Source organism: Mercurialis annua, linkage group LG7 (genome assembly GCF_937616625.2).
Source record: "Mercurialis annua linkage group LG7, ddMerAnnu1.2, whole genome shotgun sequence".
NCBI lineage: Eukaryota > Viridiplantae > Streptophyta > Magnoliopsida > Malpighiales > Euphorbiaceae > Mercurialis > Mercurialis annua.
Window position 1 is genome coordinate 38,615,813 of NC_065576.1, and position 72,089 is coordinate 38,687,901.

A 72,089-nucleotide genomic window follows, 5' to 3' on the forward strand; every position below is an offset into this window, starting at 1 on the left:
GTGGTACTAATACAAACATACAAAAGCTATAAAAAATTTAAAAAATGAATTAATTTCATTGTAGGAAGAGATATCATAAACATATTTCTCGAAAAATACAAATTCCATATTTTGTTTTCAATTCTCAATTGTATAACATATTACTGTATACTAACTTATTAATTTCAATTGTTGTACTTTAAAAATTTTAAAAACTATTTCATCATAAGCCAACAAAGTGTGAAATCCAGCTGAAAAAAGAAATTGAATAAAACTTTAAGAAGCTAACTAGCCTTTAAACCAACGAAGATAGAAACAGAATTTTAAAATTAAACCAAAGTCGGTAAGTAATACCGCGTTGGTAATTTTACCGTTGCAAAAAGGGCAGATTAGTCAACAAAAATAATAATAAAAAAGCTAATCACATTTCTCTTTAACTTTCTCTCTTAGCTTAAGCTTCATGTTTTAGGTTTTCTCAGAATCACACACCACCAACAAACCCACGCTCTTCGAGACTGACTCGATCTATCAGAATCAATCAAATTAGGGTTCATATAATTCCCCAATTTTTTATAACAATTAATGGACCGTCAAAAACTGTAATTCGCATTGATCTGATTCCTGACGTTTATGAACTTCAATTATCATCAAATCAAGGAAATGACAGGTCGTTCGGTGCCGAAGAATGGAAATTCTGTACAGAAATCACATGCTTCTACTAGTCATCCTATAAGAAGGTCAGATTTTAGCAGATTTAGCTTTTTTTGTTTGCTTTTAAGATTTGTTTTGAGGTATGTGATGTGCTGTGTTGATTAGGGAATCAGTAATTATGTTGATTATGTGCAATTCGAAGAGATGTTTGAGGTTTATTGGAAATTAAATGATTTAAATTGAATTTTGGTTATTTATTTGTTTGATTTGGTTTTGAATGTTTGTTTAGTGGTAGAAATGCGTTGTGTTTGTTAGTTCGGAGAGAGATTTGTCCGAAAACAAAGCATGTGCCGAAGAGGCGGTGGGGAGATGCTGCTTCTCAATGGAATAATAATGTTAACAAGAATCGTCATAGTAATAGTGCTAATTCGTCGTCTATACCAAGAAGTGAGCCAGAAAGAGATGCGAAACGTGGACTTATTTCATGGTACTCTCTTCTACTGCTTAATGGATTCACGGTTTTCATGTTTGTTTTGCTTGTTTTATTTGTTGGTTTAGTTGTATGTTTGTGTGTATGTATATGTAGGGTTGAAGCGGAGTCATTGCGGCATTTATCTGCTAAGTACTGTCCGTTGGTGCCTCCTCCAAGGTCAACTATTGCAGCTGCATTTAGTCCTGATGGAAGAACACTTGCTTCTACTCAGTAAGTTCGCCTACCTGCTTCTGTTTCTTTGTTCACGCAGCTTGTGTTATTGTACTTATCTTGCTTTCAATTCCTTTAGTGGCGATCATACTGTGAAGATAATTGACTGTCAGACAGGAAACTGCATAAAAGTGCTGAGTGGTCATCGGAGGACTCCTTGGGTGGTGAGTTTTGGAAAATTTGTTTATTCTTTTTACGGTAGCTTAGGTAATAAATATTAGATAATATTCATGACTTGTTTGATGGATGTACTTGCTCGATGAGTACTAGTTTTGATCTCATTGTTTTGCATGGCCTGAATGTAACTTTTTGGCATCATGTTCTAGATTAAATTTATACGCTGATAAAATTAACAGGACGTTGCATGCCCCTTCTTCTGAATGTTAATTAGCAAATGAACTGCACCATTTTCCGGAGACACTTTGATGATCATAGGCCTAGGTCCTAAAGTTGCGGATCCATTATATTGTGTAATATTTCAGGAGAGTGTAGGAGATTGCTAGCTTTAGTTTTTCAGTTGTTACACTAAATGCTTGTTTATAAAGTAGGTCTAGACAAATTTGGAGTAGATTTAGTGGCTCTAAATCACTATAAAGACCCTTAGTTCTTTAGGAGGAGAAGGAGAATTCATATGTTCCCAATGAAATTAGAACTAAGGCTTAGTTAATTGAGTTGATGTGAGTCTATATGCTTGCTTATATTATCCTAGTTACTGTATGCCACTAAGCAGTCTTTGTTATTTGGAATTGATTGTAAATCTTTTCTCAAACTGCTTCCATGTTTGGGATATTTTAATCATTCTGTTGGATAGTCAGTGATAAATTTCTTTGATAAAATAAATGGCTTGACATGCATTAATCTGCACAATGTCTGTTCTTTTGATTAACTGTATATGGAAATATATTGAGAACATTTTTGTTAGATCTCCTTCTGACCATTTTTATACATCAATGCTGCTTTGTTGGTTTTCCTTTGCTTCTTTGTCCTTAATTTTATTTCTCTTATTTAAGATTTATACCTGCTTTTCAGTACAACAATTGACTTCTCCTGTTCATTTGTTACTATGTACTATGTAGTTATCTCTTCCTTATTAAGGTGCTCATTACAGGTTAGGTTCCATCCGTTACATCCTCAAATTCTTGCAAGTGGGAGCTTAGATTTTGAGGTTCGCTTATGGGATGCAAACACAGCAGAGTGTATTGGATCTCGTGATTTCTGTAATCTCAACTCTGAATAATGTTTTAGTTCTTCTTATGTGATTGTTTGCCTGAGTGTATTGCTGAAGCATGTAGGACATGTGGTGACGCTGATCTTAATTCATTTATTTTCCCCTGTAGACCGTCCTATTGCTTCTATTGCTTTTCATGCCGAAGGGGAAATGCTTGCAGTTGCATCAGGTCACAAGGTGTTGAATCTCACCTTCTAGCTATTTCTTGCTCGTAATTTTTCTGCTCTTTCTTTGATCATGGATCACTATATGTAAATAATGGTGTTAACATACAATTGGTATTTGGTATAGTTGTACATATGGAACTACAACAAGAACGGGGAGGCATCCTCGCCAGCTATCGTATTGAAGACGAGGCGTTCTCTTCGAGCAGTGCATTTTCATCCGCGTGCAGCGCCATTTCTCTTGACTGCTGAGGTGAATAATTCAATAGACAGTTGATTGATTTTATATTTATCCTATCACGTGGATTACAACATTGTACTGATATGCAGGTCAATGATCTTGACTCTTCAGATTCTTGTATGACGCGGGCAACATCTCTAGGCTACCTAAAATATCCTCCTCCAGCTGTATTTGTAGCAAATGTTCAGTCCAGTGATCGAGTTAGTTTGGCTGCTGAAGTGCCTGTTATGTCTTTGCCTTTCTTCTTGATGCCTGGAATCTCTGTAGATGATATTAGAACAGGAGCTAATAGACATGCCAGTTCAAGCATAATACAAGGGGAGTCTTCTGGCTCAAGACAGTTGCAAACAGATGCAAATGCTGGAGAGAAGTATGATACTTTCGTATCTCCCATGGAGACATCTCCTGCAGTTGCATCGAGTTCACATCCCAGAACAGAAGGTACCACATTAGATGCTATGGATACTGATGATATACAGCCTGTAAGAGGGAACTTGCACGGAAACTATACTGACCCAGAAGCTGCCATGGGTGGCGTGCCTGGAAATATTTCAGCTAGGCAGCAATCTACAGAGTCTGGGCAGCTTCACGAGTTCTTACCTTCTAGAGACCCAACTTGGTGGGAGCTACGCTTTTTTCAAGGATGGTTAATGGGTCAAAGTCAAGCTGGTGTTCCATCAACGCTTCCTCTTAATGTCGGTAGTCGTGAACATCCAGCCCCTTATAGTGGTTCCCCCACATTATCTAACTTATCTAGTCAAAACATGGAGGCTGCAATGGCTAATTTAGCAATGCCTGCTAGCACTAACATGTCGGGGGTTTCTGGGAGATCTGGCTTACCACATCAAATCTCACGCTTCCGTGTCCCTGTGGAGACTATGGCTCCTATTAATACACTAAATGATAATACCGATACTCAGCCCTTATATAACAGAATCCAGTCTGAAATTGCCACATCACTAGCTGCTGCTGCTGCAGAGTTACCTTGTACTGTGAAGCTTAGGGTGTGGCCACACAACGTGGAACATCCTTGTGCCCCACTAAATGCAGAAAAATGTCGATTAACTATACCTCATGCTGTGCTATGTAGGTAAGTGGCACATCTTGAGTTTACCTTTCTTAGCTACCTAAGATTTCAAAATGCTATTATCTACTTGCTCGTATTAAAACTTGATCTTATGACATGCTCTGAAATGGCTGACCTTTTTCAGTTAATTGATTCATTGAATATTTTGTAGTTGAATATCTTCACGAATTTGTTCAATTGAAGACATTGAACCTTTATATGCTAGATCTTCTATTTTGTTCTGCAAGTATTTTTCTGGTCCCCATTTGTCACGTTTGTTGTCTCAGCTCTGTGATGAAACTATGTTTGCAGTGAAATGGGTGCTCATTTTTCACCTTGTGGACGATATTTAGCTGCTTGCGTTGCTTGCATGCTGCCTAATATGGAGGCTGACTCTCCATTACAGACATTAGTTCATCACGACTCTGGGGCTGCAACTTCACCTACTCGACACCCAACATCAGCACACCAAGTTATGTATGAGCTTCGTATATATTCGCTAGAGGAGTCAACGTAAATTTCAGTCCAACTCATGTTATATTAATCCCGTTATTATCTTCAACCTGAAGGAGAATTACATCTTATTTGTACATCTTTTTTAATTTTCTTTATTCAGGTTCGGTTCAGTGCTTGTATCACGAGCAATTAGAGCTGCTCACTGCTTGACTTCCATACAGGTCAGTGGCTTTCTATGGATGAAGTTATTTGTCTCTCTTCTTTTATGTCATGAAAAGATATTTGTCGTGGTATTAACTGATTGACATGATCTGTTATGATCGACCGTGAGTAACTTTTTCTTTACACCTTTGTGCAATTTGTTTATGGTGGTGATAAATGTGCATGTTCATATGAAATCTTGTGTGTTCACAGTCTTCTAGCTTATATATAAACTATCCGCCTGTATTTTCTCTTTCAACTTGTCTCACTCTTTAGCATTAGTTAGTAATGGTAAAGGAATATGTACTGATGCTATTTTGTTGTAATAATTCTAAAGTGTATGCTGAGCTTGTACTAATACTGTGATCTGAAGAGATATCTCGCCCTTAAGATTTTAAGTTCCTTTCTGTCAAATGTTGGGATTCTTTATGCACTTTTTTGTGCACATATAAGCTTGAAAATGTTCGTTAATTTCTTGAGATTTCACTAATTATGCCCGTGTTATTGCTTACTATTACACAAACTTCTCTTCATCATTTACCTTCCTAGATTTGCTTTTATATTTTGTGTGGATTGTACTTCATCATTTATGTTGTATGTGTCTATGCAGTTCTCACCTACTTCTGAGCATATATTACTGGCTTATGGGCGACGTCATGGATCCCTTCTCAAAAGCATTGTTATTGATGGGGAAACAACATCTCCTATTTATACTGTTCTTGAGGTAAAAGTTCACCTTCTTTCCCATTTTTGAGTGTATTTTGTTATTCGACAAAGTAGTCCCTCAACTGCACACTCAAAAATAAATTAATGGTAATGCCATATGTTCAATAGTAGAATTCTTCTTAATATTTTATCCTACATAAATGTGTAAGAATTTTTGTCGTTATCTTATCTTTTTGGGCATTTCTCATTTAAATTTTGTTCTATAATCTATTTTTCAGGTTTACAGAGTTTCAGATATGGAACTTGTGAGAGTTCTTCCTAGTGCAGAGGATGAGGTCAATGTTGCTTGCTTTCATCCTTTTGCTGGGGGTGGTCTTGTTTATGGAACTAAGGTGTGCATTTTTGTCTGAATATTTCCTGTATATAGGTTTATTTTGTTCAACTGTGTAATTATTTATGTAATTGCAGGAAGGGAAACTCAGGGTCCTCCAATACGACGGTGCGCACGGAGGGAATTGCACTGCTCCAAGTTATTACCCAGAAGATAATTTGGCCCAGGTAAATTAGTTGCCTAGCACATGCAGAAATGCATTTACTGAACGAAAAACAAAACAAAACTAATCAAAAACAAGGGAAGATTTTATAAGCACTTTTGTAACATCCCCGTCTAAACAAATATCAAGAACAATTTCTATATGTTGAATCACGTCTTTAAAATTATTGCATACTAATAGGAACTGCTATATTATATAAACCATTTTCTACGGATCTTCCTTTCTATTTTTGACTGAATACTATTTGCTATGTTTTTTGGTAAAACTTAGGCTTGAGAAATATTCAATGTCTATGAAAGAGAAGGAGATGTGTAAGAAGTAATCATTCTTTTTGGGATGTATATATACACTTTTTGTGGGATATGGAGAATTGGTTGGGGTTGGAAGCTCACTTGACCATATAAATCTTTTTGAACATGCTTCCTACATATGCCATATCAAAAGTTTGTTTTATTTGCTGGTGGTAGAATATAATGAATCTTTTTTCTAGTTCATAGGCTAAATTCCAGCGACAATAGTTAAAATTAAAAACTTAAATTCCCAATTTCTTTTACTGATCGCAGGTCCACACATATGCTCAGGAAGGTTGAAAAACTTGGTATCTCACTATGAAATTGTGAGCCGTGAACTGCACTCATGAGGTACACATTTTTATCATCCTTTTGGACAATTTTCACTCAGTCTCTGAATTTCCGTTTCTTTCTCACCAAAGTTCTTTTATTTCGACTTGGTAACTATAAAATCCCTAACTTTTATATAAACAGTTTTAAAAAAGAAGTCCTTATAGTCTATTTTAAAACTTCTTTGCTGAAAATGTTGACTTGGACCTGCACACTTTATGATGCTGCTGATCTTACAAATGGAATTCACAAATATAAAGAAGTATATGTTAGCAATATATTTGTTGTATCTGTAAAATGATTGTAAAGATTTCTTTTGTTGGTGTATCATTTAAAAGTTGGAGACTTTACAGTTGTTAAATTGAAATAAAAAAACTTTAGATGGAAAAAGACAAAGTTCATGGACTCTGAGTGAAAATTATCCCCTTGTTTCAGTCAAGATAGTACGAATACCAGCTTACGGATTCAGTTTGGTAGATCAATAGTTTCACGGTTCGCCAATTTTCTACATTGTTTGCCTCTGTAGAGCATGGAGAAGGAAGGAATTTAACAGCGGGTGCAAGTTCGATTACGTTTAACCATGACTATGGTTTTGAACCAGATGCGACTAACTCATGGGTTTTTCACTTAAAAAATCCCCCTCTGGCAAATAAATCTAAAAAATGTATAATTTATTTGCTGCAATGTAAAATATCATGTATACTAATATAAATTTGCTTCTTTCCTCATTTTCAATTTTACTTTTTCTCTTTTTATTGAAATGTTCTCATTTCTTTTTCTTTTTCTATTATTCTTGTTGCAGAATGGCAAAGTTTTTTTTTATATAATTTATGTCTAAAATAGAATTTACAAGTTTGTATATGTGGGAAATGTGTTGTAAAATAGTGACACAGGCGAAATCATACAACAGTTTGTATTTGCAACCACAATAAGAAAAGGTGTCCTTATAAATTAAGTTATATTAAATCGGCACATAGGATGCGTTGGAATTGGATATTTTCTCTTTGAAAAATGCTTCTAATTTTTATTAAAACCCGTCTATCAATAGTATCCTACGGTTCATTTTTGGATGATTGAATGCTTTTTTGGTTCATAATATTTGATATGTTGGACTATATTATATGAAAATAGAAAGATACTAAATCTGTCTTGAATTACATATATTTTTATTAAAATATTCACATTATTGCTGCTACCGCTGCTACCGCTGCTACTGCTGCTGCCATTGCTATTACTACTACTACCACTGCCACCTCTACTACTACCACCACTACTACTACCGCTATCGCTACTACTGTCGCTACTGCTACTACTACTACTACTACCACCACCACCACCACTAGTACCACTACCACTGCCATTACGATTACTACGACTACTCCCACTCTTGTACTACCACTATTACTGCCACTTTGTCTAAACCTTTCAATTGTATCTACTTTGATCTGAAACGCATGGTTTTGTTTCAATTATGTCCAACTACGCAATTTTGCTTGTGCCGCTGATGTATAGCATGCCACATTAGCGCTACGTTGACGCCCAAAATTTCGTAGTTGGACATTATTGAAATGAAACCTCCGTTTCAAGACGATACGAATAAAATTGAAAGGTTCACATTTTTGTAATTTTTTTAAAAGTTTGGCCTTTCTTAGTCTGACTTAAATTATTACTACAACAAATGTATTTAAGACTTATCAAATATGTATTTGAAATGTATCTCTGACGCCCTAACACTAACACACCGATGCACTGGCATGTTGTAGGGATGTCAAATTTTCTGAGCATTCTGACTCGTTTGCAAACATGACTCTTGACACGAGTTGTTATTTTATTGAGGGAGTACAACTAAAAAAATTTAAAAAATGGTGGATGATATTTTTTTATATTTATATAGTTTTGAAAAATTTGAACCTTTTTTTTGTTATTTTATCCAAAATATATGATTCATATTTAACAATTTTATACTAAGATCAACCACAAAATTAAATTTTTAAAAATACGCTCTAAATATAAAAAATTCATCTTTATCTATTTTTTTTAAGTTTTACGTTTTTGCTTATAAAGAATATACCATATATACATATTTGCGCCGACGAATTTATTTAGGACAAATGGGGCCCCCATAATGAACCATTTGAAGTTAAATCATTAAAGCATAATGTACTTAGGCCAATAGCTTATTGGTGGAGGTAGGGCTAAGCAAAAACCGGACCAGATTAAAAATCGGATCGAATCAAATTAAATTTTGGGCTTTTTATGTATTTATCTAAAATATAAAAATATTTGTAAATAATACATCAACGCGGAAAAGTTAATAAAAGTACATTACATTTCTATCAATTTTGTGTTTCTACTCTCTACTTATAAAAATTTGTATTTTTACTCTAATTGAATGACACATACATTTTGACATGACCTCTTTCTTTCTCTCACCCATATTCTCTCACCCACCCACCTGCACACGCAACACCTGACACTTTTTTCTATTTTTTCTTCTCTTTCCATTTTTTTTCTTTTTCTTTCTTTTTTTTTCTTTCTTTCCACTTCTGTTTTTTTTTCTTTCTTGTTTTCTTTCTCTCTCCTTCGACTTCCTCCATTTTTTACTTTCACTTTCTTTTAATTTTTCGTCTCCTTCAATCTTGCAATTTTATTATAAAAATTTACAATCATTTACGTATCATTTTTTTATCTCGCAATTTGATCTTTCAAATTTAAATATAAAAAAGCAGCAGTGACATTATCATATCGATATCATAATTTTTCGGTAAAAAAATTATTTCTCGTACGTTATCATACTATTATCATAATCTGTTTCTATTAAAATTATCATATCATAATATATTTTATCATAACAGTATCATAAAATTATCATGACGTACTTTATCATAACTATATCATAATCTTTTATCATACTATTATCATAACATTATCATAATATACTTTATCATAATAGTATCAAAAATATATTATCATAACATTATCATAATATACTTTATCATAACAGTATCAAAAATATATTGTCATAACACTATCATGACGTACTTTATCATAACTATATCATAGCCTTATCATACTATTATCATAGGCTTATCATAAACCTTATCATACTATTATCATAACCGTATAATATTATGATATTAATATGATAGCGTTATGATACAGATATGCTAATGCTAATATTAATGATACTGAAATGATAATCAAGTATTTTTCTTAACAGAAAATCGTTTTTCTCTATAGTCTTATGATAATGATATGATAACGTCAGAACGATAACGATATGATAACCAGACGCTGTTTTCTGCACAAAATCATTTTTTCTGTAGAAAATCATTTTTTTTATCATAAAATCGTTTTTAATGCAGATTTTCAGATCTTAAACTGAAAAAAATTCAAGAACAATTTTTTAGTCACTGATTTAAAGATATAAAAAAAATCTGTAAAAAAAAATAATTTTTTCATAATATTATTATAAAAGCAGCAGTGATATTATCATCTCGGTATCATAATTTTTCTATAAAAAAAATATTTTTCGTACATTATCATACTATTATCATTAACTTTGTCATACTATTATCATAACCTAATCTTATAAAAATTATCATAACATTATCATAATATACTTTATCATAACATTATCATAAAATATTATCATAATATTATCATAACGTACTTTATTATAACTATATCGTAACTTTTTATCATAAACTTATCATACTATTATCATAACATTATCACAATATACTTTATCATAACAATATCAAAAATTATTATCATAACATTATCATGACGTACTTTATCATAACTATATGATAATCTTATCATATTATTATCATAACCGCGTAATATTATGGTATTGATATGATTGCTAACGTTAATGATACCGAAATGATAATGAAGCATTTTCTTCACAGAAAATCGTTTTTCTCTATAGTGTTATGATAATGATATGATAACGTCATAGTGATAACAATATGATAATCAGACGCTGTTTTCTGCAGAAAATTATTTTTTTCATCATAAAATCATTTTTAATGCAGATTTTCAGATCTCAAACTAAAAAAAATTAAGAACAATTATTTTAGATCTAAGAGTTAAAATAAATCATAATAATCACCACGAGTTAAAAAATTCGCTAAAATGTAGAAGAACGGCGGAGTGAAGACGAAACGAAGGCGGAGCAACGACGAAGTAATGGCGGATCGGCGAAGGCGGAGCAACGACGTGATAAAAAGAAAAAAATAAATGAAGAAGAAGAAGAAATTGGAGAAGAAAAAATGGAGGAGAAGAAGAAAGAGAGAGAAAGAAGAGAGAAAAAAGCTGAGAAAAAAAGAGAGAAATACATGTGAGAGTAAAAATAAAATTCTTAGTGTAAAAAAATAAGAACAAAGGATCACTTTACCCCTCGAACTTGGCGCAAAGTATCAAAAACGTCTAAATTAGCGAAACCGGATCACTTTTACCCCGAACTTGGCAAAACCGTTTCAAAAACACCCCTATGCTGATGTGACACCCTAATTGGAGAGTGAGATTCTAAATTTCAAATAATTAACCCTAATTAACTTAATCTAATTAAATATTTAATCTTAATTAATTTAAAATCCATCTTCTTCTACCTCTATCACCACTAGCCCCCACCTCCATCAACCACCACCAAAAATCTATTAACCACCGCCGGAACCCAAAACACCACCGCCCGACATCTGAGCCGCCTCTCATCTGTGAGAGACGAAGAGTTCGTCTCTCACAGATGAGAGACGAACTCAGAGTTCGTCTCTCACAGATGAGAGACGAAAGTCGTCTCTCACAGATGAGAGACGAAAGTCGTCTCTCATCTAAGAAACGAGGGTTCGTCTCTCATCTGAGAGACGAACTGGACGAACCCAGATCTGGGTTCGTCCTGAGAGACGAACCCAGTTCGTCTCTCAGATGAGAGATGAGGGTTCGTCTCTCATCTGAGAGACGAACAGAGACGAACTGAGTTCGTCTCGAACTCAGTTCGTCTCTGAATCAAAATTTTAAAAAAAAAAATTGATTTTTTTTATAAAAAGTGCAAAAAGGTTCCTTATGTTTTTAATTAATATAATTTTGATATGTAAAGTTTTAAAATTAAATTATTATTTCTAATTATTATGGACTAATTTATACAATGTTAAAAGAATTAGGATTATTTTAAACCTTTTACCATTAAAAACCACCTATGAGAAAAAAACCACCTCCAAAACCAGAGAGTGTGCCTCACTCTCTTAGGTGAGAGTGGGGAGGGGTTTTTTTGTACCAAATTTGACAAGTTCAGGGTAAAAGTGATCCCGTTTTGCTAATTTGAACGTTTTTGATACTTTGCGCCAAGTTCGAGAGGTAAAATGATCCTTTGTTCAAAAAAATAATAAGAAATAAGTATTATTATAATAAAAAAAGACATTAGAGTAAAAAAATAAAAGTGTTAAAAAGGTGAGGTATTTTTTCTATCTTTTCCTTGTTGAGGTATAATTTATTATTTTAGAAAATAGAGTGTTTTCCCTAATTTTCTCTTAAATTTTGTTGTTTGGTTCGGTGAAAATGGTTTGATTTGATTCCTACTTTAAAAAAAGTTTGGTGTTCGGTTTGATTTGGGTGTTTTGAAAACTAAAAACCAAAAAAACTGAATGAACCGAAATTTAATATAAAATACATATTTTCTTTAAAAAGAATATACTTATATACTTTATTTATATATTTTTTGTCTTAATATTTTAAATATTAATTATTATTAATATATGAATTAATATTTGTTATTTAAATATATATGGAAGCTTATTAGATTCTAATTATTTAATATTTGAATTAATTTTAATATAAAAAATAAAAAAAGTAATCAAATGCAGTTTTAACTCGAAATTTTTGGTTCGGTACGGTTTGATTTTTTTGCCTCCTTGAAAATTTTCCAAACCAAAAACTAAAAAAATCGAAAAAAATTCAACCGGACGGACCGATACTTACCCCTAGGTGAATGAGTTAGCACAATTCCATCTATATGTTGACATACAATGAACTCCAGCTAATAATAACTCACGATCCCCGATTCTTGGACTTCTGGTCAATAAAACTTCTAATTTTCAGTTTCAGTTGTAAACTTTTCGAATTTCGATTTGAATGCATGTAAACCCAATACTGTTAAAAGCTTATATACACCATCAAACATTATTGATAAAGTATCCAAAAAATAATAAAATAAGATATAATATACACACTCAGCAGCCACGTCATCTAACATGTCATCAAAATCTAAAAATTCAAAAATCTAAAATTAAACCCACCCCATAAATCTCTTAAACCTACCCACTCATCTATATGCGGGCATATAAAGAATTTTTTTTGTAGACATTTTAGTTGTTTATTTGTGTATATAAAATAAAATCTCGACTAAGTAAAATTAATAAGATAAAAATTTGCCATCTATTTTTTTATATGACTAATTTATACTAAATCAAAATTTGCATGTCTTTAAGTTTTCAAATTGATGCTATATCATATTTGTTAATGCAGACATCCAATTTAAAAATATTAAGGCCATATTTGAGGTGCAAAATCATTAAGTGGCCAAGAGAGGTTTATGGTAAACACTAGGGTCATTTGGTACCTTTAGTAACAGATATTGCCACGTTGGAGTCTTGTGGCAGGAAAAATGAGCAAAGGATCAGTTTACCCTCTCAACTTGGCACGAAGTATCAAAAAAGTAGAAAGCTGGAAATTCGCATCACTATACCATGAACTTGTCCAAATCTACTCAAAACCGCCATATACTAACGTGATACCTTAATTGGAGAGTGAGTTTCATAAATATCATAATTTAATCTAATTAATCATAATTAAATATCTAATTAATCATAATTAAACTATAATTAATCTAAAGACCTTTTTGAACCTTTTTAAAAAAATTATTTTTTTATTTGCGGCTAGGAGGAGCCCATCCTCCTCGCCGGAGAAGAGGAGATGCTGCTTTTCGGAGGAGGAGGAGCTCTTCGGTGTGTTCTTGAAGAACAAATCTTGATCTGTTTTTAAAAGAAGACGACGTCTTTTCTTCTTAAAGAACAGACCCGTGAGAATAAAAAAATAAAATAAAAATTAATTTATCTTTGTAAAAAATATAAAATAAAGGGGGTTAATTTGATATATAAAATTTTAAATATAAAAGAATTAAATTGTTTTTTTTTGAAATTATTATGTGTTAAATAAAAAATTAAAAAATATTTAGGGCAATTTTGAACTTTTTTATCATCAAAAGTCACCATGACAGAAAAACCACCGTCAAAACAGGAGAGTATTTCTCTCTTGGGTGAGAGTGGGAATGAGAGTTTTTTATCCTGCTTTGACAAGTTCATGGTATAAGTGATACGGATTCCAACTTTATACTTTTTTGATACTTTGTGCCAAGTTGAGAGGGGTAAACTGATCGTTTGTTTGCAAAAAAATAATGCCCTATCAGATAGTTTAACAAGATAACTTCGTTTGTTTGATGTCTCTTAACTTTACGAATTTTGTTTATCTGGTCTCTAAACTTTCATTTGGTGTTAATTGCTTCTTTAACTCTACATTTTTTGTTTATCTATCCCTAAACTTCCATTTAGTCTTATAAATCCATGAATTTTAATTTTTCACTTTCTCAAGTCCTCAAAAATGTAAAATTAAAGGACTAGATAAATAAAAAAAAACACAAAGTCGAGGGATCAAATAAAAAAAATGTAAAGTTAAGATATCAAATAAGTCCAAATGAAAGTTTAGCTACCAGATAAACAAACACCATAAAATTAAATGAGTAAATAAGTTTAAATAAAAATTTAAGGACCAGATAAATAAAATCGATATAATTGAGGAACCTTAAAATGAGTTAGTTTTTTCATTATTATTAAGAGAATAATGTGAAGGTTCAAATTGAGATCAGAAATATATAAAAGGCCAAATGAGATTTTGCCTAAACATTAAAATTATTTTATAATTTTAATTTTAAGACAAAAAAAGTAATAAAATTACAACACATAAGGTAGTTGGACCAGTCAAAGGAACAATAAAAGCACAATTTAAGACTTAAAAAGTATTAATATAATAAGTTTGAATATGACATTTAATTGACTAATTGTTTTCCTATCTTTGACGAAATCACTTTCATCCTTCAATTCTTAACTTTAAAAAAACAAAAACTAAAAACTTAACAATGGAACCCTAAAATACAATTAAAGAAAGAAAAAAAATTTAACCTACTTCCATCAAGTTTCCAAAGAATAGTTCGATCAAACAAGATTGATTTTGATGTATATTTATGTATAATATAATATAATAATAAAACATCACTATACTTATACTTATACTATGAAGAAGAAGAAGAAGATGGTGAAGAAGAAGTTGACTCAAACTTGTAGTATTTATCAACGGCGACGGATACATCCCATGTGCAGCTCAGTCCTTTAGGTATGACGACGAGATCTCCGGCGCCGAACTCTACAAACTCCGACGAGCCTTTCGGGTATGCTTTAACCTTCCCTTTCAGCAAATAACATGTCTCTTCTGCATCAAACTTTAGCTGATATCTTCCTGCTGAGCAACCCCATCTATTTTTTCATATATCAAAACAGAAAAAATATTTTTATAATCAGAATCACAAAGAAAATTTATGAATTTATGTAATGAAAAATAGAGAAAAGAGAAAAAATAACTCACTTTGGCCAGCACTTGATGTTTAATTCACTGAGTTTTGATTCTGATGGGTTCTTTTCCACTATGATTCTTAGGTTTTCTGAGGACATAATTGTTAAATTAATGCTTAAACTGGATTTTTAGAGGTAAAGAGAAAGAAAAAGAGGTGATTATATAGTTTAGTGTAAAATTTAGAAGAAAAATAATTAAGAGCTTATAGTTTGTTGAGTATATATATGAGAGAGTAAAAAAAAAGATCATGGGAGTGTGAGGATAAGATGCCTTGACATATATAGGCAAAAGGGTTTTGGATTGGAAGGTTTCTATATGCATTCTCATTATTAGTTTGACTATTGACTTATTCTATTGTGCCACATCATTATAACTATCTAGGGTGTAAACGAACCGACCCGGATTATATAAATTCGAACTCAACTTGATTGTGTATTATACACCGAGCTCGAATGAAATTTAAATTATTAAATTTGAGCTCGAACTTGATTTACCTCTAATATCTATCGATGAAAATATATTATATTCGAGTTTATAGTCGAGTTTAACTTGAGATGAAAATAGAATAGCTTGAGATCGATTTAAATTTTTTAATTAAGTCAAATTTAAACATATTATGAGTTGAACTTGAGTGACTTACGAATAAACCAACGTGCTTGCACTGCTATCGCTATCAAACTAGCTCACATTCGAGATTTGATAGCCTTAGAAATCTTTTTAGTCTCTTTATAAATATAATTTAATGATATAATTCGATATGAATATTTTAAATTTATCTTTTTCTCTAAATAAAAATTGTTATTTATTGTGTATCATGAAGTACCAACTCTATTAATTAATTCCATGTGCATATTCTTACTTATTTTACATGCCTTTCATAGTTTTGGCCCCTCAATTATTGAACTGTCCATCTATCAACCATGCCATGCCAATTTAGATTTTTGTATATGAATCTTAGATTGTTGAATTTGAGTCTGCAAGTCCATTTGACATGAATATCAACTACAAAATTTCATTGTAGAGTATTAATATCACATCACAAATCATAATTCACATAAAAAATATATTATTTTCATTGTCGCAATTAACAAGAAATATATATTGTTTATATATCTCATACTAGAAGCCGATATATTTTCTCTTCTATTTATATTAAATCTCTATTTTTATCCTTTTAATAATTTTAAATATACCTTAAAAGAATTTTAATTTATAATATAAATAGTTTATTATTAGATATGATTTTATTAATTAATAAAGATAAATAAAATAAGTAAATAATTATTATATTTTATTTAGATGTAAAATTTACTCGTCTCTTTTTGAACAAGACAAAAAAAAGTATTATTCTTTTAAAAGAAAATAGATTGGTGTGGCTTTACAAAATAAATTATCATTTTGAGAAAGTCACACCTTTTTATCACCAAAAAAAACTCACACATTTAACATGAAACTAGATGTAAGTATGGGGGACCCTTATGTAACATGTGGTGGGTAATTATCCATTTTTAAAAAATTAAATTATAGTATTAATTTATAAAATTTAATTATGTCGCTCATTTAAAATAATTTAGTTTTTTTAATCATGAAATCAATAAAATTTGGGCTAATTGCACATACTAAAAAAATTTAGTGGAAATTAGGGCAATGTGATGAAGGGGAACAGGAAAGATCTAATAAAGAAGGAATCCATAGGATTATTCCCTCTAGTCAAAGGTTGACCAGATTACATATCTGACAGTGGAACACGTGGTAGTATATTATTGAAGGAAGGATTTCACTGTTTGACCAAGGCAAGGGGGTATCATGATCTTCAAGATACCGACATAGCAACTCAGCGCTTTAATATCGGTATTGCCTTTAATATTGGCTTAATGGCGCAAAAAAATCACAAACTTTAACGTGTTTTGCAAATTAAATATAAACTTTTAATTTTGGCGAATTACTACACAAATTTTTAATTTTTTGCAATTTTAACAGCAATCATTTTTCCTTCAAAAAAATAGAGAAAAATGGTGATGTGTACACCGGAATAATCACTGTTCCGGCGTCCACTTCAGCATTTTTTTCACGGAAAACCGATCGGTGCTAAAATTGCAAATGGTAAGCGGCTTGATATCGCTTAATTAAGATTTCGGATTCGAGTCTTTATGAATCCAAAAAATTTTCACTGGTTGACACATCCATCATGCCAGGGGCACGAAGCGGGTCGGATCCGGATTAGTCAGGACGAAGCTTTGAAAACCAGATAGGCTTACCAAAAAAAGTCTTTGTATTTTTATTTTTTATTTATTTTATTGTTAGGTGTTTTTAGGTATTTATTCTATTTCTGTTCTTTAAATAATAATTTTATCCTTTTTTTTCTTATTTATTTTTTATATTTTTAAAATTTATTTTATTTGCTCTCTCATATTTTTATATTTTTATTAATAAAAAATTAATAAATTGGTTTTTAAACATACAAGGAGCAAGTAAAGATATAAAAACATTTAGAGATGAAGTAAAGAAAAAATAAAAAGTACAAGATCTTAGAACAAATTTTACTTTAATATTGAAATGTTTGGATGCATCTCTATCGGTGATTAAAAAACCGAATTGGCGGCTTTAATCCATTAAACGAGAATTCAACCTGAATTAGCTCTTCTTTCAAAATTCAAAAAATTATATTTTTTTAAAAATTATTAAAGAATTATTAAATTGATTACATCGTTAAAACTATTTTATCCTCTCTCTCTCTCTCTCTCTCTCTATATATATATATATATATATATATATATATATATATATATATATATATATATATCTATTTTTTTTATTAAAAATACATTTTGTCACTTATTGATGGAGTCTGCCTTCTGAACCGGTGAGTGAACCTGCAAAACAGGGTAGAAGCTAACCGGACGGTGGTCGTCCGATTAACTCTCCGATGCTAAAGTCAGTCTAGAGCTTTGAGCAGCGTTTTGAGTATATGAATGTAATTGTCATTCTAGGCATACCTCGTGCTCCTTTTATAGTAGTCGAATATACCTAGTAGAGTTGTATTAGGCAGGTGAATCCTACTTTGTAGGGATTCAGCAGTATCGTAGAGATTCTCCTGATTTGTCGGGATCTACCTTAATCTGATAAGAATCCTATTTAGGAACGTCTTCCTAAATAGTCTTATCTTCCTAAAGTAGAGCTTATCCTTCCATATGTAGTGTTTGTGTCCGAATAGGACAATATTTCCATACTTAGTCGTTTACCCGAATCCCGGACCTGACGCGCTCTCGGCGGATCATGTGGGATTCGGTCTTTATTAGCGTGTTACCGAATCTTAGAGATTCGGCATCTCCTTCATATCTTTCGGTCTTCAGGGGGAGTCCGGTGTCGCCTGAGAGTGGATCTCCTGCAACTCGGCTCCATTATACTTACAGTAGGATTCGGTATCCATCATTAGCCCCCCCGCAAGTGAGCTGAAGTAGTTTGGCATTTATGCCTTAGTGGATTTTAGCTCTTTTGGAGCTGAGTTCTTTTATACGGGCGAGTCGTTTTATATTCCGGGCGAGTCGTTTCATATGTTTGTGGGCGACGTTTCATCTTTAGTAAGATTCTTCGTTGCCACGTGTCGTCTATTAGTAGAGGGTTATGACCGGATGAAGGACAAGTGTCTTCATGCGCTATTAGTTGGTCCTTATTTGTAATTATGGGATCTCGTCTTTTCAGTTTCTTTGGTTCAGGCTATATATAATTGTTCATTTTGTTTCATTTTCCTTCTTCTTCAATCTCTGCTTTTTCTGCAATTGCTAAATTTTCGATTTCTTCAAGCTTTCTGTGGGTTTCCTTCTTCTGCTTTCAAGATTCCTCGTTTTCAAGTTGCTCCTTATCTTTCTTTCGATCCTGCGTATTTGCTTGCGAGGTATTTTACCTTTTCACTAATTTAATTTCTTGGTAGTTTGCAGTTTTGATTTTATTCCTCTTGTTCTTATTGTTCTTCTTGTTCTTCGTCTTTTCCTTTCTTTTGATCTTTTAGGATTTTAATTTCATCATCACTCCGTGTTTCCCCCCCATTTTAAAATTTTTAAAATGTCAGAAGTAACTGAGGGGGCGAAGGGTGCTCGTGACGAGCTAGAATATACCCGGAGCTCCTTGTCACGAGAGCAGATACTTGGTTATGCCGAGGAATTTAATTTTCTTGAGTCGTATGTTATTTTGAGACCGGCAAAATCGTATCGGGCGAATCATAGCACCGATTCGCCTTCCAAGATAGTAGTTTTTCATGAACAGCTTTTGGCGGGTCTTAGGTTTCCCTTAGAGTCTTTAATTGTAGAGGTCTGTAATAATTTGGGTGTTCCTTTGGGTCAACTTCATCCGAACGCGATTCGCCTTCTTTGTTCTTTTATGGAATCGTGTAGGGTTCGGATGCAGGAGCCTTCGCTTGCTCTTTTCCATTATTTTTATGTTTTCTCCCGCCGAAAGGGTGAGGAGTTTATTTTTGCGGGTGGTCGACCGAATCGGTCTCTTTTTAGTCTTCCGTCTTCTTTGAAGGGTTGGACCCCTAAGTTTTTCTTGGTTCAACATTCTTCTTTTTCTTCTTTTTCGCGGAGTTTTACTTCTAGTAAAGTTTCGCTTACTGATGTACCTGACCTGGCTGATGGGGAGAGGGACTTCGCCTTGTCTTTGTTGTCGGATTGTCGTCTTGATAAGCCCAAGTACAACGTTCTTTTAGAACGATATTTGAGTCGCCGTGAAATACTTTTGGCGGGTCTTCCTTTAGAAGGTATTTTTCTAATCTTTTGTTGTTATGTTTTGTTTTGTAGGATGTCGACTTCTCTTGAACATTTGCTTGATAATTTTCATGTCGATATGACTGTAGATATGGGCGAGGTGACTAGCGGCGTTCCTAATCCCTCTACGATCGTCGTGCCGAATCCGACGCCTGATTTGGTGAATCCTGATCTTGATCCTGTTTCTGGCGATCAAGTTCCTGCTGCGACTTCCGAGTCGCCTCTGCTTCCTTCGAAGGAGACAGGTCCTTCTCTGAAGGGGTTGCCTACCGCTGGCCAGAAGCGTCCTGCTGAGGACCAGGCTGGAGCTTCTGCCAAGCGTCCCAAGAAGAAGAAATCTTCTGGGGTGTCTATCGAGGAGGCACCTCGGTTTGCTGCTTGGGCGGACGCGCAAAATCCGCCTCGTCTTTCAAACGTCGCCATTCTTCATGCTTGCATGGAGAATATTATGATAAAAGAGGACATTGAGTCCATTGATCGCGAACATGGCGATAGTTTGGCTGAGTTCGCCTGTCTTGGCGGTTTTTCGGTATGCTTCTTTCTTTTATTTTATATTGTGATTTGCTTCTCCCTTTTTTTTGTTTTTCTTATTTGTTGTTTTCTTTCGCAGGTGGTCCAGTCCATCGCTGTTTTGGAGCGCCGCCGAAGGGATGCGGTGGATCAATTGAAGAAGCTTCAGAGAGATTCCGAATCCTGGCTCTCCGAAAAACAAAAGATGGAGGAGGAGGCTGGCGAGGCGACTGGTCTGATCCAACAGCTGAGGTCCTCCGTATCTACCAAGACTCGGGAGATTTCCGCTTTAGAGGCTCGGGTTCGAACTTTGTCCGAGGAAGTCGAGTCTCTACAGTCTTCTTCAGGTGCTCTCACTAAGGAGAGGGATGATCTGAAGAAAGAAGAGGGGCGTCTCCGCCGGCGATTGGGTGACTCTGGGAGCTTTTATTCCCAAGTCATGACTCAATACCGGTTGGCGATCGGGGCAAAGCTGCGGGAGCAGAATCCTGGCGTCGATCTTTCTGGAGTCAATCAGTTGGATCCTGCTTCTTTGGCGAAGGAGGTGAAGGCGAAGCTTGATAAGCAGAAGCAAGATGCTTTGAATAAGGCTTAGTTTTTATTTTCTCCTTTTTGTATTTTTTGCTTTTTTGTATTTTTTTGCTTTAGTTTTTTGCTTTCGCCCTTTTTTTTGTATTGGATCATGGGCGGATCCTTTGTAATTTTGCTTCTGTGAATATAATGATCTTTTGACCATTGCTTTTCTTTAGTTGTAGAGTTAATCTAAACTCGTTTGTTATTTTGAGAAGTTAATCTAAACTTCTGCTGGTGTAATTTATGTGTAGGTCCGAACGGATCCTTTTATTTATTTGACTCGGACGAGTCTAAATTATTTTTTAACTAAGATTCAAACGACTCTTGTTAAATTGTATCTATTAGGTCTCGAGCGAGCCTATAAAATTTTGCTTCTTATCGCCAAATCGCCTTTTTATTTCAAAAATGGAAATAAGTACATGTCATGAATTAATCTCTTGATAATACTTTCTCAGGTGCTCTATATTCCAATATCTGGGTACCATGGATCCAGTTATTGTCTTTAGTCTATATGCGCCCTTGCCAGTAGCTTCTTCTATAATATAGGGGCCTTTCCAATTAGCCTGCATTTTCTTCACTCCTGCGTTTCCTCTGCCAACTTCCGCGTTTCGTAAGACCAGATCGCCTCTTTGAAATTCTCTAAAATTCATTCTTTTGTTATGGTATCTTGCAGCTTGCTTCTTGTATGTAGCGGCTCGGGCTGCCGCTTCATCCCTTCTTTCCTCTAGTAGGTCTAGACATAGCCTTGTTCTAGCCTCGTTAGTTTCTTCTTCTAGATAGTTTACTCTGATGCTGGGTATTCCAATTTCTACTGGAATTACTGCTTCAGTACCGTAGGCGAGCCTGAAAGGTGTTTCGCCAGTTCCTTTTCTGGGAGTTGTTCTGTATGCCCATAGGACGCTGTATAATTCTTCTGCCCAGTTCTCCTTATACTGAGAAAGTCTCTTTTTTATTCCTTGTGTTATGGTTCGGTTGGTGACTTCTGTCATTCCGTTTGTCTGAGGGTGCGCCACCGAAGTAAATTTCAAATTGATCATCAGTCCTTTGCAAAATGCCTTGAACCGCTTGCAATTGAATTGTTTGCCATTGTCTGCTACTACAGTGTGGGGTATGCCGAATCGGCATATTACTTCGTTCTTGAAGAATTCTTCTACTTTGGCTGCAGTGATGGTTGCGACAGGCGCTACCTCTACCCATTTTGTGAAGTGCTCTATTGCGACGATTAGGAATTTCACTTGGTGTTTTCCCGTTTCAAACGGTCCAACTATATCGATCCCCCATGTGGCGAACGGCCACGGGCTTTCCATTGATCCTTGAGGTACTGCTGGTACACGACTGATGTTGTCGTGTCTTTGGCATTTATCACACTTCTTGACTAGTGTTTTTGCGTCTTCTTTGATGGTCGGCCAGTAGTATCCTTGGAGTATTGTTTTTCTCGCTATGGTGACTGCTCCTTCGTGTGCTCCGCATATTCCTTCGTGGATTTCTTTTAAGATGGATTCTCCTGTCTGAGGCGAGACGCACCTAGACCATGGATGAGTCAAAGAGGTTCGGTAGAGAACTCCGTTATAAAAAGAGTAGTTGGCAGATTTTCTGATGGTGCGGATGGCTTCGACTTTGTCTGTTGGTAACTCGCCGTGGTCTAGATATTTGATCAATGGAGTCATCCAGGAGTCGGCCTCCTCGATTGCCATGACTTCTGTTTTTCTGGTGCTTGGCGATTCGAGAATTTCCTTTAACTGCATTTTAGCGAATAGATCTCCGAGTTCTGATGCTGATTTGGCGATGGCGTCGGCTTCGGTGTTTTCCTCTCTCGGGATTTGAATGATTTCCCATTGTCCTCCTTGTGCTTCCAGCTGTTGGAGCTGTGTTTTGACTTGACTCAGGTATTCGATCATCCCTGTTTCTTTGGCTTGATATTCTCCCTTGACCTGATTTACCACCAGCTGGGAGTCGCTATAGATCTTTAGGATTTCCGTTCTTATTTCTAATGCGAGGCCGAGGCCTGCGATTAGGGCTTCATACTCAGCTACATTGTTGCTGGCGGCGAATTGGATGTTTACTCCATATTCGATTCTGATTTTTTCGGGTCCTTTGAGGATGGCTCCTGCTCCAGCTCCTTTTTCATTCGACGCTCCGTCTACGTGGAGTTCCCATACCAAGGCTGGTTTGGGTTGACCAGTCTCGGTTGGAGTTATTTCTGCTACGAAGTCCGCCAAAGCTTGTGCTTTCAGAGTCGGACGAGGTTCGTATCTTATGTCGTGTTCGCTGAGTTGGATGGACCAGTGGACTAATCTTCCGGAAGTTTCTGGTCGTTGGATCGCCTTTCGCAATGGTTGATTTGTTCTTACCACAACGTTGTGACTTTGGAAGTAGTATCTCAGCTTTTTAGCTGTGGTCAATACGGCCAGTGCCATTTTTTCGATCTCGGGGTATCGTGTCTCCGCGCCCTTCAGGACTCGACTAATGTAGTAGATTGGCTTCATCTCATTATCTTCTTCCCTCACCAGCACTGTCCCGATGGTCTCGTGCGTGGTGCTGATGTATAGGTATAGTGTCTCCCCTTTCAGCGGTCTGCTTAGCAATGGAGGGGTGACGAGGAACTTCTTTATTTCTTCAAAGGCGTTCTCGCAGTCTTCATTCCATTCAAATTTTTGTGTTCCTTTGAGGGCTTTGAAGAAAGGCAAGCATCTTTTTGCTGAGCAAGACATGAATCTACCGAGTGCTGTGATTCGCCCGTTGAGTTTTTGAACTTCATTTATGCTTCTTGGTGCCTTCATGTCCATAATTGCTTTGATCTTCTCGGGGTTCGCCTCTATTCCTCTTTGAGATTTTATGAATCCCAGGAATTTCCCGCCTTGTACGCCGAACGTGCATTTGTCAGGGTTCAGCTTCATTCCAAACTTATTCAGTATGTTGAATGTTTCTTCAAGATCTTTTGCATGGGTTTCTTCCTTCTCGCTCTTGATGATTAGGTCGTCTACATACACCTGGACTCGTTTTCCTATCTCGTCTTTGAACATGAAATTCATAAGTCTTTGGTATGTTGCTCCAGCATTTTTCAAGCCGAAAGGCATTGCCGTGTAGCAGTAAGTTCCTCCCTCCGTGATGAATGAAGTTTTTTCCTGGTCTTGCTCCTTCATCTGAATTTGGTGGTAGCCTTGAGCTGCGTCGGCTAGGCTATATATCGCGTGTCCAGCAGTAGAGTCCACGAGTTGATCGATATCTGGGAGAGGGTAGCTATCTTTAGGACACGCTTTGTTTAGATCGGTGTAATCCACACACATTCTATTTTTTCCGTTGGCTTTCTTTACGATAACTACGTTAGCTACCCATTCGGGGTAGTGGACTTCTCGTATGAATCCTGCTTTCTCCAGTTTTTCTACTTCTTCAGCGATTATTTTCTGTTTTTCTTCCGAGAACTTCCTTTTCTTTTGCTTCACTGGGTTCGCCGCTTCTGCTACGTTTAGATCATGAGTAATGACTTGGGGGTCTATTCCGACTATTTCTGATGCGTTAGCAGCGAAGGTTTTGACGTTGTTTTTCAGCATGGCCGTGATTTCGCTTTCGATCTTTGGGTTCATGTTTGCGCCGAGATTTACTCTTTTCTCCTTGTCGAGTTGGAGTTTCTTCGTTTCGCCTTCGGGTGCTGTTTCGTTTTCTTCGATGTTGTGATTAAGGATTTCTTCTATTGCCATTGCTTCGCCTGATTCTTTTATTGCTTGTTCGTAGCACTTTTTCGCCTCGGCTCGGTTTCCTTGTATCGTGATAATTCCTTGTTTCGTCGGTATCTTCATGGTTAGTGCTTTTATGCTCGTCACGGCGGCTGAGTCGTGGAGGAAAGGTCTCCCCAGTATCGCGTTGTATGGCAGGTCGATTTCTACGACGCTAAACCGTGTAGGTAATTCCTCGCTTTTCCTTGTCCTTCCTAGCTTGACATCGAATGTAATTGTTCCGTTGGGTTTAATTGGCAAGCCCCCAAATCCTACCACAGGCGTGGCATTTCTTTTTAGTTCCGCTAGGTCTCCTCCTAGGCTTTCGTAGGCCTTTTTTGTTATTAGGTTTATTGCGCTTCCTTCATCGATCAGGATTCTTTCAACGTTCCAGTGTTCGATGATCATGGTCACTACCAGAGCTTCGTTGTGCTCTTCAGCTATTCTCCCGATGTCTTCCCCGTCAAAAGTTACTGGAGGAGGAGTTGAGAGTTCTGTTGCTTTTCGTTTTCTCTGTGGCGTTTGATCCTTCAGGTTTACTCTTTCAGAAGTCATCTTCTTCAATGAGATTTGTATTTGAGTTCAGAAAAGCTCATTCTTTTGAAGTTTAGTTAAGCTTTTCCCACAGACGGCGCCAATTGATGGAGTCTGCCTTCTGAACCGGTGAGTGAACCTGCAAAACAGGGTAGAAGCTAACCGGACGGTGGTCGTCCGATTAACTCTCCGATGCTAAAGTCAGTCTAGAGCTTTGAGCAGCGTTTTGAGTATATGAATGTAATTGTCATTCTAGGCATACCTCGTGCTCCTTTTATAGTAGTCGAATATACCTAGTAGAGTTGTATTAGACAGGTGAATCCTACTTTGTAGGGATTCGGCAGTATCGTAGAGATTCTCCTGATTTGTCGGGATCTACCTTAATCTGATAAGAATCCTATTTAGGAACGTCTTCCTAAATAGTCTTATCTTCCTAAAGTAGAGCTTATCCTTCCATATGTAGTGTTTGTGTCCGAATAGGACAATATTTCCATACTTAGTCGTTTACCCGAATCCCGGACCTGACGCGCTCTCGGCGGATCATGTGGGATTCGGTCTTTATTAGCGTGTTACCGAATCTTAGAGATTCGGCATCTCCTTCATATCTTTCGGTCTTCAGGGGGAGTCCGGTGTCGCCTGAGAGTGGATCTCCTGCAACTCGGCTCCATTATACTTACAGTAGGATTCGGTATCCATCACTTATAAATAAATTTATTTATTTTCAAGATACATATAAATCGTGATATATAGACAAATTTTTCTTTAACTTTTATCAGTTGTGTTAAAATAAAGTATATTTGTTACGATCAAAATCCGGAACCGTGATTGGTGTTAGGGTATGAGAGTTGAGCTCCAAAATCCGTAACAAACCTAACTAAATATGCATCCTGAAACAAACATATAATAATCTAATACTCGGGGGCAACCGAGACTCTAATAATAATATAATACAATTCAACATTTATAATATGAATGTTCGGTACAGTTCTGAGACTCTAAATCAAACATAACATACATCCATTACATTACTAGCATTCATCAGACACTATCCCAGTAATAAACATCCCAATATACATTAAACATACTTCTAATACTATTGCGGTCTAGAGTTTTTAAATGTTTGATCATACATAGCAAAATAAAATTCTTCAGAGGAAAAGAATTTAAAAGTTATACCACGCCAAAATAATTACCTGAAAGTGGGGACAACAATGGGGGTCAGATATACTGAGTGGGTTCATAATATGCAACTAACCATTAAGCAAAAACAATCATTTAAAATCATTTAAAACGATATGTTAAACCATTACATAATTATATGGAATCCTATACTACAATCTGGACAACCATAACATAAATACCCCTCAAATCAAATAATTTATCCAAAAGGTTTTGGTCCCGAGAGCGGAACTCCAACTGAGTTACCAACAACTGCACTTAAACCATAAGAGTGAGTCCCGAGAGCTGGGCTCCAACCAAGTTACTCAATCAATACAGGTCCCGAGAAAGGATCTCCAACCGAGTTACCCAACCACAGATGGATCTAATATAAATCACATACCTCTATGATCATGACCGGTCCGCACACAGTTCTAATGATGCTCAATAGGTAGCATGTTCCAATAAGTACACAACGGTTGTGAAAACGTGTGGAAACAATATATAACATATATATAAGTTGCATAAATAGTGATAATATTTACTTAATAAATCAAAAGAAACAAAAATAAACCCACTGCTTGCTTAATCCCCAAAATCCTTGAAAACACCATTATCCTTGGCCCTTCTCCAAAGTTCGAGATGTCAACGAGTCTATGAACCAAAGTACAAATAATTATTAACATCACCCCATAACTCTAGAGAATACTATACACCGCATAGGACTGACAACAATCAACCAAGGCATATACACAACATAAATCAAATCATACATTCAATTAACTTAGTTAGTTATGCCTAAGATGTAAAACCAAAACTGTAATTCATCTTTTTATAGTTTAAGGGTTAATCAACCCAAAACTTAAGTTAATACATAAGTGGTGGAGTTGGCGGAGTCACCATGACTACTAAGCCCAACTCACACTCTGGGAGACCCAAATCTATCCCGTGATATCCATCTCGCAAAACGTGTTTTGATAAATAAAAATCCGGAAAAACTCATTTAAAATATAAACTCAACATTTGAGAAATCATGGGGTTCAAGTCTTCTTAACACAATCAGCCAAACATGTCATAATCATCCGATCAAAATTAATGGACTTAACATCTACCACTCAGCATGTGAAAATCATCAAATTATAACAATCAACTCAATTTAACTATTCATGTTATAATCCAAACCAAAAATAACTTACATATGCATTTCTAAGCTCAAATTCAACATTCAATCAAGAACCAAAGTGTCTATTATGGTAATTGAGTTCAATTAGAGCATACAAAGCATAACCAATGCAATTCAAGCAATAACCCTAATTCTCTACAAAGTCGTAAACCCTAGCTAAGCATAATCTCAACAATTTAATAATAACCAAACCATGAATCAACATATACCTTATTGTTGGACCTTTGTCCTTTCAAACTCCTTTTGTTTTGACTTTGACAATCAACTATGAGTGATCTAATCATGTTTATTAGTGTATAGGAACTCATAGGAACAATCGGAAGTCAATTCGGAGCTCTCTAGCAAAAATCGTGTTTTTGAGTAGAAAGTTGTCCAGTAGCATATCTCGCCCGTGATGGATTTCCATCTCGGGGGCGATATATATCACGGGGGTGACGCAAATATCACGGGGGCGATATTCGAGCTGACAAAACCCTAGTCGACCGTTGGAACGAATCACGGGCGCGACGAACACATCTCGAGCGCGATAAATGAGACCGTTGAAGATCCAACAGATACATTTTTGAAGACCCAATGAAGCATTGACACGTGGCTCTAGCCGTTGAAGGTTTTTGTCTCATTCAAATATCTCGCCCGTGATCCATGCATCACGGGGGCGATATGTGTGCAGAGATCATTTTTTGTTTTGTTTGTTAGTGCTTTGTTTGGGGATTGCTTTGGGTATAAATATAAACCCATTTGCAATGTTTCAAGGTTAATGATTTACACACCTTGAAACAACAAACATACATTTTTAAATCACTTAGTTTTGGAGTAATCTTGGAAACTCCTAATCATTGTGAGTTAGAGTTTAGCTTTGGAAAAACTCAACCCTTGTAGGTTCTTGATTATCCTTGAAAAATCAATTGTGAGTTTGAGATTATCTCTAAGAAATCTCTTTGTAAAGTTGGTGCTTATCTATAAAGCACAATCCCATTTAGTGGATTCTAAAATCTCAATCTTAGATTGAGTAGTGGAGTAGGATCGTGAGTTGATCCGAACCACTCTAAATCTCTTGTGTCTTTAAATTCTCTTTTCCGCTTTAAAGAATTTAAATTTCCGATTCACAAATCAAAAACCGGTTTGCCTTATAACCCAAAGGGTCTTTCAATTGGTATCAGAGCAAGGTGCTCTTCTTTTCGCTTAATTGCTAGAGTTTTCGATCAAAAATGGCAACCGAAAATTTTTTCATCACTCTCAAACCTTTTCTTGATGGGTCAAATTACAAAGTTTGGAAATATATGATGGAAAATTATCTTGATATGCAAGGGGTTGATCTATGGAGTGTTTTTCTAAGGGGATGGACACCTCCATGTGACAAGAATGGAGTTCTTTTGAAGAGAGTAGAATGGTCTAAAGAGCAAGAGAAGGAAAATGGTATGAATAGAAAAGCCATCACTACTCTCCTCTCCTCAATTTCTAGAGAAGAACAAGGTAGAATTCAACACTTGAATTGTGCCAAGCAAATGTGGGAGACTCTAGAGAGCTACTATGAAGGTACACATCAAGTTAAGGGTAAGAAGTTTGAGTTGCTTCTTGGAGAGTATGAAGGTTTCAAAGGCTTGCCTAATGAAGATGTTTCTTCTATGACCTCAAGACTTCTAAAGATTGTTCATAGTCTTGAGCAACTTGGGAAATTTTACAAGCTTAGTGAAATCAATGGTAAAATCCTTAGATCACTTCCTATTCTTCTATGGCAACCTAAGACCACCGCCATCATTGAAACTCATGATTTGTCCACCTTGAGGACGGATGAGTTAATCGGGAAGCTTCTTCTTCATGAGATGTCTTACATCAAGCTCATTGAAGCCGAAATGGCAAGGGAGAAGAATATTGCTTTCAAAGCTTCAACAAGTGATCTTTTAGAAGAAAACAAGAAGGAAAGCAATGAGGAAGAACTCTTGAGGCTCACAAAGAGAGTGAAGGAGCTCAAGATGAAGGGAAATGGCAATCAAGGTAGACCCTCCTCTTCAAGAAAAAGCTCAAAGGGGGGTTCCAAGACTTTTTGGGATGGTGATTCTCAATCGGATGGTGATAGCCACCATGATGCCAACTTGTGCCTCATGTCTTTTGAAGAGGAACCAACAATAGAGGTAAACCCCCAATCTTTTCTATCTTGGGATGGTATTGGTGTTGAATCACATGATGCATGCTTAAATGTTAAAAATGATATTGTTGATGATGTTATTGATGATATTGTTGTTGATGATGCTCATGATGATGATGATGATGATATGTATAGCATGCTTGATGAACTAGTAATTAAATGTGGTGATTATAAAGCCAAGATGCTATTTTTCAAAAATGAGGCTTCTAAAGCCAAAGATGAAATGATTGTTTTAACAAAAGAATTTCATGAGCTTAAATTGTCAAATGAAGCTCTCAAGTCATCTTTAGAATCTATCCCTAAGCAAGGTTTGAATGTTGATAACTTGCTTAAGGAAAATGATCAACTAAAGAATGAAATTCTTGAATTAAAAGATTCACTTTCAAGATTTCAAAAAGGGAAGGCAACTTTGGATTCAATTCTTGTATCTCAAAGATGCCCAACCATAAAATATGGATTTGGCTATAATCAAAATGCCTCTAGTTCCAATGGGACTAAATTTGTGAAGTCCATTTTGCCTCAAACTTCTTCTATAGAAGTTCCTCCTAAATTGGTCAAACCAATTGAGGCAAAGAAGGTGCATGCTCAAGCTCCTAGGCCTAAGCCATTCTTGGCTCAAAAGGCTAAGAGCAACAAGGGTACAAGACCCTTGAGACATGGATATGCTTCTCAATATAGTCAAAAATGGAACAAGAAGACTAGAAAGAACTCACATGATCATGCATCTTCAAATGTCAATTCTTGTGTACATGCTTGTGCTTGTTCTTATGAGACCATTAGAACCAAGCCACCTCAAAAGCAATCAAATGTGAACCATAGAACTCAATGTTTTTATTGCATGCAATATGGTCACATTAATGTTCATTGCTATGTGAGAAAAGTTCAATTAAGGCTAATCCCTTTGAACTATTCAAGCATTAACTTTCAAGGACCCAAAGTTGTTTGGGTACCTAAGTGATTTTCTTTGTAGGTACAATTGATGTCCACTAAACCAATCTCAAATCATAAGGTGGATGATCAATGGAAGCTTTTGAAAAATGGCAACATAGGTAAAATTTGTATCAATCTATATGCCATGTTTTCCAAAATTGTTGTTTTGAGGGGGAGAATCAATTTTTCAAAACTTAATTCTCCAAAAAGTTTTGATATGCTTTAAAACTTTTTTAATGATTGGACTTGCCTTGGTACAATTCAATTGATGAATTATTACCTATTTTTGATCATTTAAATCAAATTAGTTCAATCAATTGAGTTTTAGGCTTGATATGCATATCAAATTAGTGTCTAGCGCCTCAATTGAATGAGAGACTAAAAATTGTTTTCAAAATCTCCTTCAATTAGCTCCTTTGTCCGTGTTCTAAACATGCTTTGATTCTTTTTGTGCTTGACAAAGGGGGAGAAGTTTCCATGCTCAAATTGCTAAGTTTTTTTTTCAAAATTTCTTGCTTATGCATTATAAATTGCTTATATCTTTTGTGCATAAAGTGAGGGGGAGCCAAAATCAATTTGACTCTTACTTAACTTAGTCATTTTAGCATGTTGATTGTCAAACTCAAAAAGGGGGAGATTATTGGACCTTTGTCCTTTCAAACTCCTTTTGTTTTGACTTTGACAATCAACTATGAGTGATCTAATCATGTTTATTAGTGTATAGGAACTCATAGGAACAATCGGAAGTCAATTCGGAGCTCTCTAACAAAAATCGTGTTTTTGAGTAGAAAGCTGTCCAGTAGCATATCTCGCCCGTGATGGATTTCCATCTCGGGGGCGATATATATCACGGGGGCGACGCAAATATCACGGGGGCGATATTCGAGCTGACAAAACCCTAGTCGACCGTTGAAACGAATTACGGGCGCGACGAACACATCTCGGGCACGATAAATGAGACCGTTGAAGATCCAACAGATACATTTTTGAAGACCCAATGAAGCATTGACACGTGGCTCTAGACGTTGAAGGTTTTTGTCTCATTCAAATATCTCGCCCGTGATCCATGCATCACGGGGGCGATATGTGTGCAGAGATCATTTTTTTGTTTTGTTTGTTAGTGCTTTGTTTGGGGATTGCTTTGGGTATAAATATAAACTCATTTGCAATGTTTCAAGGTTAATGATTTACACACCTTGAAACAACAAACATACATTTTTAAATCACTTAGTTTTGTTATAGTTTTGGAGTAATCTTGGAAACTCCTAATTATTGTGAGTTAGAGTTTAACTTTGGAAAAACTCAACCCTTGTAGGTTCTTGATTATCCTTGAAAAATCAATTGTGAGTTTGAGATTATCTCTAAGAAATCTCTTTGTAAAGTTGGTGCTTATCTATAAAGCACAATCCCATTTAGTGGATTCTAAAATCTCAATCTTAGATTGAGTAGTGGAGTAGGATCGTGAGTTGATCCGAACCACTCTAAATCTCTTGTGTCTTTAAATTCTCTTTTCCGCTTTAAAGAATTTAAATTTCCGATTCACAAATCAAAAACCGGTTTGCCTTATAATCCAAAGGGTCTTTCACTTATAATCATAGGAATTAACATACGAGTTCATCAATTAAGCATGAACAAGCCATATATCCTCAATCTCTACTCATAAACACCAAATCCAAATCCACAAACACATAATTAATCATTAAGAGGCATAAATGTTACCTCTTGAAGATCTCCAAGCCAAATCAAAAGGGTTTGTAGGAAAAGTTAGAGAAATCACCCAAGAACTTCAAAGCTTAAAGTTTGTGTTGAATCCAGCACCCAAGTCTCTAAAATCAACTCAAATCCTTGAATTAGAAGTGTTTAATCAAGTTTTTAATGAAAGGTTATGGTCTTAGCTTCCAAAAACAACATGGATCAAGGTGGGAGACGAGTTTTAGGGCTGGAAATTGGTTTCTAGGTTTTTGTTTCACACAAAAGGTAGAAACAGATTTTTATATAGAAAATACACAGTCAATAATCGTCATGAACCTCCAATGATTGTTGAAAAGGTCAACGATCGTTTGCCAGATCATCGGGAAGCTCGTGAAGCCGTATGTTAACTAAAAATAAAAGTCAATGATTGTTGATCTCATTCCAACGATTGTTGAAACCCCCTACTAACGATCCCAACAGTCGAATGCTAGATAATCCTCTTCGGAATAACATATCCCAAGATGAGCACAATCCAACAGTTCAATTAGGACATATCGATGTTTTACTAAACCATGACAGTTTGGAAAATACGCGAACATTGTTTTGATAAACGCCTGAAAATAATCCAATCAACATCAAATACTTAAAGACTCAGCGGATACATATAAGACGCTCATCAAGACCCAATTAAGATACCACATGTGCTAATCCTAACATAATAATCCGGAATCAAGTCAGAATCACAACGAAGACATGCTAGAAAAGTACGGGGTATTACAATATTTCATGTTAATTGTGATTAGCAAATCACGGAGAAAATATTTTACTTGCTGACTATAATGAGCTAAATATAATTTTATATTATTCAATTTGGAACGAGTTTAATTTTGAATAAAATCAAAATCAAACTCTTTTCAACTTTCATAATCCCACATCTGTGAAAAAGACAAATAAATTTTCATGAAAAAAGATAACTAAGCTAGATTTCATAAAAAAGACATAATAAAAACTATTTAATCTAGGCCTAATGCCTTAAAAAAAACCCGACCTTTTAGCCCCTTTTCCGATTCTACTCTAACGTGGAACACTGTTCAATTTTATCCTATTTCGCAACTTATCGTTCCAATTGTACCTTAAAATATTAAATTGACGTCTTTTTCATTTGGAAAAAAATTCAAAATCGTATTAGCAAATTCCTAGCACGCCTAATGGGGCCTCTCTCCCTTTGATCTCTTTCTTTTACAAATTCAAAGATTCAACAATCAATTTCATGGCTTCATGAAACAACAACTATAGTTGTCAATCCAAGGCACCTACACGCTTTACCATTTGATCTACTACTGGCACTAGTCTGAGAGAAATAATCAAGGAGAAGTTGATTGAAGATATATATGTTTATACTCTTCCCTTTCTTCAAAGGATGTTCGTTTCACCACAATTGGATGGAGAAGCTCTGTCACCAACTCATTCTCCACCAAAGGAAAAGGAAGATCTCAAAAGTGAAAAATTTTCTAATTAGTTCATTTGTTTTGAGCTTGATAAGATAATTAGCTTCTTCAACGGAGTCGGCCTTTGATGCATAAAGGCTCATTAACAAAGGTCTCAAGATCTTACTATTGACTCCACCTTTGAGTAGACTTTCTTATACATTCTTTAAACTCAACAATCTTAAGAAGGTGGTTTATTATTTTGGTTACCTTCACACTGGCCTTGTAGAAGAGCATCTTATACTCTCGAGTTAGAAGATATATCTTCTTGAACTTCACTTCGAATGTGCCTTCATGGTGGTTTTAAACAATGTTTTGAAAATCGGACCGGACCGGCCGGTCGGACCAGGTTAACCAAAAATCGGCTGCTTGTCCGGTCCGGTTTTTGATTAAAATCGTCTTTCATAAAAATCGGTCAAACCATATCAAAAACCGGATTTAATTGGAAATCTGGTTTTTCGAAAATGGGTCAAAAAATGTACTTTTTGACAAAAAAATGCATGTGTGATTTCCTACTCATGTGTCTTTTTATTTCTCTCTCATTATTTCTCTCACCCATATGTATTTTCTTCTCTCTCATATTAATTACTCCCTCCGTCCTAATAGAGTTGTCCACTTTGCCTTTATCACACAGTTTAAAAAAAACAATTATTGTTATAGATTTTGTAAAAAAATTCTTACTTTTCTTATCATACCCTTATTTAATATAGGGTCCACTTGCAATTTACTTTCACTTTATTTATTAGTGGATTTTAAATAGGGGTAATATAAGAAAATTAAGTGTAAAAGTTAGTTACTTTTTGAAAGTGGACAAGAGTTTTGGGACAAAAAATTTTCTTAAAGTGGACAACTCTATTAGAACGGAGGAAGTATAACTTTAACACAGATTATTTTCTCTCTATCTCTCACATGTCATTTCAACTTTCATAAAATAATAACAAAAAATAATTATACTCTTTCTAATATTACTATTATACATAAAAAAATTAATAATTTTATTTATAATTAATAATTTTATTCATAAAATGTCATATTATATTTTTTAAATTTAATAATTAAAAATTATTAAAATTAAAAATTTATATATTTTTCTCTTCCATATAAAATAATCTTTTATATACTTATTTATGATTATATTTTTATACAGTAAATTATGTTTAAATTTTAAAATAAAAATATGATGACATTTTAAATTAAAAGATTTTTTTATTTCTCATACAATATAATTATTGTATATACATTTAAATGTTGCACAATAATTGTATTTCACGCATTTAGTAATTAATTATATTTAAATATATTATCATATTTTTTATTTATAAATTTTAATTGTATAATTTTGATAACAATTTTTATTAAAATTGAAATTTATTTTTTCCATTTAGAGTAATTATTTTATATATTTTTAAATATTGATTATTTATAATTATATTTTATACAATAAAATTTGAAAATTATTTATTTAAATATTTAATCATATTTTTTAATTTATAATATATGTATTTTTAATATAAATGATTTATATTTATTATAATTAAAAAATCCGGTTGAACCCGGTTGAACCGGTGGAACCATAAACTCCCGAAGAAGCCGGTTTGATCTCCGGTCCGATTTTAAAAACATTGGTTTTAAAGAGTGGTCCATATTGCTTTTGCAATTTGACAATGAAGAACATGTCATCCTTCTCTTCTAGATAGAGTAGTAAAGAACATACACGCACTTGTTACTGAAAGAATGCCCATTCATGTTTTAACTTGTTGACTCCAATACACATAATTTGTGCCATCAAAGTATGTCTCATTGGTGCATTGACTAAGCATTGCATTACATTTGGAATATTAATCTTCGATATCAGTTGTGAAACAATATGAAATTAAGACATGAGGGGTTGAATGGCTGCTAATTAAAATTAATCGCGGATTAAGGATTTTAGTAAATTAAATTGGAAGGTTAGGAAGAAAAAAGAAAAAATTTATAGTGGTTTGGAGTAACTCTTCTCCTGCATCCACTTGACTCAATAATGAGTTTTCAGTATAATAAAATTCGGATTAGATTCATTCTCAATTTATCTTTTCACAAAGGTACAAACAAAATCATCAAATATTTCATTTTTTTAAGGAAAAACGAAAAATCAACAATAGCTATAATGTGACTTTTAAAGGGCTCACTAACAACTAATAAAGATTTGAAAGATTTTTTACAGAGTATTTGAAGTTTGTGTGAAGAGTAATGCTTAAGTTGCTAACCCATCTTACATATCAAAGGTATGATATATATAGCAGATAAACAAATTTTTCTATTACTCCTTTTTTGTGTGAACAAAGGAGAAACAAAGGTGTGCATTCAGTTTTTTGTTCGGTTCGGAAGTGAAATTATTAAAACCGATCGGTTTTTTAAGAATTTAAAAACTGCACCGAACTTTAACAAAAATATTCGGTTCTATTTGGTTCAATTTTCGGTTTTACTGAAATAGGAAAATAACACTTCTTTAAAAAAAAAATTACTCATAAAATTAAAATAATAATAATTTTTTAAAAACATTAATAAATTTAAAAATATCAGTTTTTTGGTTTTTCAATTTTTTTTAAATAGGACCGAAATGTATAAAATATTCATATTAGTGAAACCGAACCGGTCATCTTTGGTTCGGTTCTGTTTTTGCACCGCTAGTAATAAATCGACATGCCATTTTCGCATAACGCATATATAGTTTGCGCTCGCGAATTGCATATTTAGCACTTCCTCAACAATATTTTTATGACGTGTCATCCCTTCATTATGAACTTTTAATGCTCGTTATAATTGTCTTTTAACACCTTTTTACTTCTTGCTCGCAAAGTCCATAGTTTGCACCCACAAACTATCCGCTTTCCGCTTCAAGAAAATTTGCCCTTGCGAAGGCCTTACAACGTTCCTGAAGTTTGAAAATTCACGCTCGCAATGAAGGGAATTCGGCCCCGTTAACTTCTACTGCCTCAAATGAAATTTAAAGAACAACTTTTTGTTATATGCTTGCTGTAAGAATGCCCACGATGTTCCTGTTCACTTTAAAAAAAAATTAAAACATTTTTTATTGATTGTTGAAATAACAATTGGAAGATTTAGAAAGACAAAATCCAACAAAATTTAAATAAGAAAATTCAACTAGCGTGGTGCATGAGCCTCGACTTAGTTGTACATATTTTCAAGATAATTTAGGTTATGAGGATATTGTTGGAATTTAAATTGAATTTGAAAATTAAATAGAATAGTGCCTTGTTAGTAGAAATGAAAATATGAAAAGTTTTGTGGTTTTTCCACATTGTTTAGGAGAACTCAATTTATTGAGTTTATATACTTGGTAATTCTCATATGGGTTTTGGCCTCAAGGGGTAGGAGTTAAATCCTTCCCGATCTACCACACGCGCCGTCCGGTCGGCCTACCCTGGTCTGGGTTGGGTGGGTGGTTCGCTTTGGTCAGCACTTTATTTTTTGTAACAGTTCTGTTTTTTAAATAAAAAACAAATCCCTTTATTTACTCAGACGTTTTTGACTGTTGATAATTTTATTTATTATAAAACGTTTTCAATATTTATTCACCCTATTCATTTCTCTTCTAACAGCTCTTTTGTTTTTGCCTATAAATACTGAAAGCTTCTTATTTGTAAAAGACACAAAAATACGAGCAATATTTAGAAAGTGTTTATCAGAACTACTACCACAGTGCAGTGGTCAGTAGTATTATCCGGCTGTTTTATCCTAGGGACGACGCGGTTGCTTGACAGCTTTGCACCACCGAGCTGTGCCGCGAAATGTCTAAAAGAGAGCGACCTAGTCCGCGACTCAGTCTCGTTACAGATTTCAGCAACTGTTTCAACAAATACTATTATAACAGAAAAATGAAACTAGAACTAATTTGAAAAATACATAAATTTATAATTTTAAAAAATTAAATTTATTATTTTAGATCCTGTAAATAAATGAAAACATAAGGAGAAATATGGTTCTTTTTACACTGGTTCAAAGTTGATTTTTTTTTCATGTCAGGTTATAATATTGAGAAGAAAAAAAAGCAGAAAATGGTGCCATGATGTTGTCATTTGTTAGACATTGCATAATTTATTATAAGCTTTCAAACTGTCTAAAATTTGTTAAATTCTATCTCCTTCTGCACCAGCCAAATTACAAATTCAATACCTTTTCTAAAGCTAAATTAAACAAGAGAAAAAGTACTGAAAACATTAGTAATTGATGGCTAGAGTAAGCGGAAGCTCATGTTCTTCGTTTTATCCATTCTAGCTGCATTTCTTCTGGCAAAACCTGGTAATTAATCTCGTCTTCCACATTTTACCTTTTTTATATATTAATTTCAGATGTTATGAACCCTAAATGAGAAATTAATGCATGGGAATTAGATCTTTTTTACTAGGTTAGCTTATTTAGAGATGGGTTTCTAATTTAAAAATAAAATAAAATTCAAGTAATAATAGTTGTATGCTAGTGATTAGTAAAATTTCATTTTATGTGGTGATTAATATAAATTAAAATTAAAGTATGACATAATTAACTAAATGTGATTTTTTTTTTGCTGAATAAAGATTTTATTTATATTACTTGTTTAGTGTAATTTTTTTTTGTCAAAAGATAGAATCTCATTAATATGAAATTGGTTATTATGAGTTTCATGATATCGGACTAGATAATTACAATTCAAAAGGGCATCCCGACTATATAAAATGTCACCAAAAAACGATCTACTATTTCAGCCCGAAAATAATCGATTCATACACCATCTAGCTAAAAGAAAACACAACTTTGCGAATCTAAAAAGTTTACAACAAGAAATCATAGACTCATAACAAATCTATAATATAAATTAAGTTGTAAAAACTCTAAATTAGTATATTAATTTTTTATATAAAAACAAAAATAATTTTAAATTAGTATATTAAAAATTAAAATAACAAAAAGAATTTTTATAACTGAATTTTATAATTATAATTAAGAGCAAATTCCTCCTAACTTCCAAAATCTCTTAGCGCGAACAGTCTGGAGCCAAAACAGAGTAGAGATTCAAATGGAGGTGATTACTTGAACTCCACAGGGCAGAGCGTCCTTTCTATTCGATTAAGAAAGTCAAACAAAACTCTATGACTCCTTTCTTGAAATGAAGAGATAAAGAAATTGTGATCTTCACTAAAAAACACTTGTCCCATGGTAGGCTAAACCTGAAAGAGAGAGCAGTCGTCAAAATGGCAATAATCTGGCTAAAAGGGAGATATTTATTAATTACTCCCCCCGTCCCGTTTAAGAAGGGACATATCCCATTTTTATTTGTCCCATCTAAAAAGGCCATATCGTGTTTTCTGTGCCAATTTATATTGAACTTCCACTTTTATCCCTTTAGTTATTTCAATATGTATTAAATGCAACTCAATTTACAATAAATCTATATTATTATTAGGAGAAACTACACTAATAAATAGGGGTAGACATGACAAAATAAAATATTGTCTTATTTTATTAAGCTTTGTGCAAAACTCATTTGTCCCTTCTTAAACGGGACGGAGGGAGTACACTATATGGGCCAAGTCTTTCTCACCAGCTCGGCTAGTTTTATAATAATTCGCAATCTAGATCGGCTAATTGTTCTCGGGTAGCACCAGCTCCTGTGCCCTTGAATCGGTCTCCAGGCTAGAGAACCGAGACGGATCCTGGTGGTCAAAACCTCTTTTTACTGTAGAGGAAAAAACATATTTCTCAGAGTTATTCTCAAAAAAAGATTCGAATATATGAGACTTTGACCTATTGCATAATTGACGTACGAAACCATTGAGAGATTACCTGTATCCCAAGTAGAAAAACCGAGTGGGGCAGCCCCCCAGGGCTTCATAACCGAGGGGGAGGTTGGCCTCGACCTCTTTTTTGAGATCTCCGTGAAGGAAAGCGTTCTTGACGTCTAACTGGGATGAGAGTTGGGCCAGTGCTGAATGTAAGCGGGTGCGAATGGTACCATTTTGAACAACTGGACTGAACGTGGGCTAGGTATCCATCACTTTCCAGCAGGCTGGGTTGAATTTTTTCATAAAAAATATAATCAAGTTATCTCTTTGATGTTGTTGATAAACAATATAGAATGGATATGTGTAAAGATAGATAAACATGTCTTATATAATATTCCCCTGTTCACAACAGACATATCCGTGGAACTTAATCTCATTTAGAAAGCTTCTCTCTATCTTTCAGCAACTAAACGGGAAGTGGTTTAGGAAAGGACTTTAGAATCGGATGCGCTCGCCCAGTGAGAAAGGCCCTGACCCTGCCAACCAAGTAAAAAGAAAAAGGGAAGAAGAGAACGAAAGAAGAAGAATACTTCGTATTTTGGTAACTTTCTAAGTGCGGAGCCTTCCACTGTGGACCGAGACTATGCAATAATTGTTTTATTCAAAATTATATAATATTTTTTAAAATAAATTTAATGTGGGTTACTTGTTAGATATATATTATGAACCAGCCTAACTTGACTGTTTTGAGATTCAATATCCAAACTTTAGAAATGCATTCGGAAAACCTAGTCACTTGAGTTAGGCTTCACTGGTTAAGGACGAGCGAAATAACCGGCATGCTAAATTAATTGACTGAACTGATTAATTTTGTTGGTTCGATTTGGTTAAAATAGTTAATTTTTATTTTGGTTATCACTTCGCTTTGAATTTTAAATTATCCAAATTAGTTGAACTGACCAAATTAATCAAAAATTTGATTTTTTAAAATTTTTACTCATAATTTTTTCCAACCGAACTGACCGAATTAACATACCTATTTGGTCGGTTAGGTTTGAATTTATTTCCTATCTTATTCGCGGTGAGTTTGGTGTTTGATTAAAGTCTTATTCGGCCGATTCAATTTTGGCTTTTTAGTTGAATGGTTAATTCGGTTAAGGGTTTGTCGGTTCGGTCGAACTCTTATTGACACCGGAAAATTAAAATTATATTCGACAAATTTAAAAGTATTAAATATTTAATTTTTTAAATCTTAATATTAAATATGGTTATAATTAATAGATTCAATTATAACAATGTTAATTGTTAATATATTTTAATGGTTATAATTATAATTAAAATAAAATATTATATATCAAAAAATATAAATAGAATTATCAAATGGTTACATTCAATCTTTATTATATTTAAAATCTAAAATCTATTTTTTTAGTTTATCATCTAAAACAGTCAATTATTTTAATGGAATTATGCACCGTTCATCACTGACTCAAAATATATAGTCATCGCCTCGTCTCTTATCTTACATAATTTTGTCCTCTCCTGCATTTCTCTCGCTGTTCTGATTTCTTTCATCCATGGCTAGTACTCAAGGTCAGGTCATCACTTGCAAAGGTATGAAAAAAATTTCATCTAATTTCAGTTTACCTTTTGTTTTTAATCACTTGAATCTGATCTGTTGATCTGTTTGGATGCCGTGAAAATGAGTAGCGGCTGTTGCTTATGAGGCAAACAAGCCGTTAGTAATCGAGGATGTACAGGTAGCCCCGCCGCAAGCCGGTGAGGTCCGTGTCAAGATCCTCTTCTCTGCTCTTTGTCACACTGATGCTTACACTTGGAGTGGAAAGGTATAATTTATTTTATGATTCTCCTTTTTTTTACTTATAAAATGTATTTGATTTTAGTTATTCATATTTCAGTGTGTAATTGATTTTCTTTAGTTTACTAGTTTTGTTGTTTTTGACTTTCATTGTAAATTAGGTTATTTTTTTAATTCAGTGAACTTAAATCTAATCATAAGACTTTAGACCTCGTACCGACGAATAGAAGTTTTGCAGACTCATGCCTTAGCCTTTATTAGAGATAATTTCATTATTTTTTAGCTCAATTTTTTTTTTAAATTTTTCGGTAATGTAAGAGCTCACCGTAATTTATACTTGCTTTAATGTGCTGAGATTTGTATATGCTTTATGGTTTGATGATGTCTACTTGCGGTCCAATGTTCGGTATTTTGTCTGACGTTATCTTCCTTGTAGGATCCTGAGGGACTCTTTCCCTGTATCCTCGGCCATGAAGCTGCTGGGTACGTGTATTATAAATCACTTTAGATGGTTTGGGGAGCTTTATTTTTGTTGATGAATGGTTGATTTATCTTTCTGTTATCTTCAGGATTGTAGAAAGTGTTGGAGAAGGAGTTACTTCTGTTCAGCCAGGTGATCATGTGATTCCTTGTTATCAAGCAGAATGCGGAGAATGCAAATTCTGCAAATCTGGAAAGACAAATCTTTGCGGTAAAGTTCGTGCAGCTACTGGAGTTGGCGTGATGATGAATGACCGTAAAAGTCGGTTTTCAGTAAATGGAAAGCCTATCTACCATTTTATGGGTACCTCGACATTCAGTCAGTACACGGTTGTTCATGATGTTAGTGTCGCTAAGATTGATCCGAAAGCTCCTTTAGAGAAAGTGTGCCTTCTTGGCTGTGGTGTTCCCACTGGTAAGGATTTCTATTTGCTCGAGTTACTGAGGTTAATCCATACATTGTTCCAGCCTATAGTTTTCATTTTTTTGTTACCTGTTATGTATGTTTATCAGTTCCTATACATTCTTTTCTCCAGCTGCTATGTGCTTATATTGAGTTTGTGGTATAGATCTTAAGTTCGTCCAACAAATTTCAGAAAAGGTTTTAGTTTAGATTCTTAATGTGCTCTAGCTTAATCTGAATGCCTTATTTTATTATGTTTTCAATTGCATCTTTTCTGGTTGAAGCCTATCTCAGGCTTTTGATGGCTTTAAAATTTTAATGGACCCATCACCGACCTCCGCTTGCTAGTTTCACCTGATTCTGATGATGATGTTTGATTTTAGCTAATTACATTTCGTTTCTCCTCTAGATTCCCCATATCCAAATGCTTAGTTGTCATTTTCACCTTAAGCTTCTTAGTGACTGGCATTCTTTGAACCAATTGGCATGTTTTAACATTTAAAACAATACCATCCTTTTGTTGTAGGTCTTGGAGCAGTTTGGAATACTGCTAAAGTAGAAGCAGGGTCAATTGTTGCTGTGTTTGGCCTTGGCACAGTTGGTCTTGCAGTAAGTTTTGAACACAAACATCTAGCTCTCTCCGTGTGTATGTATGTGCACGCGCTCATGCACATGGACTATACACTGCTGACAGTTCTAAATTGACTGGCTATTGATTTTATAGGTTGCAGAGGGAGCAAAAGCAGCTGGTGCCTCACGTGTTATTGGTATTGATATTGACAGCAAAAAGTATGAGAGAGGTAAATCTGAATATGCTAGTGGGTCTTTCCATTAATTTTCTGCAGTCCTCGGACATAAATTGCAGAATGATCTTTCTCCTATTGTTAATTCCAGCAATAGCAGCTTATACATTCTGGCAACTGCGTGTACATTTTACAATGCAGTGATTGCTACTCCTGAATGGTTGGCAAGATAAATAACATTGCTAGTTGAAATGATAGGGATGTCCTTAAAATTGCCTCGATAATGGCATCTGTAACAAGTCATGGATATGGGATTTTTTGATATACTTGATGCTCCTTAGTTCTACTCTAGTGCAATAGTTAACTTGTGTTATCTGTTATCTTTGTGCATTCTTTTTGGTGCGTAGGAGATAAGGGCAGGATATGGCTTGTAAATATAATGCTTATTCATAATGTTTATATTGTCTGCTAATATCTGTATATTATAATGTGCAGCAAAGAATTTTGGAGTTACTGAATTTATCAATCCAAAGGACCATGATAAACCAATTCAGCAAGTCATTGTTGATCTCACAGACGGCGGTGTTGACTATAGTTTTGAGTGCATTGGGAATGTTTCTGTAATGAGGTCTGCTTTGGAATGTTGCCACAAGGTAAGTAGCATTTAAACGAACTGGTTGCTAAACCTTATGCGGATCTTCGGAAGCCCTCTGACATGCCTGAGAACTTTCAGGGCTGGGGGACATCCGTTATTGTGGGCGTTGCAGCTTCAGGTCAGGAGATATCCACTCGTCCTTTCCAGTTGGTGACTGGCCGTGTATGGAAAGGAACTGCTTTTGGCGGTTTCAAAAGCCGTTCGCAGGTGCCTTGGCTTGTTGAAAAGTACTTGAAAAAGGTAACTCGTTGTTTTTCTCTAAGCGTTACATCTTTTATTTCTCTGAAAATTTCGACATGAGTAACCATATCTTCCCACATTACAGGAAATTAAGGTGGATGAGTACATCACACATAATCTGAGTCTTGAGGAGATCAACAAAGCTTTTGATCTGTTGCACGAAGGAGATTGCCTCCGATGTGTGCTTACCATGCATCCTTACAGGCCTCCCCAGGGCTCTCTATGAAGAAGTGTCTGAGTGTTTTATGCATAAGGTTATCTACTAAGCCCTGTCTCTCGTGCTTTATGAAATCGGATGCTTTAGTGCCCCGTTTCTTTGGTTGAAAGTGATAAGCGGTCCGTTGCATGGACTTATAATTTTATTGTGTGTTGCATGGTGTCAACATTTGATCTACTTTCTTGCAATAAAGCTGGTGTGGGTTATCTTTGTCGATCTGTTTTTTTTTTATTATTATTATTACAATGGAGGGTGGAGGTTCGAATAACTTGCAGGTTTGAATAACATATTTCTATTACTAAATCATGATGTGGGGGACAAGCAGATAACCTTTTAAATGTAGAAATTTGATACTTTATTGTAAAGTGCATGTGGCTGTGCTAAATGTTCATGTTGATCTGTGAAACAATTAGCCAGTGTGGGCCTAGCCTAGATGGTTAAGGCGTCTCCAAGTGCATCAAGAGGATCAAACCCAGCCTAGATGGTTAAGGCGTCTCCAAGTGCATCAAGAGGATCAAACCCAGCCTAGATGGTTAAGGCCTCTCCAAGTGCATCAAGAGGTCATGGGTTTGATTCCTACCTCTGTAACTAGGGAAAAGTTGAAAAATACTTGATTTTGTTAAAATAATCTCAAAAATACTTATGTTCGTTTTTATTTGCGGACAATATTTACAAAAGAAAATAAATTGCACCTAGCACTTGATTTAATAAAAACATTAAACCTCACACTTAAAATCTTATTTCTCTAAACCCTAAATCCTAAATCATACTAAACCCTAAACTCTATAATCATACTAAAGCTTAAATCCTAAATCATAAATTCTAAACTGTAAACCCTAAAACATGCTAAACCCTAAACTCTAAATTTTAAATCTTAAACCCTATACCCTAAATCATGCTAAACCCTAAACCCTAAATCATGCTAAATCCTATATCCTAAATCTTAAATTCTAAACCCTAACCCTAAAATCATAAATCCTAAAATCCTAAAATCTAAATTCTAAGTCTTAAAAAAATGGAGTTAAATGTTGGATGAATAAAAAAATGAAGTTAAATGTTGGACGAAATAAAAAAGTTGGGTTAAGTGTTGGATGAAATAAAAAGGTGAAATTAAGTGCTGGATGAAATAAAAAGGTGGAATCAAGTGCTAGATGAAATAAAAAGGTGGGATCAAGTGTTGACAGAAAAAGAAAAAGATGCTCAAGTATTTTTGAAATTATTTTTGATAATCAAGTGCTGAGTCTAATTTCCTCCTGTAACTAATACTCCCTCTGTCCCAATAGAGTTGTTCACTTTGAGAAAAAAATTTGTCCCAAAACTATTGTCCACTTTTAAAAAGTAACTAAATTTTACACTCAATTTTTCTTTATTACCCCTATTTAAAATCTACTAATGAACAAATTGAAAGTAAATGGAAATTTAGGTATTTACTCCAAAAATAAAAATATTTGCACATTTTATCTCAACACGGAAAAGTTGCAGAAAATACCTCACGTTTTTTTTCAGATTTATGTTTTTATTCTAGGTTCAAAAATATTTATGATTTTACTCCGTTATCATCTAATTGTCATAAATCCTTCTGTAATTATATTTTTGTGTACATTATCATCCAATTATCATAATCTTATCATATTTCATTATGATTTAGTTATCTTACTGCAGTGTTATGATAACAACATGATAATATACTGATATTGATATGATAATCAGATTCTGTTTTATCATAACATAATCATAGATATTATCATAACATTATCATCTTGATATCATAAATAGCATCATCTCGGTATCATATGATAATGTTATGATAACAATATATGATAATATTATGATAACGATATAATAATCAAACATTATTTTATGCAGAATTTTTTTTCCCGCAATGTTATGATAACTACATGATATTACAGTGATACTCATATGGTAATCAGAGGCTTTTTTTTATAAAAAAAAATTATTTTTTCTGCAGTGTTATGATAATATGATGATAAGCAGTGATACTCATATGATAATCAGACGCTGTTTTATTTGCAGAAAATCGTTTTTCGTGCAGAAAACTATTTTTTCATCATAAAATCGTTTTTCATGCAGATTTTTAGATCTAAAATTGAAAAAATCAAAGAGTAATTTATTTAGATATGAAAGTTAACATAAATCGTATTAATCACCACAAATTAAGAAAAAAATCGCTAAAATCAAACATGAAAGAATGGCGGAATGACGACGAAACGATGGCGGAGCAACGACAGAGCGATGAAGGAACGATGAAGAAGAAAAAGGCAAAAATAGAGAAAAAATAAAGAAGCAAAAAAAATGGCGAACAGAGAAAAAAGAAAAAAAAGAAGAAGAAAGAGAGAGAGAGAGGAGAGAAAAAAAATGACAGGTTGTAATATAATTAGAGTAAAAGAAATTTAGTTAGAGTAAAATAATAATAAAAAGTAGGTATAATTATAATATAAACATGTCTTAGAGTAAAAAAATAATTGTCTTAAAAAGGCGAGATATTTTCTCGATCTTTTCCTTATTGAGGTAGGAAATCATATTATTTTAGAAAATAGAGTATTTTTTCTAATTTTCTCAAAGTAAATTGCAAGTGGACCCTATATTAAATAAGGGTATGACAAGAAAAGGTAAGAAAAATTTTATAAAACTTATAAACAATAATTGTTTTTCTTAAACTGTGTGATAAAGGTAAAGTGGACAACTCTATTAGGACGGAGGGAGTAACTAATAAACTAAGAGTCGTACTCTGTCTTTGGCAGAAAAAAAATATCTGTGAAACAATTATGATACTGATGAATCATTCTCGTGGACATTATATCTATATTTGGGGTAAGTTTTATTCTGTCCCTGATTTTTCTTCTCTCTACCATCAAGAAGATTTTTGGTTTTTCTTTTCTCTTCCATCAAAGTTCTTAAATTTAAGGCCTAATGTCTTAAAAACCTCCGACCTTTTAGTCCTTTTTTAATCATACCATGACGTTGAAAATTTGTCAATTTTCCCTATTTTACATTTTTGTGTTTCAATTGTATCCTGAAAAATTAAATTAACGTCTTTTGCGTTTGGAAATTTGTTTAAAACATTCTCCATGTCTCGCATATATTGATTGTATATTTTTAAAATTTATTTAAATTTAGTTAAATTTATTTAAATTTTGTTAAATTAATTAAGATTTTAAATTAGTGTTAATTTGATTATAGTTTTTAGTTAGTTTTTAAAAATAAAGGACTTATTTGTACTTTTTTGAATAAAAAAGAATTTAATTTATGTTTAGACTTAATTAATTAAATGATTTCATCATTTAAGTAAAAAAATTGACAAAAATTAAAATATTGGGGTACAATTGAAAACGGAAAATTCAAAAGTGGATAAAATTGACAAATTTTCAATGTCGGGGTGGAATTGAAAAAAAGTTTAAAGGTGAGGGGTTTTTGAGTGATTGGGCCTAAATTTAAACTCATAACCAGAAAATTTCTGAAGTTCCATTAAATTATCACAAAATTCTTTTCATCTTTTTTTACTGTTAATTGAGGCTTACATGATAGCCGAATCTGGTTCAATTTTTTTGTTTGTACTAAAAGGAAGTAGAATTTTATTACTTTTAAAATCAAATGAAAAAGTGATTTTTTGGTGATAATTTTGAGATGAACCAAATCAAGTTATTTGTTTTGTTTGAGTTCGAGCCAAGTTATACACACTTCTATTTAGGATGTGCATCAGTCGTTCCGATCACTATTCTGAATTAATTGAAATCTATTATCTATTTATCTTAGATCAAAGTACAACTATAAATATACAAGTTGAATTGTAATTGAACCATAAAAATTGTTTGCTGCGGTCGGTTGATTTAATTAATTGGATAACTATACTTTATTAATATTAATTTAAAAAAATAAAAAAAATAATTTGGTAAAATGTACTCTGATTTTATAAAATTGCTAAGTTTATTTTATTTTACATTTTTGACTTTCAATTGTATTCTAACGCATTAAAATCACCTTTTTTTCATTTAAAAAAAATTCAAATAAATCTTTCATGTTTAGCATATGTTCAAAATAGTCCTTGATGTCATAAAAAGACAAGAACTCTTCATTTTCATAAATTCAAATAATAATATAATAGGCAAAATGTCTTGAATTTTTAATTTTTTTTTTCAATTTCATCCCCGCCATATAAAATTGTTAATTTTACTCTATTTTACATTTTTGATTTTCAATTGTACTTTTTAAAGCATCAAATTGATTGTTTTTTACTCGAAAAAAATTCAAAGAAAACCTTCATGTTTGATATTTATTTTAAATATCTTTTAATGTTATAAATAAAATAAAAAACCCTTATTCTCCACAAATTTGAATAATAATAAATAGTAATTTTTTTATTTAATATAAATTAACGATATTAATTTTTTTTAACTCGAAACTATTTGAATGCTTTCGACTCCATCGTCGTCTCGCCCCGCAGCCCTTCGACCTGCCAAACCAGATCTGGTTTGTCTTACATGAAAGAAGACAAACCAGATATTGTTGGAACATATCGTCTTTCACGGAGGAAGATAAACTATGTCTAATCTTCCTCCATGAAAGACGAGTTCGTCTTCATTTTTTATGGAGGAAGACACATATGTTTTTTTTTCATAGAAGACGAACTCGATAAGTATGCGTCTTCCATGGAGGAAGACAGACCTAGTTCGTGTTTCATGGAGAAAGACAAATTTATCTTCCAAAAACGACATGGTTCGTCTTCTTCCCTGAAAGACGATCTGATTCGTCTTCTACCAAGAAAGAGGACCTGGTTAGTCTTCCTTCATGTAAACGACTTGGTTCGTCTTCCTCCATGAAAGACGAACTCGATTTGGTATGTGAGGACAACGGCAATCAAAGGAAAGCGACAACAAAGTCTAAGGCGTCAAGGATCTTCAAGTTCGTCTTCTGTGGAGGAAGACGAACCAACCTCGTGGCTGTTCGTTGGAGGACGGGGCGGTTCTAAAGAGGATTACAGTTGGAATGTTAGTTTTTAATTTATTTAATTTTTTTAATAAAATAAAAAACTAATTATATTTGTAATATATTTATTTAGATTTAATTAATTTTTTAAATTAGTTTAAAATTAATTATGATTTTAAGTTAGAATTTAAATATTAAGAACTTATTTGAATTTTTTTCGAGTGAAAAAAAATGATAGAACCTTTAAATTTAATTTTTTGGAAGGTTTCGTCCTTGGATTAAAACAATCGTCTCAAATTGAAAACTTGTGGTATAATTGAAAGTCAAAAATGTAAACTAGAGTAAAATTTTGGCGATTTTACAAGGTTAGGGTGGAATTGAAAACAAGTTTAAAGGTCAGTAGTTTTTATGACATTTTTCCCTATAATTTTAATGTTAATTGCTCATTGCATGATAGAAAATAATTTTAATTTTTAAGCTTTACAGAAAATTATAATTTTTTTATAAATTTAAGAAAAGTTATAAAAGAAGAATATTTATTTATTAGGGTTAATTACATATAAAATCGCCACCTTTACACGAAATCTCAAAAAGTAACACGATTTTTAAAACATGTCAATTCAGGGCATCACCTTTCATTTCTTTTCAAAAAGAACGTGGGCATTTTTTAAGTAAACTTTTGCTGACTTGGACACCCGATAGGAGTGTCACGTGTCATGCCATGTCAGCAAAAACGTCACCAAAAATGTGCCCATATTGTTTTTGAAAAGAAATAAAAGATGGTGACCCGAATTGTCATATTTTAAAGATCGTGTTATTTTTGAAATTTTAAATAAAGCTGGTAATTTTATATATAATTAACTCTATTTATTATTTGGTGTGCTCTAAATTGAAAATCTATCAAAACTAAACTAGCTTTAAAATAAAGGTAATCAAACTACATTAACTTGAAGTGGTGATTTCCTAAAATACATGTTTTGGCATTTTATTTACAACTTTACATTGCAAGTTTTGACTTTTCTTTTTTGACTTTTTTTATTTACGAAAAATACCTTTTTTTTAAAATTTCATAAATACCTTTTTCCGGTTTTCAATTTCGGTGTTCGGTTTTTTCGGTTCGGTCAACTAAACCGACTGAACCGACCGGCAGTTTTTTATATAGTGTAAGATTAGTGTATATATAGTGTTAATTTTTATTTTTTTATAGATTTTTTTCCTAAAATTTTTTATTTTATTTTTCATAGTGCAACAGTAGTGTATATATAGTGTTTTTATGGTGTTTATATAGTGTAAAATTAGTGTATAAGTAGTGTATTTATGGCATTTTGTAGTGTTTTTTGTGGTTTAACCATGAAACACTGCAAATACACCATAAATACACTAAAAAACGGCAGAAATATACCATTAATACACCAAAAATACACTAAAACATAAAAATATTATAAAATTATTACAAATGCACCATAAATCAAAATTTTCTTTACAAAATCAGTAGCAATAAACAAAATAAATAATTATATGAATAATAGAACAATTTTATAAATAAAAAATTATAGGTCTACAATAATTTATTAATAAAATATTTAAATCATTAAAAAAACCTAAAAAATTACACAAATCTAAAAACGAGTCAAGAAATCCATAGCGTGAACGGAAAAGACGAACGGACTAGCGCGAACGGAAAAACGACCGGAAACGACGAGAAATCCATCGAAAGTAGACGAACGGAAGCGCGACCGGAAAGATGAACGGAAAAGTAATCGGAGGAGATAAACTGAAAGTTAAATGAAAAAGAAGAAGAAAAGAAGAAGAAAAGAAGAGAGAAGAAGAGAGAGAAGAGAGAAAAAAAGGTGGCTATGTAAAATTTTAACCTAAAATGAGATAAGCCTTCTTTATATAGTGGGTATTTTTGGAAATAAGTTAGCTTATTAGATAATGTAGGATAAGAGGAAAAGATGAGTTAAAATGGTGTAAATACTTTACCCAAAACAGGTATTTGAAAAATAATCTCTAACTTAAACTCGTGTCACGTTACAATTTTGATTTAATTCAGTCTGCTAATTTTGCTATATTTGAATGAGTAAAGGATCATTTCACCCCTCAACTGGCACCAAATATCAAATAAGTCCAAATTTATAAAATCATATCATCTTTACATTGTACTTGGCAAAACCGTATCTGTTTCATCCTTCTAATAAAAAAAGAGAGTGAAATCACCTAATAAAAAAAATTAACCCAAATTAATTTTAATTATTTCCAATTAATCTTAATTAATCCCAATGAATTGATACTCTAATTAATAAAAAATTAGGGCTTTTCTTAATTAAATCTAATTAAACTTCTAATTATAACTCTAATTCTAATTAAACTTAATTAAACTCCTAATTAACTAATCAAACCTAATTTGAAATCCTAACACTCTTTCCATTTATGTGGAACCAAACAACACAACAAAATAACATAGATAGAAAAGATTGGTCGATTTGTCACTAGGTTGGATAGCAGAAAACACTATTTTAGACTCTATGTCCTCCTTACTTTTTGTAGTTTTAGCGCGAGACCATGTACTCTTCTTACCAGATTTACTCACTTTAGCACAATCAGACCCGTTCTGCTCGTGGCCCGTAGTACTCATTATAGCTTCAGAATTCTGAACTGAGCTATATTCACCTCTACAAATCCATCCCTCCTACTGCCTCTGCGATCTCTTCGCGGCCTGCAGTACCCTTTCCGTCATTATTTAGACGCCTCTACGTGTGGTCAGGTTGCAACTCAGTCTGGAAAGCGGCATTTGTTTCCTTGCCATCGTCGTCCACAAGGTGTAACTCCCGCCTAACATTCGTAATCAAATGGAACATGCAACAAATTGAGATTTAAGCTAGTTTAGTTTTGATACATTTTCCATTCATGCCGGTAATCAAATGGAACATGCAACAAATTGAAAAGGACGACAATTATTAACGGATTCTTAATGGAGGCCGTATCTGTTTTGAAGTGCAGGAAAACCGGCAGTTTCGAACCAGAAAACGGTTGCTATTTCCATGTTTCCATCATCTTTCATCCCCAATATGGGCGGTTTTATTGTTTTCTCTATAACTATATAACATTTATCAATATATAGACTTTACGTAACTCAATCAACTTTGCAATTTAATTTCAAATTTTGATTGAGGAAAGTATTTCTTTAACCATGTCATCTTCCATTAATTGTACGAGAGGAGTCTCTCTAGCCCCTCTAACTCCGCCATTCGTTGTCTATTGGTATCAGATAAGATTATATTGCGTTTTTATATTATTATTCAATTTAAACGAGCAGGTACATTATGGTGGTGTGTTTTGTTCTGGATGAACCCAACAATTTAATTCTGCATTCATAACAAAAATCAAGGTGATATTAATAATTCTTTGAACAAAGGGTCAACGCACCCCCTGAATTTATAATACAAGATCATTTAGTTCAGTTTTTATTTGATTGAGCCACTAACCTCAAAACTCTTCATTTTTGGGTCAATAATCCCATGATTTATATTTTTATTGCAAAAAAATAAGTTTAGGATAATTTTCTCACAACAATTAGGGAATTTTTTAATTTTTATTTCGCATCCCTCACCTTCAATTAATATTTTACGCGTTTTTCAAATACAATTATGGGGGTATTTGGCCAAAAAAATAAAGATTTTTAGGGTTAGTTGCTCAAACAAATAAAAACTAGGTTAAATGACCATGTGTCACAAGTTCAGTGGGTGCGTTGACCTTTTGCTCATAATTCTTTAGCAGATGCCAATGGTAAGTGGTTTTATTTTTCTTTTTTATCTTTAAATATTATCGTTGTTCAATGCTACCGTTCGTTTAATAAAATTATTCACAATTTAATTTTTTTAATTTGTTAAATGAATGTGTAATTGAATGGCTCAATTAGTAGCCGCTAAGTCCATTTTTTTTTGTCAAAGACGATTCATTTTATTCATGAGATGATCATTTTTTTATATATTTTTATATTATTATCTCTGGCAAAAAAATATGATGAATTAGAAAGGAAAAAGTACAAGGTCTCTATACTTTTCAATAAAAATGTATTGGGCATATAAATGTATTGGGCATATAAATGTATAGGGCATATAAAGTTTTAAAATTATAACGATTAAATGATATTTTGAAATCATTAAACGTTAATTTAAGAAATGTGAAAAATATTAAAGATCGTTTAAACTTTTTACCATTTAATACCATAAAGTGTGTTTCACTCTCGGGGGTGAAACTAGGGGAGAGATGATTTGATACGATTTGGCCAAGTTCAAAATAAAAGTGATCTATTTTACGAACTTAGACCTTTTTGATATTTCGTGTTAAATTGAGAGGATGAAACGATCATTTATGAACTTTGCTCTCCGCCTGTCATCCAGAAAAGTATTGAGTGATCTTTATTAGGTCAAATTATGTTTTTTTTTTCAGTTACGCTCAAATTTTTTAATTTTTTAATTATAGTCTATTTGATTTATTTTTTTGTAATTATGTTCAGAACTTTGAATTTTATTTTTAAATCTAATTTTACGTCTTTTATGAATTGTGACCAAATTTTTATAGTTACTCTTTTTAAAAGTTAGATAATAGTTGTAAGAAATTCAGGAAAAGTGGCTAAACCATTTCCTCATGATCTGACGAGGAATATGTGTATTGTGCTAATACATGCGCAACCTGATTTGCAGATCACCTTACAAACACAAAAACATGAATTATTAAACTGCTTCGCTAACTCAGTACAATCTGAAACTAAAAAATCTGAATCTTCTTTGAGAGGACTCTGAATATCCAGAACAATATATGAGGCATCTATTTCCACAATAACATTATGAAATCCTTTAATACAACTCAATATGCTTCAAGGATTTCCATGATTTCCGCTACACGAGGACCAAAATTCCCTTGAATGTCCACTGCCCTTAATTGTAGCAGTTCGCCTTTGTCATCTCGAACCGTGCAACCAACCCCGACCGACTGCCGTTAAGACTGCAACCCGCATCAACATTGTACAAACCCATCGTTCTTTAACAGTCTATCATCTGGGATATTAAACTTCCTGGATCACTGAATTTACCTGTTATTACACAAAGGGTACTCAATTTTATTTTTGTTACAAAAAGGTAAACAAGTTATACATTCTATTACAGAAAGGTTTATTTTGTTACAAAAGGATACTGAACTTCTCATGAATTACAAAAAGGTCATTGAGTTATACCTTTGATTATAAAAAAGTCTATGAATTATGTACCCTTTTGTAATTTTGGTATAGTTTTTGTTGAGTTTTCTTTTGATTTATGTGTCTATCCGTAGATTATACAAGACTTTTTAGTGTTCGGTTGGGCTTCAAATTAAAATTCTTAATAATCGAAGGTGTTTTTGATGATAAAAATCTATTTTTTTAGAATTTTTCTAAAGATGAAGATCAGAAAATATGAAATTTCAATGGATCTAGCGGTAAGTGTTTCAAAATCAAACCTTTGCACACTACAGAACTTTTTCATCGTTGCGGCCCAACATGACACTTTTATCTAAATCCATGGCTTAATTTTTCTCATTTTTGATTAACTTTTTGCGTGTTTTTTTTGTTGTTTATAAGTTTTTAATAGATTAGAATTTGGGAGTTCATATTGTTTTTTTAAAAGATCATATTATTAAAATTTATTATATGATTTTTTTGATTGTACTTTAATCTTGATTTAATGGACTCTGCATTTGGCGAAAAAATTGCTTTGATAGTTTACATTATTTTTATGGGTCAGACTGATACTTTGGTGGCAAATAATGTGAAATGGTCGACTTATATGATATTAACTAATAGTATATTTCATTTTGGATTTGTATTAAGGATTTGTTTGATTCAAATGAATTCCACATTTTATATGAAATCCAATTGAATTTCTATAAAATGTGTGATTGGTATGCTAATGGAATTTCGGTTTACTATTATTTTTAAAATAATAAAAACATAAATCATATAATATATAACTAGAATTTCATATGTAAAATTAAAAATTCATTTTCAAGTGAACTTCAAATAGATATTATTTAAAAATAAAATGAATTTCATAATAGAATTGAACCAAATAATACCTTAGTGATTCAAAATTAGATGACTAATTAAGTAGAATCATCCTGTTTTTTTTTATAAAGAATCAATGTTACAATAATATTATCAAACATCTATTAAATATAGAACTCATTACTCAAATATCTTTCTTTTAGTTTTCTATTATGTGTTTGTCAAGGTACAATATTGAAATATTTTGGACTTTGGACATTACTCTTAACCATAGGTGTGCATCAAATAGGAGTAGCTGAAAATCAAATTGAGCCGAACTAAAAATGAATGGTTGAAAGGTTTTTTAAGTTTGGCTTGGTCATTTTTAAATTTAGAAAAAAAAAACACAAAAAACCAACTATATAAATGAATTATAATATACTTTTCTATATCATAACTGTTTTAATTATAGTACCTTCAAATCATTATTATCCGCTATAATTTTTATAGATAAAAACTATAGATTACAACTTGGTCTTCAACAACACTGCATCCGAAGAATGATAATGCAGTTTGAGGCAAATGTTTACTTATAGCTAAATAAACATGGCAATTAAAATAACTGCATTTTGAAATTAGTATCTTTTTCTTTCGCAATTTGAATAGATAGCTACACATAGTATATCATTCACTCACAATATTAAAATGCACATCTATATAATTTTTTTCATGACATTTTATGGAGTATCATAAGTAAATTATTGTTGTAAAGTACCTCAATTTCAAACAAAATATTTTTTTTCCGACAATTTTTGTGCTGCCATTTAAAAAACACAATAATAACATGCATAAACATGTCCTTATATAATACTTAATTTGAAGTTAAAGAATATTTTAGTGATAATAACATTAATACTTTACTTGTCAATTATGCATACTTTTAGTTAAGTACTAGTGCCGCTTTACGTGTTTCACACGTGGCTCGTGTGTGACTCATTAAATTATCAAATAAAATTTAAAATAATAGCTAATTTGAAATAATTTATCTTATTAGATACTTTAAATGACTGTTTTAATTATTTAAAAAAAATTAATCGGTACTCAAATTTTATAATTATAGATAATTTTAATAGAAAATATAAAGTAAAAGTTAAAATAGTAGTTCATTGAAATAGTTTACCTTATTTAGAGTTCTATGCATTTAAAAAATAATTAAAATATTAATCATTAAATAGTTAAAATATTCAATTTTAATTAGTACTTTATACTATTATCTCAATATAGTAGTTTGTTTTAGTTAGTACTCTAACTTATCTTGATATAGTAATTTATTTTACTTAGTACTCTAATTTATTTTATGGATTAGGATCAATTAGCCCCCTAACGTTTGGTCTATGGATCAAGTAGGCCCTTAACGTTCAGAAAGGTGCAAACAAGCCCCTAACGTTATCAAAATATATCATATAAGTCCTTATACTTAACGCCATCTTTTTTTTTAAGTGTGGCTCAATACAAACAGTGTTACGTAAAAGGGCTTGTATGATACGATTTGATAACGTTAGGAGCTTAGTTGCGCCTTTCCGAACGTTAAGGACCTACTTGATCCACATGTCAAACGTTAGGGGTCTAACTGTCCCTTTTCCCTTTATTTTAACATAATAGTTTATTTTAGTTAGTACTTTAATTTTAATAATTATCTTAATAGTTTTTAATTAATAATTAAATTTTATAAGTGACGTGCTTTTATATGTAGTATAGATATAGCATAGTGTTTATAAGTATTCTTAGAGAAAATAATAAAAAGTCGGGTCAGTTATTAAAAAAAACCTCACCTTTTACTTTTATAACGATTTAAACACATCTTTTTTAAAAGAACCTTTTTAGGGATTTTTAAAAGAACTTGACATAAAAAGGTTTCCCCTTTTTGATTTTTGGCATTTTAGTGCTTAACGTCATATTCATTATCGTTCCATTCATTAAAAATTATAAAACCGACATTGTTTAGAGAAGGATAGATACTTTTTTGCCATAAAATACAAAAATCAAAAAGTTAAGTCGTTTTCTGTCAAATTTTAAAAAATGTGTTTAAATCGATAAAGGTGAAAGATAGAGTTTTTTTTTTTTGCAAACATCCCCAAAAAAATTAATAGATGAATTAATAGATGATGGTGTACCTGTGCCTTGATTGTTATCATATTAGTTTCTTGAGAGAATTACAGAAATTGCCTAAAAATAGCCAAAAACATTAGAAACATATGTTTTTCAAAAATATTTTCTCCTAGCACTTAAATGTTTTTCACTCAGCATCTAAATTTTTTCACTTTATACGCTCCATATCAAAATAAATCAAAAATATATCGATAATGTATATTTTGAGGAATCAAATATATATATCTATAATATATTATTTAAACATAAAATTAAGAGCGCAAATTTTTATTTTTAGGTAAAAAAAATGAAATTTATGGGTCTTGAGCATATTTTTGAAAATTAAGTAATTTTTTTTGAATAATTTCATAGTTAACCTTATTTTATTGGACGAATGGCACGTAAAAAAACTATTTGATATCTATCTAATTTTATTTATTAATTAATTTTTTTGTTTAATAAAATCTAAAAATATAGTCAAATAATATCAGAACCTTTATCTATGACCTGAAGGATAATTTTAGCGAAATCTATTTTATTGACTATTCCAGGTTATGCAAATGCAAACAACGGAATCGAATATTTCTTCTGCTGCTTTTTTTTTTTTGACAATCGAATAATCTTTCATTAATAATAAAGAGCAGTTACAGATATAATAATTTAGAAAGAGTATAACTATTTCCAATGATCTGACATTTCTAATGATCTGACATAAAACAAGATATAAACCTTGATTCGCAGATCGCCTTACAAAATAAAATAAAAATTATATAACTGCTCTAACACAATAAGATCCAATCCTTTTTTGTCTAACATAAGACTCACGAACTCTTCATAAAAAAAGGCTTAATTACTTAAAAACCACTCACCTTATAACTTTTTTTCATTTATACTATGACTTAGAAAAAAAATTCAATTGTACCCTATTTTCGATTTTTATGTTTCGTTTGTAGCTCAAAAGTAATTTTTTTGATAATTTAATTAATTTAATAATGAAAATATTAAAAACAATATACATAAATGATTAATATTAACATTTAATTAGAATATAGGTTAAAAATAAAGAACTAATTTAAACTCTTTTTTAAAAGAAAATAGGTCAATTCAACTCATTAGGGTAGAGATGAAACATAAAAATAAAAAATAGGGTACAATTGAAAATTTTCCTAGGTCATGGTATAAATGAAAAAAAGTTATAAGGTGAGTGGTTTTTAAGTAATTAGGCCATAAAAAACAACAAATCTTTGATAAAGAAAGAACAGTAAAACTTTCAAAAAAGAAAGACAATCGCTGTAAAATAGTTATAAAAAAAACTAATATAACCTATAACGATTTCATCTTCAATCTTAAAAGGTCTTGATCCATTTTTGATTTTTTATTGGATAAATTAGGATAAATACTCCATTTTTAAAAATAATTTGATTTTCTACCTCAATAAGGAAAAGTTAAAGAAAATACCTCACCTTTTTATTGTTTTTATTTTTTTACTCTAACAAATGTTTATATTATAATTATACCTAAATTTTATTATTATTTTACTCTAGTCATAATATTTTACTCTCAAATGACAATTAATGACAAGTGTCATTTTTTTTCTCTTTTCTCTCTCCTCTATCCTCTTTCTTCTTCTTCTTCTTCTCCTTCTTCTCTTCTTCTTCGCCATTTTTTCTTCTTCTTCTTCTTTTTTCTTCTTCTTTATTTCTTCTCTTCTTCTTCGATGTTCCTTCATCGGTCGTCGTCGCTCCGCCATCACTCAACTGTCGCTCCGCCATCACTCAACCATCGCTCTGCCGTTCTTTTCATATTTGATTTTAATTTTTCTTAAATTCATGGTGATTAATACGATTTATATTAACTTTTATATTTAAATAAATTACTCTTTGATTTTCTCAATTTTAGATCTAAAAATCTGCATTAAAAACGATTTTATGATGAAAAAACGATTTTCTGCACAAAAACGATTTTCTGCACAAAAACAGCATCTGATTATCATATGAGTATCACTGCATTATCATAACATTATCATAACACTGCAGAAAAAAATGATTTTTTTTAAAGACAACGTCTGATTATCATATGAGTATCACTATATTATCATGTTGTTATCATGACACTGCAAGAAAAAAATGATTTTCTGGAGAAAATAATATCTGATTATCATATCGTTATCATAATATTATCATGTCGTTATCATAATATTATCATATGATACCGAGATGATAATATTTATGGTACCTATATGATAATGTTATGATAATATCTATGATTATGTTATGATAAAACAATGTCTGATTATCATGTCAGTATCACTACATTAGCATGTCGTTATCATAACACTGCAGTATGATAACTAGATGATAATGAAGTATGATAAGGTTATGATAATTGTATGATAACCTATGAAAAAAATAAATACATAAGTGTTTATGATAACCAGATTATAACGGAGTAAAATCATAAATATTTCAATACCCAGAGTAAAAACATAAATATGGAAAAAACATTAGGTATTTTCTGTAACTTTTCCGTGTTGAGGTATAAAGTGCAAATATTTTCATTTTTGGAGTAAATACCTAAACTTCCCTTTTTTATTTGTATATATATTGAAATTGATGTGCCTCGTCGATAGATTTACCAACCAAAATGAAAAGATGAAAAAGAGTCGGTCATTTATTTTATTCTAAAGCAATAAAAAAAGAAATGGCTACCGTCAACGGCAAAAATAAACTATTGACGGCAGCCGAAGCGAAAAACAAAAGGAGAAACGCTTGACGGCTAGGGTTTTCTATTTGAGAGAGAGGGGAGAGGACAAAGAAATAGAAGATTATAATTATTTCTTTTGCTGCTTATAACACCAATTTGTGGATTCTTATATTTGACGGATTTCTAAAGCATAAGCGAGCGGATTCTAGTAAAACAAAGGCAAAAGGCTTACTTTAACCTTTAAGGTCGGCCCAAAAAAATAAATAAGCTCTAAGATCGAGGTTAGCTCACTTCACACCCCGTACTTGTCCAAAACTGCTCATATCGCACCAAAAATTTAACTCCGTTAATTTCTTATGTCAAATGATGATGTGGCATAGGCAAAATGTTCAAAAAAGTCCATAGTGTTTAAAATACTTACCAATTTTATACTTACAAATTTTTTTAACAATTTTCACCCTCTTTTCATTTAAATATTAATAATTAAAAAATATTTAAAAATTAAAATATTTATTAAAACAATCGAAACACAATTAAACATTTCGAAATAAAATTAAACGCTTCAAAATTCAAAATCCAACTAATTAAATCTAATTCACCCGCTGTCACACCGACAAACAAATATTCCAACTAAAAATTAAAAAAAATCACCTGAGAGACGAACTTCTCCGGGTTGTTCTTTCCCATGGAAGAACAGATCTGTTCTTCACAGTTGTTCTTTTCCAAGGAAGAACAGCCACTGTTCTTGCTTGGGGAAGAACCGGCTGCTCTTCCCCAAGCAAGAACAGAGGTCGGCTGTTCTTCCTTAGGGAAGAACAACCAATCTAACTGTTTTTCCATGGAAAAGATTAGCCAGAGAAGACGAACTGGTTTTAATTTTTTTGGTTTAATTAGGTATAAACTTTTAATTTTAAATTTAATTAGGTTTAAATTTTATTTTAATTGGTTTAATTATATTTTGATTTATTTAATTGGATTTTGAAGCGTTTCATTAGGGTTCGAAATATTTAATTATGTTTTAATTGTTTTAAAAAATATTTTAAGTTTAAGTATTTTTTTATTATTGATATTGAAATGAAGAAGATGGTGAAAATGATTGAAAAAATTTATAAATATAAAATTGGTAAGTATTTTAAATATTAAGGATGTTTTTGAAATTTTTCCTTACATGCCACGTCATCATTTGACTGAAGAAACTAACGGTGGTGTAATGTGAGCCGTTTTGCACAAGTACAGGGCGTGAAGTGAGCCAACCTTAATCTTAAGGGTTTATTTATTTTTTTGGTCCGACTTTATGGGTTAAAGTGAGCCTTTTATCTAAAACAAATGTTTAAGAATCATATACTTTTGCTGATGCCGAAATTTATAATCTACTGCCAGATAATAGTCATTATTAAAGGAAATGAGAAACCAAATAATTCAGACCAAATTCCTTTAAAAAAAAAAATAGGATCAAAAGTTGTATGGATTGCCAAATTTTAATTTATTTCAAAAAAAGAAACTTTTTGAAATATTATTTTAAAAGACTCAAAGAAGTTAAATAACGGAAAAGTTAAATCCTATAATAAATTCATTTATACAACAGATCTTAGCCTTTTAATAAAAAAAAAAACAAATCCTGTGCACTTTTTTTTACTAAGAAACCAAACGCTATGGACTTAACTAATCTCAATAAAATACTAAATTTTTACGAGTTTCCTCAGTTATTCAAAATTAACTAGTTTAGTCAATTTCAAAATATTTTAAATCTTTTTAGCATTTCATCAATCGAACTGAAAAAGTTGCCAACCTCACTCGCCAAATCGCTGCAACTCTGAATATGTCACTAAAATAAAATACCAAATCTTTGCGACTTTCGTCAGTTATATACAAATCTTTCAAATCGGCTAGTTTAGCCAATTTCGGGATATTTTAAATCTTTTTAGCCATTCGTGAATCAAACCGAAAAAGTTACCGTCTCACTCGGCACATCGCTGCCAACTAAAAAGAAATCAACCAAACTAAAGACATTTCTAACTAAATCACATGACAAACAAACCAAAATCAAATTCAATTTAAATATTAAAATCTAATTAAATCTAATTTTAAATTAAATAAATTTATCAAAATTATATTTATTTACATTAAACGTTAATCATCTCGAGATTTTTTTATTTCGAGATAAAATCTACTTAAAATTTAAATTCTAATTAAATATGAATTAAAGAAATTTGTTTAATCAATTTATTAAAATTAATTTAAGATTCTATTTAATTAAATCTCAATTTATCTTAATATTTCAAAAAAAAAACTATTCTAAAAATTTAATTATATCACCTTTGTCTCTCACTCCGGCCACCGCCGCCTCCTCATTTCCACTCCGGCCATCATGATTCATCTTCTCCATTTATGTAGACGACCAGATCTGTCTTATCCAGCAATGCAGGTAGCTCGACTTCTTTATTGATGGAGCTACTTGGTCAGAGTGCGAGATAGCGGTGGCAGAATTAAATTTAAATAATTTTTTCAGAATACAAATTAAATATCGATATAAATTGATATTTTATTAAATAGAATTTTAAATAAATTTAGATTTTACTTCGGAATAAAAATAAAATCTCAAGGTGATTAACGTTTAAAATAATAAATATAATTAAAATAAACTAATTTAATTTACTTTAATTTTCTGTAGATTTTAAATTTTAAATTGAGTTTGATTGTGGTTTTGGTTTGTTTATCATATAATTTGGTTAGTGAAGCTTTTGGTTTTGTTGGGTTTGTAGATGTTGCCAGCTCAGTTTCACTTAATCATTTCTGCTGAGTAGCAGCGATGTGGTGGGTGAGATGATAACTTTTTCGGTTTGATTCACGAATGGCTAAAAAAGGTTAAAAATATCTCAAAATTGGTTAAACTGGCCGATTTAAAAAGATTTCGACATAATTGACGAAACTCGGAAAGGTTTGATATTCTAGTGACTTCTGCTGAGTTGGAAGCAATGTAAAAAGTGAGGTGGCAACATTTTTGGTTCGATTCACGAATGGCTAAAAAAGCTTAAAAATATTTTGAAATTGGTTAAACTAACCGATTTTGAAAGATTTGGATACAATCAACGAAAGTCGCAAAAGTTTGGTATATTATTGAGATTAACCCTATAATAAATCATGTCCAGCGCATCTCAATTTCAATGAATAAAAGATCACTTTACCCCATCAACTTGTCACAAAGTATCAAAAAAGTACAAAACTACAATACCATATCACTTTTACCCTGAACTTGGCAAAACTGGCTCAACCTCTCTATGCTGACGTGGCACCTTAATTGGAGAGTGGATTTCTAATAAGTCATATTTAAATGCTAATTAAACATAATTAAATTCTAATAATTTATAGGGCATTTTCAATATTTTTCTAAAAAAAAATCAATTTTTTTGAAATCCGGCGAAGAGAAGGAGCCGGCGAGAAGAGGAGCTGCAGCTCCTCGCCAAAACGAGAAACAGATTTACTCCTCATTTTGGCGAGGAGCTTGCCAAATGACAGATCCATCTGGGTCAGTTCATGACTTTCATAATGAAAGCGACAAAAAGCGATGAACAAATGGGTCTATTCATCGCTTTCTTAATGAAAGTAATGAATGGGTCTGTTTGAACAAACCCACCGGGTCTATTCCGAAGGGTAGATTTTTAGTTTTAAAGGGCAAATTGTTTTGTCGTGTATAAAAGATATTTTTTACGGTTTTTAATTTTATAAAATTATGGATATTTATATAAATTAAATAAAAAAATTTTGTTAAAAAATTAAATTTGGGGGGTTAGTATGTTATATAAAGTTTTGAATTGAAGGGATTAGATTGTCTTTTTTTTTTAATTATTAGATATTAAATTAAAATGTTAAAAAAAATTAGGACCATTTTAAATTTTTTGCCCATCAAAAACCACCTAAGAAAAAATTACCATCAAAACCGGAGAGTGTGTCTCACTCTCTTAGATGAGATTGGAAAGGGGAGTTTTTATACCAATTTTGACAAGTTCAGGATAAAAATTATTATTTTTTTATACTTCGGACATTTTGATACTTTGTGTTGAGGGGGTAAAGTGGTCCTTTGTTCCAATTTCAATTATCAAATACTTTTCATGACATTTTTTGTGTTATTCAAAAATACTATAGTAACATTCACAAATCTATTATATAATAAATAATAAATCATCTAATAAGTAATTTAAAGGAATTTAAAGGAGTTTTTTAACCAAAAATTTAATGCCAAATACTAAAAAAAATACCAAATCTTTGCGATTTTTGTCAGTTATGACCAAATCTTTTAAAACTTGCAAATATAACCCATTTGGTAAATTATGTTCCTTTTATAACCATTTTTGAATCGGTTTGTTTTTTTTTATTGTGATTAAACCTTTTATTATGACGCAACACGCAAATGTTTGATATTTTATTATGATTAAATCTTATATACATGATTGTCATGTTGGCAAGAAAATTGGGTTGATTCGAATGTGGTTATAAAAGGAATATAATTTGACAAAACGGGTTATATTTACAAATTTTAAAATGATTGGTCATAACTGACAAAAATCTCAAAGGTTTGGTGTTTTTTGAAGGTTTTGTCAAAATTTAATAAGGTTTTAATTGTCAATTACTCATAATCTATTTTTTTTATGGCGCTTGTGGCAGAATTTGACCAACGACCTAACAGTTTATTGCGCAGCTCTTATAACATTTGAGATATAACTCATTGATAAACTAGAAAATAACATTTTAACAACAGATAATTTGTCGCTAAAATGCAGAAATATGTTGCTAAATAAATTTTATGCCGGTAAAAGGCTGAATTTTATCGGTAATTTGTTGTTTGCTAGTAGTACTCATAATGTTAGCGTAGTGTATACAGTGGTATTTTTTAAATAGGATATTGCCAAAACAAATCCTAACATTTCATCTTTTTAACGATTTAAGTTTAACATTTAAAATGTTATGAAACAGATCTCAACCTTTCTAATTTTTGCATTTACTCACTTTTTTTCAAAAAAAAAAATTGATTAAGTCATTCAAATAAATGTCTACTATCAAATTCTAACCTTTTCAATTTTTACATTTTGTAACTAACACTTAAATATTTTTCAAAAAATCCAATATCAGATTAAGTCATTCCAATAACTCCTACTATGCACGCATAAATTTAAGAGAGAAAGAAGCCATAATCCCTACTAAGTTACAGTCTTTAAGCGCATGGAGGTCAGTTTCATCTTCCCTGCCACATCTTGGACAAAGTTTTGGCATGGAGAGAATTCTTTTCGAAAGATTCACGTTACAAGCCAGAGAATCATGCGCAACCCTCCATAAAAAAATGTCGGATCTTAGGTTGACCAGGACATCTCCATATCTTGAACCACAAACCATTTTCTGCTGAGTTTGACGAAGAGGAAGCGACATTTCCAGCCATCAATTTGCAGGCCTGGTGGCACCCGGTCTTAACTGAATAAATCCCATATTTACTAAGGTGCCAAAAACGTTTATCCGGGGGGGCATTCTTCTACTTATTGGTATCTTAATTATGCTTGTAACTTCATCAGTAGAAAGGTCTGATTCAACTTTTCAATACCCCACTTAGATTGCTCATCGATAAAAAAGCTAACCGTTTCATGTAATTGGCAGTAGAGATCCGTTTGTCATTTCTAACATCAACCGACCGACTATTAGCAATCATCCAAGCCATACCAGAATCCAACACCTTCTTCCCTTCCAAAATACTTTACCAAATAAAACTTGAGTTACAACGCGTGCCCCGCCTGAACAAACTCAGAATTCGGATAATACTTAGCCTGAAACACCTTTGCACATAAAGAATTAAGGAATTGCATTATTTTCCATGCTTGTTTGGCAAGCATTGTGATACAGGTCGAGTCACAGAGATCGCATGTTTGCTCTTCCTGCACAAGTAACAAATATAAGCTCAAAAGACCTCAGGCTTGCTCAGCCTGAAAGCCACTCCGATGCTTAAGTCAGAGAGGGTTTTTTGGTAAGTAAATGAGTGTAAAAGTATTTAAGTCTGATTTGTGCTTACCCTTCTCAGCATTCGGTGGCTTCCTTTTATAATGAGTTTAAGGCGGTTGTTATCTGGTAAATCGTGGGTTTGTCCCACGATTATTGATAATGGTGAAGGCACGTTCCCGATTATCCCGGGTAGTGGGTGTCAGGGAACGGAGTGGATGAGGTCGTCTAGATGGCAGACCTGGATGAGTCCGCCCGAGACAGACATGGGCGATACTCGTACTGTCGCTGGGCGATGGGAGGTTTGGAGACCCGTTGGGCGAGCATAGCATTTTCTAGGCGATGCTTGGAGTTCTGATATTATTAGGGCGGTATCACATTGTAATATTAAAAGCTCGTAAATTATGAAATCTAGGGCCTCCTTCTTTCTTGGATTTGCAAAGTGAATTCCAACTTACACACATGCTCTTCCTTTTATCTGAACCACTCCACCAAAATTTGGTAATTATACTACGCATTTCCTTACAAAAAGAAATTGGATAATATACGTTAGGATAACCTGAGCGATGGATTTAATTAACAGTTCCCTTTCCGCTTTGGAGAGGAATTTCTCCTTCCACCCAAGAACTTGTTTGTGCATCTGATTGGAGAAAGGTAAAAATGAATTTTTTTTAGCGAGCCACTATAGTCGACAATACCCAAGTATTTTTAAAATGATTAACTACCCGATAACCAAAAGCACGGTGGGCAGCCAACCTGCTATTCGGATTGACCCCCCAAGCTGGAAAACATCTCCAACTTACAAGAATTAACCACTTGACCCGAAACTTGCTCATATGTGTGGACTAAATGCTTCAGAGATCGACATTCTCTATCCGAAGCTTTAATAAATAGGACACTATCATCCACAAAGAAAAGATGATTAATCCTAGAACCCCCTCGACAAACTCTACCACTAGAGATGATTCTATTTCGAAGCCCGTTTTTAAGAGGCACATAAAAACCCTCGGAACAGAAAAAGAACAAATAAGGAGATAGGGGATCTCCCTAACGAAGTCCGCGTTGCAGAGTGAGACAGTCGAAAGGAGAATCATTAACTAGAAGAAGTACGAAACAGAAGAGATACAATCCATGATCATATATTATTAGGCACTGTATTTTTGTATTTAAAATTATTTTGAGCATTATTTTTATTTTTAAATAGTTTAGATTTATTAAATTTTAATTATCTCTGTAAAGTATTTAATCAAAGATGATGAACTAAAGATGATTAACTGTGATTGCATTCTTTCATTAAAAAAAAAATGTGATTGCATTCTCTTCATCGTTCGCTCTTCCCAAACTTCCATGCAATTCCTTTAAATTGAGGGTGTCTATTGGTTGGTTCAGCCACTGAACTGAACCGAATTAACCAAAAACAAAATCATCCAAATTTTTATAACCATAACCAAAATAATTAAAACAAACTATAACCAAATTAAAATAATTAATTGGCCCGGTCAATTATTTTTGTCAACCGAGTAACCAAATTTTATCAATATTAATTATTAACTATAAAAATTTAAATGGACTTTAAATTAATTAATTTTTAGTTATATACAAATTCAAAAGATAAATCCAAGTCTCATAAAAATTATTTAAGTACCTTACATTTTTTAAAATATTACAAAAACATAAGATCATTTGTATATGTAATTCGGTTAATTATGTCGAGTCGGTTAATTTGGAAATTTCATAACAAAAACCAAATCGTATGGAATTAACCAAAATTTTCAAAAGTGTTAACCATAACTGAACCAAATTAACCAAAAACCAAACCAAACCGAGTTGACAAAAATATTCAAAATTGTTAACCATAACTGAACCGAATTAACAAAAACCGAACCGAAATAAAATTTCTGTTTGGTTTGGCTGATTAATTCGATGATACCCGAATAGCGCATGCCCCTACTTCAAATTGTACCGCAGAAGCACAAAACATACCAAGGCAATAAAAGTGATGATTGCAATAACACTTAAAAACAATCAATCATGGCGAAATCTGGAATTGAGCCAGTAAACTGGTTCCTAAAGAGCCAGAGCCTACCTTAGTAATTGTTCATTGAAACGCTATATGTAAATTTCCTCCATAACATGAAATGCTTGCAACTGTAAGTGATCAAACAGATTTGCTAATTTGACAAATCAAAACGGAAATAAAAACAACCCGAAAGGTTTTTCTTTTTGTTTAGTTAATATTTGCAAACCGGCGTTTGAAAAATGTCAAGCGTATATGATACAGTGAAGAATCTCAATATAACCTGAACAACAAAATAGCTTGCCGCCAACAGTGGAGTGGAGGCCTCCTGAACTCGATAAGATGCTTGAGGTCCTTAAGAGTTTGTTTTTCTTACAAATTAACTCCTATATCCACGCGTCATCAATAATTTTCTTGTAATACTCGCTTGAGAAGATAACCATGTTCATGCTGTTGTTTCATACTACACAATCTTCTCATGATGGAAGAGACCATTTACCAGTTATGAATGTTCTATAGAAACTTGAGCTTTTCGAAACAACATAAAAAACTGTGCATAGCAATCAAATTAGTAAAAGATTAACAAGCCATATATATAAGGCATTTAGCCAATGCATAACCTTGTCAAGAGACTAAAGGCAAACCTGGAATTCCCGAGATGATGAAGTCGGGTTTTTTCAAAACATCGAGTAGATTTTTCTTTTCATCGACTTTTACCCATTTTGAAGAGCCTTCACATAACAAAATTAAACAGACAGATGTTTAGACGAATAATCATGCGATGAAGGCCTATCACAACTACTAATGCTCTTCAGAATAAACTTTCGAGGAATATTAGAAACGAAAATATTGAAAAACAAATGGTAAACAAGATTCGAGACCTCATGCATGATGCAAGTGAATACTAGTAGCAGTAATAGTATGCGTGTTGCATGATTGAGATGTGAGATGAGAGAAGACAATGACAAATACAGGTAGCAGCAGTCACCAGTAAAATAACTGGTTATAACACGGAAGACAATACTAGATGCAACTATCATTTTTACACTACAAAACAAAATTCCCATATATATCATGAAATGCAAGGAGTGCAGTAACAAAAAAATTACAGTTGGTAATAGTTTGTTGACAAGGAAAGTTGGCAAGGGAATAGAAGAAAACAAATACCTTCCGAGTTTTCATAAAGAGAATCTTCAAGCGCATCCTTTTCTTCATTTCCAATTTCTAAGTTAGCACCGGCAGTCCCTTCGACTAGATAATGAAGAATTTTTGACTTTGATAGGCAAACTCCAGAGCCAGACTGATATATCAAGATAAGAGAAGTTAAAATTCAAGGAGATTAAACAAGACAAAACCAATAAAGGTACAGATGTAAAGTTGCTAGATAATTACAAAATAATCAGATGTTCTATGAGAACTTTTAAGTAGATAATTGCCTCAAAACATTATGAAGTGCAAACTTCAGCAGAATACTTTACGTTACAAATTTAAAACAAACCAACGCAGTATTTATGATGATATTTTCAATAAAGTTGCTTTGTAATAGTCTTAGGTTTAGAAAAAGAGACATCCTGCTGAGACTTAACTAAACTGATTCACTGAAGCAAGTGATGGACACAGTGCAGTGATCAGATCTTTACCCATCAATTTAAGATACAATAATTTTATCACCATTGTTCAGATTGAATTTGCTTGCTAGTAAATCCAAAAAACAAGCAATAATGGCACAAGTCCTTAGCTCTACACAATATGAACTCTAATGAGATCAATAACCATTCTCTGATAATTGATAATATCAAAAAGATCTCGCCAGCAATCCCTGTTATTTCAATAAAACTTTATGGGAAGCATATATAATGATATACTTATAAGAGACAATGATAGACTAAACTGCTGTGTAGAAGATGTTCTATGACACATGACTTGCTTAAGGATCAAGATAAGTAGAATCAGATAATTCATTCAAGCGTAACTATAAATATGTTTGATTATATGTTCCGTAAGTTCACATGACTGGCTCCGTGGCTCACAAACACAAAATGATATAGTTTGGAGAATAGGGAAATTGCCATATCTTGCATTAAATGACATATAACAAAAATCAACAGAACTTATTTGTATAATGTTTTTGACAATCCTCATCATGCTCCACACCATTGAAAGTGAAAGCCTTTCTTTAAGAAAAAAGACGGTTAAACTTTTTTACAAATGAATATAAATCAACAAGGAAAATGTACAAAAGCTTACCCCATAGTAAAGTTCAATAGCTTCACGGGTGTAATTGTTTTCAGAATCCCATGGTAATGATGGAGAATTTTCTGAAAACATGTGTGAACACTAAGGAGATGACATGTGCAACAAATCTAAGACCATAACACATCAAATATCAGAAATGGAATTCAGAGATAGCATTAGAGCATTATGATAAGAATACTAGAGAAAAAAAAGGATATCATATCAAGATGAGACGAGAACATGTCAATCTCGCAAAAGTCTTCAATAAAGTCACTGGACATAACTTCGGGATATAAAAGAAGAACTGGCCAATGAAGGATTTTATTTTTATCCAATTCTGGTTTCCTTAATCCAATAAGTTCTCGAAACATTGCCTTTCCAATCTTCAAGCCTCTAGCTTCAATAGCAGAGAGAACATCCTAAAAAGTTTCAATATATATATAATAAGCATGTAAACCTCCATATTGCTACTTGATAAGTATCTGCAAACAACAAAACTATAATTACGAATCATCAAACCTTAGCATTCGATACAGCAATAGAAACTTCAGCCTCGCGCTTATCCTGTTCCATCTTCAACGTATTTATCTGGCAAGCAAGTTTTTTAAATTCCTCATTATCTGGATCTTGCTTTAGTCCATTTTCAGTATAAGTTTTTGCCTCAGTCAACAAATTCAATAACAACGATGCTTTGGCAGCTCGATATAGTGCCTAAACAAACCATCAAATCATAAACGAGCTAAAGAAGGAATACAATCACGGGATATTCAATTAAATTATAAGCATAAACCATAAAGAATGAACTAAAACTACTACCTTAATATTATTTTCAGACAGTTTAATTGCCTCTGCAGCATCAGTAATAGCACGTCTATAATTTCCCAACAATATATTAACATGAGCTCTATTTGAATAAAGAATGGAAACTTCAGAGTCACTTAAAACTTTCTGATCAATTGCCTTTGTGTAACAGTTAATAGCATCAGAATAATGCTTTTTACCCATCTTTACATACTTATTACCTTGCTCCTGCAACATATAGACGAACAGATGCATCATAAAAGTGAGACAAAGACATAATTCTTGTTTTGATGACGAAGACTCACTCCCCGAGCTGAAGCCCACCATCACAGTCAAACCTCGGGATGTGGACTGCCAGCAAGCGCACGGGTAATTCCGGACTATAATGACCAGCATACCAGTCCAAATCACTCCGCCGGGGTTTGAATGGTCACCCAGATGGCTGAGGCTCAAACCACTAGACAAAGACATGATTTTTAAGAAATGGGTATTTTCAACTGTTTAAGAAAATATCAAAGAATTGAAATTTAATGTTTTCTTCATCAAAATAACACATTTTAAGAATACCCATACCCTTAAAAAAGTTGCAAACAGTTCATAGAATGGGGTGTTGTAAGCTATTGAAAATGGGAAAAATAAAATATTTGTTTGAGAGGAAAAGAACCTTAAAATCAAGAGCAGCAGACTCTTTAATGGCGTTGATACCTTGAAGGTCAGCTATTTCACTTTCTGTTTTGGGTTCAGAGCCTGCATCTAACCATAGCGCCATTTTTTTATAACTAAGCTCTGCTTTAGTCGCCAACGGACATAAGTAAACTGAACTGTGTTTTGTTGAGGAGGCAGAAGATACTGGAGAGCTGATTTTGTGAGGGTTTAATTGTTAAGGCCTAAAACTTTATTTTTAAAAGGTTTAACAGGGTTTAATTGTTAAGGCCTAAAACTTCAGCCTCACTTGCTTCAAAAATATACAATTTTTAAAAAGTATATTTTTTGAAAAATTAATTACTGAAAAAGCTAATATGTA

General features: G+C 32.8%; 5 protein-coding genes across 7 annotated transcripts; 3 read left to right on the top strand and 2 right to left on the bottom strand.

Annotated features, from left to right (window-relative positions):
- Window positions 1–427: 427 nt before the first annotated feature.
- Window positions 428–7,257, top strand: LOC126655492 (uncharacterized). 2 transcript variants are annotated; one of them, XM_050349705.2, is made up of 15 exons: window positions 428–716; window positions 920–1,117; window positions 1,217–1,333; window positions 1,413–1,497; window positions 2,442–2,550; window positions 2,671–2,738; window positions 2,853–2,978; window positions 3,056–4,056; window positions 4,345–4,545; window positions 4,649–4,709; window positions 5,300–5,413; window positions 5,634–5,747; window positions 5,824–5,913; window positions 6,473–6,550; window positions 6,965–7,257. In XM_050349705.2, exons 1-14 carry the CDS (start codon window positions 610–612, stop codon window positions 6,497–6,499), a joined length of 2,418 nt encoding a protein of 805 aa, XP_050205662.1. In that variant the 5' UTR covers window positions 428–609; the 3' UTR covers window positions 6,500–6,550; window positions 6,965–7,257. The 2 variants fall into 2 exon arrangements, with proteins under 2 accessions (XP_050205662.1, XP_050205663.1); XM_050349706.2 differs by having other exon boundaries at window positions 7,056–7,257.
- A 7,328-nt stretch (window positions 7,258–14,585) lies between these two features.
- On the bottom strand, window positions 14,586–15,452 carry LOC126656189 (uncharacterized). Its single transcript, XM_050350696.2, has 2 exons — window positions 15,224–15,452; window positions 14,586–15,114 (listed from the first exon to the last, which is right to left on the bottom strand). The coding sequence occupies exons 1-2, from the start codon at window positions 15,307–15,309 to the stop codon at window positions 14,874–14,876; spliced, it is 327 nt and encodes a 108-aa protein (XP_050206653.1). The 5' UTR covers window positions 15,310–15,452; the 3' UTR covers window positions 14,586–14,873.
- A 4,755-nt stretch (window positions 15,453–20,207) lies between these two features.
- Window positions 20,208–21,288, top strand: LOC126654899 (uncharacterized). Its single transcript, XM_050348896.2, has 2 exons — window positions 20,208–20,503; window positions 20,585–21,288. The coding sequence occupies exons 1-2, from the start codon at window positions 20,411–20,413 to the stop codon at window positions 21,077–21,079; spliced, it is 588 nt and encodes a 195-aa protein (XP_050204853.1). The 5' UTR covers window positions 20,208–20,410; the 3' UTR covers window positions 21,080–21,288.
- A 19,846-nt stretch (window positions 21,289–41,134) lies between these two features.
- Window positions 41,135–44,429, top strand: LOC126655890 (alcohol dehydrogenase class-3). The gene is made up of 9 exons (XM_050350240.2): window positions 41,135–41,276; window positions 41,373–41,509; window positions 41,918–41,964; window positions 42,051–42,376; window positions 42,891–42,973; window positions 43,089–43,164; window positions 43,603–43,760; window positions 43,841–44,002; window positions 44,088–44,429. The coding sequence occupies exons 1-9, from the start codon at window positions 41,240–41,242 to the stop codon at window positions 44,226–44,228; spliced, it is 1,167 nt and encodes a 388-aa protein (XP_050206197.1). The 5' UTR covers window positions 41,135–41,239; the 3' UTR covers window positions 44,229–44,429.
- A 23,738-nt stretch (window positions 44,430–68,167) lies between these two features.
- On the bottom strand, window positions 68,168–71,953 carry LOC126654477 (uncharacterized). 2 transcript variants are annotated; one of them, XM_050348342.2, is made up of 8 exons: window positions 71,730–71,953; window positions 71,081–71,293; window positions 70,784–70,975; window positions 70,481–70,683; window positions 70,277–70,355; window positions 69,197–69,329; window positions 68,674–68,760; window positions 68,168–68,579 (listed from the first exon to the last, which is right to left on the bottom strand). In XM_050348342.2, exons 1-8 carry the CDS (start codon window positions 71,832–71,834, stop codon window positions 68,506–68,508), a joined length of 1,086 nt encoding a protein of 361 aa, XP_050204299.1. In that variant the 5' UTR covers window positions 71,835–71,953; the 3' UTR covers window positions 68,168–68,505. The 2 variants fall into 2 exon arrangements, with proteins under 2 accessions (XP_050204299.1, XP_050204300.1); XM_050348343.2 differs by having other exon boundaries at window positions 71,771–71,950.
- Window positions 71,954–72,089: the final 136 nt, after the last annotated feature.

Bases quoted from the DNA above. Each gene is read 5' to 3' on its own strand.
- LOC126655492 (XM_050349705.2), top strand. From the start codon at position 610: ATGAACTTCAATTATCATCAAATCAAGGAAATGACAGGTCGTTCGGTG. The intron at 1,334-1,412 runs GTAAGTTCGCCT...CAATTCCTTTAG, and splicing joins AGAACACTTGCTTCTACTCA to TGGCGATCATACTGTGAAGA. The intron at 5,914-6,472 runs GTAAATTAGTTG...TACTGATCGCAG, and splicing joins CAGAAGATAATTTGGCCCAG to GTCCACACATATGCTCAGGA.
- LOC126656189 (XM_050350696.2), bottom strand. From the start codon at position 15,309: ATGTCCTCAGAAAACCTAAGAATCATAGTGGAAAAGAACCCATCAGAA. The intron at 15,115-15,223 runs GTGAGTTATTTT...ATGAAAAAATAG, and splicing joins AACATCAAGTGCTGGCCAAA to ATGGGGTTGCTCAGCAGGAA.
- LOC126654899 (XM_050348896.2), top strand. From the start codon at position 20,411: ATGGAGAATATTATGATAAAAGAGGACATTGAGTCCATTGATCGCGAA. The intron at 20,504-20,584 runs GTATGCTTCTTT...TTTCTTTCGCAG, and splicing joins CCTGTCTTGGCGGTTTTTCG to GTGGTCCAGTCCATCGCTGT.
- LOC126655890 (XM_050350240.2), top strand. From the start codon at position 41,240: ATGGCTAGTACTCAAGGTCAGGTCATCACTTGCAAAG. The intron at 41,965-42,050 runs GTACGTGTATTA...TGTTATCTTCAG, and splicing joins CTCGGCCATGAAGCTGCTGG to GATTGTAGAAAGTGTTGGAG. The intron at 43,761-43,840 runs GTAAGTAGCATT...GAGAACTTTCAG, and splicing joins CTTTGGAATGTTGCCACAAG to GGCTGGGGGACATCCGTTAT.
- LOC126654477 (XM_050348342.2), bottom strand. From the start codon at position 71,834: ATGGCGCTATGGTTAGATGCAGGCTCTGAACCCAAAACAGAAAGTGAA. The intron at 70,976-71,080 runs GTAGTAGTTTTA...TGGTTTGTTTAG, and splicing joins TGTCTGAAAATAATATTAAG to GCACTATATCGAGCTGCCAA. The intron at 70,684-70,783 runs GTTTGATGATTC...GAAACTTTTTAG, and splicing joins TTGCTGTATCGAATGCTAAG to GATGTTCTCTCTGCTATTGA.